We start from the raw sequence: 60,948 nt of genomic DNA on the forward strand, positions 1-60,948 counted from the left end.
AAGCTCCATCAGTCACACGGATAAGGATTTGATTTTCTTAAAAAGGAGCAGAAGCAAGAACAAAGCACACTTGCAATATCCCCGTGATTCAGGTAATCTGTGCATCAAATGTACACATACAGTCAACAGCACTTCTACACTTTCCCGCTTTTTTTTTTTTTTTTTTTTTTCTTTTTTTTTTTGAAATCGCGGACAAACCACTTGAAAATGTTTTTCACTCACTTTTCATTTATGTGTATGCCTGTCATTACTATCAGCACCGAGTAAAGTATGAAGTTTGTACAACACGTAATAAAAGCTGCCATGCAAAACTATTTGCCTTAGGAAGAAAACGCTGACAGCACCAACGTTCTTGTGAAATCATCGGTGGACCAGGGTTCGCGCCCCGCCAGGGTAATAAACTTTGGGAGTGTTCACCCGGCCAAGTACTTCATTGGCGGACACAAGGGGTGCTGTGGTTGAACCAGTGTCGCTTACTGTAAAGTATGCTTGCACCCAGTCGCTTGCGCAGGCCGATTACACTTGGTTCACAGACTACACACACATCCAAAGCCACTCCAACACTACAATAACACTTACAAGCACTTCTCACCCTACATACAATCTCTACCAGACAGCCTAAGCCACTTGGTAGAGATACATTGGCTGTATCGTCCCGACTTCGGTCGGGATAGGCCGGTCCTAAAGTGGATACTCAAACGGCTGATGATGATATATATATATATATATATATATATATATATATATATATATATATATATATATATATATATATATATATATATATATATATATATGAAGATGTAGGAATCGAGGTGTGCCAAAACCACAGGAACAAAGGCAAGGTTGTAAAAGGACATGAATCCCCATCCCTACATCTTTTTCATGGCATAATTTTATGCATCGCATGGTTGTGTAACATAATCAAGACACTTCTTTTTTGGGTGCACATATGCTCAAATAATTGTTGTACAATACCGACATTTACTGCAGTAGGAAAAAATGTAAAGTTGGAGGTATGTCCTTTAACTCCGACCTTGTTTTTGTGGGTTTTGGCACATTGCCATCCTTACATCATCATACTCGTACAGTACATGTTATAAAATTACCTTCTTATACATGTTTCACTAATCTTTATTAAAGCCTTTGTTCTCTCCGACAAGGAGAGCATGTTTTCACCCGTTTGTTTGTCTGTCTGTCAGCAGGATTACTCAAAAACTAAAAGAGATATTTGGACCAAATGTGGTGGGTAGATAGCTCATGTCCCAAGGAAAAATCGATTAACTTTTAGGACCGATCCAGATTAGTTCGTTTGTTAGCAGGATTACTCAAAAACAAAAAGAGAGATTTGGACCAAATTTGGTGGGAAAGTAGCCCATGTCCCAGGGAACAATCGATTAACTTTTGGGACCGATCTAGTAGTATTCCAAGTTCTGGATCCGGAAAACATTATTATTATTATTATTATTATTATTATTATTATTTTTGTGAAACCATAATCAGTGATGAGAAAACCTAACCCATTATGAAGAGTGGTTTGGAAATTACGTTTCCCTTGTCGCAGAGATACGCTCCACTGTGTGCCCCTCTATTTTCAAAAAGTAACGAAGGTGTAAGTTATTCAACCTGGAAGGAGATCGTAGTAATGAAGAGATTAATACAGTCCAAAACTAATATCGCCCATTCAAAATGTCTTCTGTGAGCTGAAGAAAATGTCTGGAGATACTAACAAGAAGATGCATTCATGGGCCACAACATCCGCGCTTTACAGTCGATCTACGACAGAAATTTGATCCTGCTCTGTGATCCTAACCTTTGACCGATTGCTCTTAAACCTGAAACACTTTATCCTTCCGTCACCAACAACCCCTCCACTAAGTTTGATTCAGACTGAATCAAAAGTACAGTACCTAAATTAATCTTGCCCCCTGTTGTCTCTACCTTTGACCTATTTGTCTTAAAATAGAAACTGTTCATTTTAGGTTGCCCTTAAAGCCCTCCCACCAAGTTTGATCCGAATGGAAAGATAACCTTTTTTGTTTGAGGGTCGAAATTTCAACCTCGTCCTGTGATCTTGACATTTACCGATTGCTCTCAAAACAGAATCACTTCAGCCTTTGCTGATCCTCTACTCTTCCAAGTTCAGTTGAAGTCGGATAAAAGTTAACTTATTCGCAAACTGCGACCTTTGACATTTTTCAGCCAATATCTATCAAGTTTCATACCCAGTGGAATATGAAACCCCTGTGTGTGTGTGTGTGTGTGTGTGTGTGTGTGTGTGTGTGTGTGTGTGAGAGAGAGAGAGAGAGAGAGAGAGAGAGAGAGAGAGAGAGAGAGAGAGAGAGAGAGAGAGAGAGAGAAGGGGGGGGATGACAGACCCCACGGATACAGACCCTGTAACCTGTCTAGGCTCACAGGCACTAAAAACCGTCGCTGTATAACACATAATTTGGCAGTAATAGCCTACGCCAGTCTGAGACAGTGAGAACTATTTATGCAGTAATTATAGTCCTTAGGCACAGCAAAATAGGCCAAGATGAAGCCTATACTCTGGCCATTATAATTCTGCTTAGGGAGACACAGGGAAGAGGTTAGTTAACATGTCCAGTTAACACTTTCATTTTATTCTTGCTACTGTCAGATGGTTTGCTCGGCCTGAAGAAGGGAGAGAAAGGTGGACAGGGAGGAAGGGAGAGAGGATGAGGACTAGAGAAGGAAGGAAAGAGGTAGGGAGGAAGCGAGATACTGTTGTGGGGGACTAGAAGAAAAGAGACACGAATGGGAAGGGAGGGAAGGAGGGAGGAGAATGATTAAGGAATAGATTTAATAGTGAAAAGGTTACAAACTATGACCCTTCACCAGTGCAGTGTGAGGACTTTTTTTTACACGACTATATTCACCTTACGTAAGGCTTCTCGCAGTCTAGACGTTGATAATTACAAATATTTGATTCCTGCAATGTTAATGGTACACTATTTGCAACCCCTATACTACGAAGGGTTTCTATTTAAATAACATAATCGTGTGCCAGTAGTAACAATATAACACATCATCGTAATGACCGAATGTTCAAGGAAACTGCTCCTATCGTGTTGTCTGTTATGAGTCTCGCCAAAGCTGAATAAAATCGTCTGGAGGCAGCCGGAGTAGCACACGACAATATCGAACTGAAAGGGTTTACGGGGCGTTTCTAATTACCCAGGAAAACGTGTCTTCCGTTCACTCCTTCTCCTTTAATCCATTATTCATTTATTTACTGAAATGTCGGTGATAGGTGGTGGCGAACACCATCCACTCACTTGATGAAGTGTTGCCTACTTCTTTCATTCTTTTTTTTTTCCGCGTCTGTCTTCCTCTCTTTCTTTTTCTCCCATCACTCGTGTCACATTTACTACTCTTCTTTCCACTTTCGATGACGCCATACTGAGTACCAAGCCAGTGGTTTCCTGTAACCCTGTAAACCATTAACAACTCTGGGTGGTAACCATATAACCGAATAATGGGGTGATGTGGATTCTACCACGATATCCTTGTTAAAAGGAAGGTGAATCTCAAATGAGGCATTTATCTAGAAATCGAACCTCCACACTCTTCCCCGCGCCTCGCTGTGTGCAAGGTGCTGTCCACCGCATTGGAACATCGGTTCACTGCACGGGACGACCCCGCAAGGGCGGTTGCTTTCCTGCCGATGATGGGTCTGCTCGGCCAGACAGACCGGAGTTACTTAACAACAACTGAAATGCAACTGAATTTCTTTGGCCCAAGGACGAATTTTTTGTTATACTCTTCCAACCACCAGAAAATTGTATTTAAATGTGGTGAAATATCTTCGAGTGGAGACTGTATCGGTAGCCATGCCCTTTATTGCCAGACGTTTGCCCAATGTTACATACAACCGTTTGAAGGGAGGAAGAATTTAGCGGGCGCGCGCGTACACACACACACACACACACACACACACACACACACACACACACACACACACACACACACACAAGTCCTCACAGTGAGGTGGTTTGCAAAAAATTCTCTTCATTTATTGCCAGACGCCCAATCCCAGACTTCACTGAGGGGGAGGCGGAACGCCCCCAAGCCAGTCAATAATTGACTCAACACCACTCCCTCCCCTCACACCAAGCCACCCTCTCTCCAGTCTGGATGCCATTAACATCATCATCATCATCACCCCAACCGTAATTCCCACCCAAGATGGCTTGAAACAAATAAAAACAATTTTTTTTTTTTTTAACATATCTCGTGGAAAATATATATATATATATATATATATATATATATATATATATATATATATATATATATATATATATATATATATATAGTCCTGAAGCGGAACTGGAACCAGATCACCACCAAAATTTAATCAGCTCTTCCTTGGCCACGAACCACACATCCAAAGAATTTCGTTGAAATCCATCAGTAACTTTTTGAGATATCGTGTGAACAATCAATCAAACAAACACACAAACGGGGGTGAATAAATATCCTCCGCCAACGAGGCTGGAGTTGGCGACGGTAACAGAGCAATGTGTCCAGGTACAATGAAATGAACAGATCTTGATTTAGCCTCATTTCTGTTCAGTTTTCTCTGGAAAGGCCCAGTATTTTGCTGGTTTCCAACACTTTATTTTGTATGAAGAGAAAAATTACTATCAAACAATGCCTCCACCGATATGGGCCAAACAGTCATTTAAACAACATCCAAACCTTAACAGGCGGAACTAACTACAGTTTTCTTTTCCGTTTAGGTGAGCTTGACACATATTAATAGGACAGAGACATTTCGCAGACTTCAAGTCCAGGAAAAGGGTGGCATACCCCTGTCATAATTATGCATTTCCGTAAATATTTATTAATCTGTTTTGATGCCTTGCCAGTTCCTTAGCTTCCCCAATGGCCGTTCATTGTTTTCTCACACTCATTTACCATATTCATTCGCCATATTCTTGGCCGTCCACCAACATTTAGACTAAGTCAAATATGCCTTTTCTGTCACTCAAATAATATTCAGTGTCTGTACATGTCTTACTATCAAAGTTCATTATCTTCGCCTCCAATCACCACATTTCGTGACTCCACATCCACCATAATCTTCATGAATATCTGTTTATTATCCCATACACTCAACGCACCCCACACACATTCCTTAACATTACCATATCCACTACTTGTCGCACTCAAGCCATGCCAGTCTCAAACCCACACGTTAATGATGGCACAGACACATCTTCATGCAATCCTCTAGTAGCCTCCATGCACCGTCCTCAGTTTTGTATCGCAGCTTTCACAGCACCGTCCACTTTTCATCCCTGAGCCACTTATTCTCCTTAAACTCTTCGGTAAAATGACAAATTTTTATTTCATTCCGCCTATCACCAGACGATTTTATTCCTCAACACTTCGTAGACAGAGTCCATCCACCCTTCATCCAATCCTACGTTGCCCCATGATAAGCGTAGGAGCCCGGGGCTAGACAAGTTGGTCCTGACATTTAAGATGAGAGTGATTCGTAGAGAGTGATTTAGAAATAATCCACAAAAGAGCACTCAGTGAAAGCATACCCCGCTAAGGCACCACCATCCCCCATTTTGTCCCTAACCTTTGACCCTTTTCGTCCAAAATCTAATCACTTGTTCATATGATTATCCTCAATCATTATTCCAAACGTAGTGCAGTTCTATCCAACAGTCTTCCATAATGCTGCAAACAAACACACAGACAGACTGATAAACACACCAGGCAGAACGCGCCACCGCCTTGGTGGAGGTAACTAACCTGTTCTGTACGATGATGACATTCTATTCTTGTCACCGCCGAACGACTTTATTCAGTTTATAAAAGATCCCTCACAGCAACGTTGTTATACTGTATATTGTACCCTCAGGACCGATTCCAGTTTTTGAAATGATCACAACAACAGGACGCACTTGTAACAAGACTGATAATAATTATAATATGTAGCACAAAAATCATCATGGGACTATGATTATACCAACAGGGCATTACCACAGTAAGTACAACAGCGATGATGATGATGATGATGATGGTGATGATGACAGCAGCAGCAGCAGCAGCAGCAGCAGCAGCAGCAGTAGTAATAGTAGTAGTAGTAGTAGTAGTAGTAGTAGTAGTAGTAGTTGTTGTTGTTGTTGTTGTTGTTGTAGTATTATTATTATTATTATTATTATTAGTAGTAGTAGTAGTAGTAGTATTAGTATTAGCAGTAGTAGTAGTAATAGCAGCAGTAGCAGTAATAGTAGTGGCAGCAGTATTATTGTGGAAGTGGTAGTAGTAATAACACTATTTCTGCTACTACTACTACTACTAGTAATAATAATGATAACAATAATAATAGTAATAATAATAATAATAATAATAATAATAATAATAATAATAATAATAAGAAGAAGAAGAAGAAGAAGAAGAAGTGTAATAATTCTAACAGGAGCCAAGGCGTAAACTAACCTCGTAACGACTGATGGCTGTCAGCGTTGCAGCTGTTCCTGCTACAACTCCAGGTTTGTGTGGACGTGGACCGCAGGAAACTGTTTACTTCGACCGGGCGCTCCTGATGATCTTTTGTTGACAGTCTGTAGTGTGACAGAGATGAGAGAAGCATGATGTATTAATGTGTTGCGGTGTGGGGTGGGTGGGGGGCAATATTGCAGTGTGGGCATACTGGTCTGTCTGCGAGTTACATTTGAGTTGTTACTGAAGCATCGAAGGCTGGTGGCCGCACCATAGTGTGGCTTGGTGCACTCCTGTCACTCTGGGTAGGGTAGCTCCTGAGGGTGCACGCGTGGTGGTGGTTTGTGAAGGATGCTATTTGGCTGGAGGTTTTGGAAGGCTGTGGTGTCAATGAGTCTGTATAGGTGTTAGTGATGTATAGGGCTGGGTGGAGGACAAGGGACGTTATTGAGGCAGGCACATTCTATAATGTTGGAAGTTTTTTTTCTTTTTCCCCCTCCAGTGCAGTGTGAGATAATACGACATAGAGTTATGTAAAAGAGTAGGACGGATCTTTGGCTGAAGGAATTAATTGTATGTCTCTTATATTCATGTGATATTTGTTACTTTTTTGTGTCCTAATGCATGTGATTATTTGTGGTATTTGTGCATCCTGTTATTTATCATTGGGCAGTGAATAGGCAAAAAAGAAAAAAAATTCCCTCCCCTCAGAACCCTGGTGGGCCGCAGGTGGAGACACAGATGGCAATGCTCCTCTGTACGTTCCCAGTGGCGGATCCTGCACAAGAATAATGGTGGTGGTGGTGGTGGTGGTGGCGGTGGTGGTGGTGGTGGTGGGGGTGTTGGGGAGTTGGGGAGATCCTAAGATGAGAGTCCATGATGCTTATTCTCTCTCTCTCTCTCTCTCTCTCTCTCTCTCTCTCTCTCTCTCTCTCTCTCTCTCGTTTATATTATACTGCATATTCTAGATATTTGAGAGTTGGTGATGATAAAATGGAAAGTGCGATTAGAATGAAGTGAAACATAAGGGCAGATGAAACGTGGCTCTTTAAAATAATAATAATAATAATAATAACAACTGGACGGTCATCACGAAAGCAAAAATGGTCCTGTGTGAAAGTGTGATGGTGGTGAGACAAGAATCGTTCGACGACACCATGAATAAAATAAAATACACAAGACTGTTTGTAACCCCATCACTACAAGATGTCCTCCCTTAGCAGCAGAAACAAAATAAACTGGCGGTAGCAGGAATACAAAACAAACAGGATTAACGAAGGCTGCCTCCAACCCTTTCACTACAACACATCTACAATACTCTAAAATATATCGTCCAGCAGTAGCACGAATTACGAAGAAGGAGGAGGAGGAGGTGGAGGAGGAGGAGGAGGAGGAGGAGGAGGAGGAGGAGGAGGAGGAGATGAAGAAAATGAGTCGTGCAGGTGTTACATAATCATGACCTTACTCAGAGCAGCTCCAACATGATAATGGCATACGTGAGAGAGATATACATGAGTTAGGAATGGCAGAGGGAGTGATAGGAGCGAGATATGGTGTTGAGGAATGGACAAAGAAGTACTTTCTGATTATGTTTACATATGTATACAATATGAATGTATCACAGCAGCGGGCCTGCACACGCTGGACATTGATGGGTGGCTACATTATACATGTTCAGGCTTAAGAATATAAGTATGGGAGATCTGTATGCTATGTCTGGCATAAAAGGAGAGGCTGTAGTGAGATGTGGTGCAGAGGAATGAGCGGACGGAGTACCTGACTGATGGCAGAAGGCACAGGTGAGAGAAGTACAGTAAGGAGCAGGGAATGGCAGGAGCTGTGGTGTGTATGGTGCTGTGGTATGTATAAAGAGGAGCACTTTGTGAGGACAGGTTTCATACATAAGTGAAAATATGCGGTGTTGTGGAGTGCATAATAATTCAGATCAAGGTACATCGGTTTAGGTCATGTCTATGAAGCCGTGTGCTCAAAACCTGCCTTATCAGTCTTATGGTTTTCGAGATACAACAATTCAAGTCCCTTGATATCCAACCCATCCTTTTGGGTCAGTAGATATCGGTTCAGGTCATGCTTATTATGTATTTGTGTGTCAGAAATCGGTGCTGTCAGCGCAATGGTAATTGAGATGCGTCGATCATGGCCTTTATGGATTGGGTGGGGTGGGCGGAGGCATGAGTATAGACAGTTGGTGGGGTGTGACGAGGGAAGTACTCCCTGTAATTACGGGCGTTGTGGATCAGTGGGTACTCAAGGCAATCGCCATAGCATAGCAGATACGCGTGAATGAGCGGGGAGGAGTGGGTGGGATGTGGTGAGATACTGGTGAATGGTGGGGAAAGCCAAGGAAAGTATGCCCAGCAAAGATGGATGTTGTAGATTAGTCGGCAGGGTGTAAGTCAAAGGTGGGAAAGGTAAAAAATTGGAAGGGGTGAAAGGAAAGGATTGAATGAGGTGTGCTACAATGGTGGTAGGTGGTAGGATGAATACATCTAATAAAGACAGGCGCTGAATAAAAGGCAGGGTTGGAGGAGGAAAGATGTACGTCACAGTTATCTCTGAGGAGTTTGATGTAGGAAGTATAAAAAGGGTAAGATTAGTGGAAAAAAGCCGGCAGGACGGATTGTGATAATGGTGAGTGGTGACAATACACCCTATACGGATGGGCTTGTTGGATGGCTAATATGGTTGTGAAGATTGCTTAATTCAGAGCTTTCTCCCGACAGAAGAAACACATGAACAAGAAAGCATGCATGTTCCACTCTACGATTCCACAAATCAGCGTTAATTTAGCCATATACGGACATATAATTAAATTTGTGATCGCCAATGGGAAAGCAAAACCACAGATTTTCAACATTATTAAAACACAAGAAGCAAAAATAAAAAGTCTGACAGTTCTACTGGGGGAGGCGGTGGCTGAATCGGTAGAGAGGCGGTTTGCAGTCCTGATGGACCCAGGTTCGAATCCTGGATGGGGCAGGGGACAGTTTAAGGATTTGAATTTCATTAAAAGCAGACTTTCCTGATCTACCAGATGACCCGCCGACATGTCGTAAAAATACCCCCGCTAATACCAATACACCAGTCCTGTATGAGACAGCCCTAGCATGTATTCAATATGGACGGTGGGTGTTAGCGCCGAAGTGGTGACATGTGGAGGTGTAGGAGGACTACTGGGCCTTGGGATAGGCTACTGCCCCCAAGATACGGGCCCTGAAGCCTTTGCCCAGAGTCGGACACATTAAAAAAAAAAAAAAAAAAAAACTCGTTACAGTCCAACTCTTTCCCATCCTCACTGGTATTTTAATACTGGCCATCACGCACCAAGTTTTAAAAATACGACTCTTGAATGCGGATGTTGCAAGTGGTTTTGTAGACACTAATGATGTCTGGTATGTTGCATGTAGAAGATGAAGGCTTAGACTCATGCCCATCACTACACCAGAGTCATTACGGCAGACAATCAGTTCACGACACACTGTTCATCATGAGAAGCCAATTTTGTAACATTTAACCCCTTCAGACCTAGAACGTCTTTTATGTTTTGTTTTCGCCACCTACGAACGATTACATTCCGCTTAGAGGAGATTTCTCGAACTGTAGGATTAGCTACAGTCTTCGTTAACCCCTTCAAAACAAAACATCTTTCCTAAGCCGAATAAAGTCATCTGGAAAGGCAAGAATAACCTAAAGAAGGTCATCATACTGAAATGGTTACATCAGGAAATTAAGATTATTGAGCTTCACCGCGTACCTGCGTCGCATCTACATAATTGACAAGAGGAAAATAGTCGAATGACCAATCACTTTCCTGTATGACCTCATTAGCAAAATGAAGTACTCAGAGGTTGCAATGCCTGAGCCATACACTTGGTTAAAGGGTCGAACATTTGACTTTGTCCTGTGACCGCACCTTCGCTTGACTGTTCTTAAGATCAGCTTTTAAAAATTTTGTCAGATCCTCAGTCCGGCCACAAACGCTGGTCTCGATCAGACCAAACAGTTTGAGTTTACCTCGACTTGTGACCTTGACCTTCAACCTATTGTTCTCAAAATCGAGTCTCTTTACCCCGGCTGACCCTAAGTCCTCCCGCAAAGTTTAGTAAAAATCGAATAAATTGCCTGAGTAATGTGGCCAAACATTCAAGCTTGCCCTGTGACCCTGACCTCTGACGGACTGTTCCCAAAACTGAATCGTGTCATCCTTGTTATAACCTACTGTACACAGTTGCATAAAGTGTTGCCTAAATCGGATAAAAACAGCTTAAGTTGATCTTCTCATGTACTCTTGAACTCTGGCTTACTGTTCTGAAAAACAACATGTAAAACTCTTAGCTGACTCTCAACCCTCACATCAAGTTTGGTCAAAATCAGATAAAATGTTCATTAATTTTGTTCAAAACAGACAATCACAGGTCTAGCTTTGACCCTGCCTTTGGATATTGACCATTGACTGAATGGTCTCAAAATCGAATCCCTTCGTTATTTCCTTACCCTGACCCATTCCACACATTTTGGTCTAAATCGGACCTTTGACCTAAGTAAAATAAAATACGTAAACCCCTGGGCTGACCCTCAGTACTTCCAGCATGTTTGGTCTAAATCAGATCAGACCTGTTTTAGTAATTCTATTCACACACGGACACACACGGGTCGCGCTTTGACCTTGTCCTGTGACCTTGATCTTTGATTGGTCCCAAAGTCGAACCCCTTCGTTCCTGCCTTACCCTCAGCCCTTACAACAAGTTTGGTCTAAACTATATCAAAATACTTAACAATATATTGCCATGTGACCCTGACCTTTAGTTTAGTGTTCTTGAAAAACAAGAGATTAATCTCCTGGCTGACCCGCAACACTTGCACTAAATTTAGTTAATCAGATCAAATGTGAGTTTTGTTCACACACACACACACACACACACACACACACACACACACACACACACACACACACACACACACACACACACACCAAACAAAACAAGACCCGCCTCGCTACTGGGTGCGCAAGTGTAAGAAAAGGAGTGCGGTGGTCAAACCTGGCCAATTCAGGTCCATTCAGGTCCTTCACATATGGCCAGGATCTTGATTTTTAATCTTTATGTTTATTCATCTTGCTTTAGAAGGGAAAATATGTGCAAGTTTTCAGTCCTGGGTTCCTATTGTCTTGTGTAAAAACTTAAGGCAGAATATGGTTCATTCCTCTCTCTTAGGTCACTTCAGAGCCTTTGACGTCCTTTTAAGTCCTATGAAGTCAACTTCAGCAAGCACAATGAGGTTTATATACGTCTATTCATATCATTTCAGGTCAGTGCAGGGTCATTCAGGCCACGTCAGGTCTATACACATTCATTAACAACCACTTGGTCAAATTAGATTTATTGTGGTCTTTACACACCCAGTCAAATTCACATTCAATTTCATCAATTCAAGTGCAGTCAGGTCAGTCCAGGACCACCATGCAATAGCTATGTGATATCTGATTCTATGAGTTTTATCCTTACTCACCACAAATCAGGCCGAGTAAAGGTGAAGGAAAACACCATGAGGCACTTACCCGTTGTGCTCATCTCAGCAATTTAGGTCGTCAAGCCTGTAGCGGATTATTCAACAAATATCTTGAGTTACAAGGTCACTGCATTACCGAGTTTACTACAGTTACCTCCAATAAGTGTTACCCTAAGCAATCATTTTACATCCCAACCTACAATGGCCCGATTTCTCGACAGTTAAGGAGGCTTCCTATCATGTTTTATTTAACAGATTCTTTCTGCATTTAGAACAGTAATAATGAACTGCACGTTGTCTAGCATACTCTGGCGATAATAATACTCTATCTACATCTATCTATTGCCAGACGCCTCAATATCATAAGGGGTGGCCACAAACAAACTGCCTCTACGTCGCCCTGTCCTCTGCCATTTCACAGTCCTCCCCCCAGCTCACACACCCCTCTCTCATACAGATATACCACTCCACTCCATCCCGCCACCTCATCCTCGGCCTCCCCCTCTCTCACCCCACCTCCACCTTACTCACATACACTCTCCTCGTCAGTCTCTCGCTCTCCATCCTCTCCACTTGGGCAAACCACCTCAATGTATTTCTCCTAACGCTTCCTATCACATCCACATCCGCACCACAAAGCTCCTTCACTTCCTCATTTGTCAGTCTGTCCCTCCATGTAGCTCCACAGGCTCCTTTCAAATAACTCATTTCCACTGCTCTCACTCTTGATTTGTGTCCTTCCAACAAGGTCCGAGCTTCACTTCCATACGTTAGGGTTCGTGTCACAATATTGTCGTGTAGTGACTTTTTTACTTCCATGTTCATTTCCCTTTTTCTTATCACTGCTTTTGAAGAACCAGAAACCTTTCTTCTTTGTCGTACCTCTTCAAGCACTTCATCCTCCAAACTTCCATCCTTACTCATCACACTACCCAAGTACTGAAATGCACTCACATTTTCTATTTTCTCATCATCCAGCCTCACTGTGCATTCAGTGACTTCATTTCTCTCGAAGACCATAACTTTACTCTTCCCTACATTCACCTTCAGATTCCGTTTCTTACACACTCTCCTAAACTCATTCACTAAGTCTTGCAGCTCCCGTTCTTCACTTAACAATACAGTAGCATCTGCAAACAACAATACAGGAAGTTTCCAAACACTGACCTCTCTTACTAGAGTCGCTCCAACATCCCCTGCTCTACCTTGTATATCTTTTATAACCCCATCCATATACAGATTGAAAAACCATGGAGACATAACACATCCCTGTTTCAATCCAACATTCAGAAGAAAAATTCACTCGATTCGCTATCCACACGCACTGCAGCCTTAGCACCCTCATACATACACTTTACAGCATTCAACAACTTCCCACTTACTCTATATATTCTTAATATTTTCCACATACCTTGTCTATCCACTCTATCATATGCTTTCTCCAAATCCATGAAGGCCGCATACAACTTCTTTCCCTTCTCTTGAATCTTTTCCACTTAAGACCTAAGGATGAATATCTGATCTACACAACTTCTTCCCATCCTAAAACCTCCTGTTCTTCTCCAACTAATTCCTCTGTTACTTCCCTAACTCTGTCAGTAAGTATCCTGCCATATATTTTTCCTATTACACTAAAAAGACAAATGCCCTTACAATTACCACACACTGCTTTTCCCCCTTTTCCTTTGTACAGAAGAATAAATATACTTGACTTCCAATCCTCCGTGACCTACCGTCCTCCCAGGCAAATCTGCACATCTTCAATATCCATTCTTCAGTATCCATCTCTCCCACACGCGTCAGCACTTCACCACACACTCCATCAATTCCTGGGTCTTTCCCCACTCTGACTTCTTCATTGCTTCCATTACTTCCATCCTACTGATCTTCCCCCTTCTCACCACCCTCCTTCTCCTAGCCATTCCCCAGCCACTTCTGTCTACATACTTTCAATATCCATGTTTAACAGTTCCTTAAAGTGTTCTCACCATTTGCTCACTTCTCTCCCTCCTCCAGTATAAGTCTATCATATTTATCTTTCACTCCCCTACTAAGTTCTTTATCTCACTGTCTAACTCTCTTTACGTCCTTCCAGAACATTTTGTTACATTCCCTCCAGTTTACACGCAAAATTCCTTCCAGATTCCTCATCCATTCCTCTCTTCTTACTCTCACTAACTAATCTTTTCAACTCTCTCATCCTTTCAACATATAACTCTTCCGTCTCTCAACTTCCTCCATGCCTATGCATCCCATCCACTCACTACATGCTTTCTTCTTTTGTACAACAGCTACATAATATGAATAATATATATATATATATATATATATATATATATATATATATATATATATATATATATATATATATATATATATATATATATATATATATATATATATATATAATCTTTAAGGAAGAGGTGCTAGAAAGCAACCAAAGCTAAAGGGATTACAGCCAAATGGGTGGACGGACTTTTGGGGGGAGAGAGAGAGAGAGAGAGAGAGAGAGAGAGAGAGAGAGAGAGAGAGAGAGAGAGAGAGAGAGAGAGAGAGAGAGAGAGAGAAGCAGGTGTGGGCGGGTTGGATAAGGATGGTGGGGGGAGCATATCCGCATATCCCTGATGAGAGATGTTCAAGGTTGACCGATAACGTGTAGGCCAATTTTTTCTCCTGGTAATTTGAAGACAGGAATAATATTTTGGGTGGGTGAAGAGGGGTGGCCAGAATGGACTCAGTTGGTGGTGGTGGTGGTGGTGTGTGTGTGTGTGTGTGTGTGTGTGAAGCTGGGAGGGGGTTGTACACCCTGGGGAGCAGGAGGTTAAGGGATAAGGCTGTGGTAAATAACAATCACTGTTTTCTCTAAGATGAACAAGATCAAAACTAAGGCAAGCCATCAAGAGCCAGTGCCATACACCTGGTGCGCCGCGATGCAGGTATAAATACTTGAGTTATACGAACACCAGCACCAACCGGTGGGAGGCAACCCCCACCCCTCCTTGTCCCTCTCTCTCCCTCACACCCTCCTTCTGCCCCTCCTTATGTCATTCTCATACACTCTCTCCTTACCTCACCCTATCTTTCTCTCTCTCTCTCTCTCTCTCTCTCGGGCCAGTAATAAGCACTAAAACAAATTTAAGACCAGTGAACCGGTTACACACACACACACACACACACACACACACACACACACACACACACACACACAAAGCGCCTTATTCTGGTTACACACACGCATACACGAAATCGGTGACTCTGAAACACACACGCACACAAGCACACACGACACTGATCATACGCACATACACACGCAAGCACGCACCCGACCCACATACACACATACATATTATCTACTCCATGACTCATACATGCAAACGTACACATGTATAGTCAGACACAAATTCATACACATATGCAGCAGAGAAAAAAAATGATAGGAAGAGAGAGAGAGAGAGAGAGAGAGAGAGAGAGAGAGAGAGAGAGAGAGAGAGAGAGAGAGAGAGAGAGAGAGAGAGAGAGAGAGAGAGAGAGAGAGAGAGAGAGAGAGAGAGAGAGAGAGAGAGATTAATGTTGGAAAAAACAAATTACTGGGAAAAAAAAGGGGGGGGGGAAGGGAACACTGATTACGAAGGGAATGGAAAGAAGGACGGAGGGAGGGAAGGAAGGGAGAGTAGGAGAAAGAGAGGGAAGGAGGAAGGAAGGAAGGATAAAAGGAAGAGAGAGAGACAGGAGGAGGAAGGAAGGGGTATGGAAGGAGGAAAGGAATAACTGTGAAAGAAACGAAGGAAGGACAGTACGAAAAAAGGCAGGAAGGAAGGAAGGATGGGGGTCTGGAAGGAGGAATGGAATAATTATGAAAAAAAAAGGGGGGGGGGTGGACGATAGGAAGGAAGGAAAATAAGAAGGCTGGCAGGAGAGGATGAAATAAAGCAGAGATGAAAGGGAAGGTCAACAAAAAGAGAGGGAGGGAGAGCGGGAGAGAGTACAGAAGAAGTACAAAAGAAAGGGAAGAAAGTAAGAAGGCTGGTAGGAGGGGATGAAAGAAAGGAGAGAGGAAGGGAAGAGTTAAAGGCGAGACGGAGGGAGGGAGGACGAGTACAAAGAAGTACAAAGGAATGCGAACGGCAACAGACCTAATGGTCCTTTCGGGGGCGTATGTCACAAAGAAGACTGTGGCTATGATACATAATTTTACGGGCAGAAGGAAAGGTTAGCAGGACAAAAAGGCTTCCCCCGCCCACCAAACCTTCCAGCCGAAACCGGCTCGAAAAAGTAAGAAGGACCACCATGCAGCATAGGAAAACTTCCATGGAAATTTCATAGGAAGGTCTGGGAAAAACTAAATCCTACACTACCTTAATCTGTAAGGGAAAATTAACACTTACTCAAAAACTGCTGCTGAATTTTCCACGATCTGAAAGAGAGGAAGAGTCATTTAGTCGAATTATACATTATGCAGCCATGAACATGTTTAACTGAGGGTTCGAGGCCAAATACTAATCCAATCCACCACAATTCTACGCACTCTGTTCCACACGTTCACAACTCTGCTGAAGAAAAAGTGTTTTTCTTCATAAGACTGGAAACGTTTGCTGACGATTTATAACTATTACTTCTACTGTTACTCGACTGGTCTGTTGGGATCTACTTGACTACCATTGTGTCAAGTCCCTTTAATATTTGTATACTTGAATCAGATCCCCTCGTAGTCTGCACTTTGGTAAGTTAAACCGTTTAAGCTCTTCTAAACCTTCTTCATATGTTTTGTTCCTTTATCTGGATATCATTTTTGTAACTCTTTGCTGAACCCCCTTTAATTTATCCATGTTCTTCCCATAAAAAAGGTGACCAAAACTGAACACAGTGCTCCAAACGGCAGTACTAAGGAACTGTACAAGGTGAAAACTATATACTCCAATTTGAAATGAAATGCACTGCCAATTAATGCAACTAGTTTATTAGCTTTATTATATCACTTCCGTGCCCTGTTGATTTGGGTCCAGATCATTTGTTTTTAATATTCCTAAAACTTTTTTCTTGGTTCACATTATCGTGGTATCATTCACAGTGTACCTAAACATTTCACTTTTACCCCCGACATTTAGAACTTTTCAATTGTCGATATTAAAATCTATCTGTCACGTTTAAGTCCAGCCAAGTAATTTCTCATGATCTCTTTAAATCATAAGCCTACGTTCAGGTGTATCCGCTGTATTACCTGACTTTGTGTCATCGGCAAATTTGGATATTATGAAACACAAATCTGCATCAATATCGTCAGTGTAGATCACGAACAGAACAAGGCACAGAAATGAACCCCGTGGTACTCTGCTTGTGACATTCATTCAGTCTGATTCTCTCCCCTTAAGCACTACTCTGCCGTCGTTCTGTATGCCAACTTTCAATCCATTTTTGTACCTTGCCTCTGATGCCACAGGTTTTAAGTTTCTCAAGAAGACGTCTATGGGGAACTTTATCAAATGCTTTCCGGAATCGAAATACATCAATAAACGTAGTTTCATAGTACAAATATCACTGTAATACTCAATGAGATTATTAAGACATGATCGCTTGCTCTGGATTCCATGCTGTGAGTCTTGAATGAGATTGATTGCTTCTAAAAGCGACTATTTTACCTTTAACTATGATCACCAATAATTTGCATACTAGTGACGTTTAGTGAACTGGACGATAAAATCCAGGTTGTGATTTATTATCTTTTTTTAATAATGGGGTTAGATTTGCTACTTTCCAGTCATGTGGTTCAGTGTCACTTCTTAATGATATACTGAATATTTGAACTAAAGGAAAGGAAGGATAAACTGTGAATGGATGTTGACATGGAGAGGAGGGAAAACAATATTTATAGCGCAGGAGAGAAAATCGGGAGGATGGATGTAAAAGAAAGAAAGGAAAGAAGGGAGTACGAAAGAAAGAACTAGAGGGGCACACAGTGGATAGCATCTCTCCGACAAAGGCAACGAAATTTCCAGGCCACTCTTCATAATGGCTTAGGTTTTCTCATCACTGATTAGAGTTTCACAAAAAAAAAAATCCGGATCCAGAATTTGTAATGTTATCTGGAATGGTCCCAAATGTTAATTGACTGTTCTCTGGGACACGGGCTATCTACCCACCAATTTTGGTCCAAATACCTCTTTTAATTTTTGAGTAGTCCTACAAACAAAAAAACACACAAGGGGGAAAACATACTCTCCTTGTCAGAGAGCAAAATTAATCGTTCATCATCACCAGTCACTCAGTTTTCCTAGTTCACGGCTCTTTGATCTCGCTGGGGACATGAATCGGAGGAGAAAGTAAACAGCAGGTACAAATGCCTCTCCTCCTCCGACGAGAGAGGTATGAAGCTACTTGCAACACAACTGCTACGTCAACTAAAAAAAGCGAGGGGGAGAGGAGGATTTTCTAATTCCCAGGTACTAGACCTTTCAGGCGTGTTTCAAAAGAAGAGGATACGTAGGAAATATTATTTATTCCCTGTCCCAAGGGAATAAGATAGTACGGAAACAAAACTCCTAGTATATTGATAAGAGTATCAGGTAGCTCTCTCTCTCTCTCTCTCTCTCTCTCTCTCTCTCTCTGTCTTAGATACGTGTCTATATTCATATATTGATATATCGATGAACACATACAAACCGGTACATTCACATATGCTTACATACATATACATGCTTCAGCTTTCCATGAATTTAACCTAAATCTTTTTTCATATTCAGTGCCAAGGAGCAAATGGCACGTCGTTTACATCATTATTATATTCAAGGACAACTTGCAAGTGTAACCGTTTATGGATGTATAATAAAGGTTGAGGGTGGGATAAGTACACATATCTAGAAGAGAATACAACAACCAGCAGTTCGAATGCTTCCATTGTTTTCCATCTATACACATACAGGTATAGTAAAATTTAGTCTGAACTGCCTCCAGAGTTGCTAACCGATGCCATAAGCCAACAGGCAGTGATCTACCCTTGACTTATGATTATGTTTTCAACCACATAATCAAGGATTCTGTTCTATTTACTCAGAACGCCACAGGTAAGGCAGTATCTGATATTATCTTGGTTATGTCTGTGTCCTGTTGCCCACGTGAAAGCGTTTCTGGGGCGAACATGAAATTATCTAAGTTCACGTAATCCAGTCCTTATAATATTTTACAGCACTGTATTACAGTCCTTCTTCACCGACGTATGGATTGGGAGTAAAGCTCAAGTAGCAGTAATGTACCTCCATACTATTTGTTATTAACTAAAGGAATTAATTTTGTGGCTCTGTGCTGTACAGACTCTAGTTTTCCTTTGCTCCTCGTTATGTACGAAGACAAAATTGCACTGCACAGTGTAAATATCTGTTCTGAATTTGTATTCGGAAATAAATATAACTAATTTCATAAACATTAGTGATATTCAGTAAAAAATATATGTATCTACAACAGAGGTGAACTTAATTGTTAGGATTTTTCATTCAATAATGCCCTTACATCTACGAAGATCGACTTGTCTATCACCTCCATAATAAAAGTCTGAGGATCGGACTCGCCACTGGTATAACTCCCGAAGTCTGTCGGCTGAATGTGAAACTTGCTGGTAAATCCTGTCATCCTACTAACCTTGACCGTTCCACTACAATATTTAGGGTCCCTTGATCCTGCATCCTTAACGCTGTTTCAATTCCGTGTTTAGCTTCTCGTAAGAGTTCATATGAATCTTTATTGCAGCTAGCAACATGCAGAATCTAACATATATTTACGTCAAACAGGATCTGGTAGTTCGGTAATCACTCGACTACTCTGGTTAACTCTTTCTGGAGCTTTATCGTATCATTTTTTAAATACTACCTACTCTGGTGTCGTCTGCGAATTGTGACACGTAATCACTATCGTTTATGTCACATGAGAAAAGGTCTGCTTCATGATGATGATGATGATGATGATGATAACGGACCAGGCACTCATACTTCATCCTTTAACACACAATTACCTAACGAGACCCATGGACATTCTTCTCCCATCAACCAATTATCTAACCAGCTAAATGAGTCCTGCATTTTCAAATACTTTAGGCACCGTGAAGCAGTACCGTACATCAAAAAAATTCTAAAAACCTGTATATATTACATCATGAGATTTAGTTACGCCATGAAGGTAAAACAATGTATTAATCAAGCAAATCAGTGAGGCATTGCATTCTATTGAAACCACGTTATTGTACAACAGGAACCAAACGTCTTGTCGCGTCACCTGCTTCTCTCTTCGGTCTTTAAAACTCAGTGTGGTGAACCTGCAGCACATGATCTTGATAGCGCGGACCTGAGGCAACCACACTGTTTCTGAAAGTCCATGGAGAGAAAAGCAGAAGAGGGGACAGGACTTTTGATCCTGATTGTACACCTCAACTTAATTTTTCTAGCTGGTCTTCCGTCACGTCCCTCGTAATGTTTTCCCGCCACAAAAGCCAGCCTGATTGTTTTGCCTTTTTCCGGAGCCTACGAACTGCCTTCCTTCTCGCAGCGTCATAGTAAAAGGAGGGATTAGGTGATTCGGGTAACTGGATTTTTAACCGTTTGAGGATTTTTGGATGGAGTCTAATCAGATCCTTTTATTATTTTTCTTTCTTTCTGTGTGTGTGTGTGTGTGTGTGTGTGTGTGTGTGTGTGTGTGTGTGTGTGTGTGTGTGTGTGTGTGTGTGTGTGAGAGAGAGAGAGAGAGAGAGAGAGAGAGAGAGAGAGAGAGAGAGAGAGAGAGAGAGACGCCCTCATTCACCTTTTCCTGGTTCAATGGCAGGGAAGTGGGGGATGGAAATTAGAAAAAAAAAAAAAAAAATAGAAGTGATGTGGTAGGTGGGGGCACTCACCATCCACTCACTCGATGTTTGCTGCTCTCGGGTGTCTGCCCTTTCCTCTCCTCCATCCTTCTTTCCTTCCAGCCTCTTCTGTCTATCTTCACATGTCTTTCCTTGTCCTTCTGCCTACGGGTGACTTTACACTCCCTCTTCCATCTTTCTTTCCTTCATTCTTTCCTCTTCCTTCTGCCTGTGGGTGACTACACTGAATGACAAGCCAAATGGTTTCCTGTACACCAGGAAACCATTTACTACGCTGGGTGGTAACTATATAACCAAATTTTGGCGCCTGGTTGTTTAGTGGGTAATTATTGCGCTCCAGTCGGATTGAGCCGGTGAAGGTTTGTATCCAAGGGGTGGTTGGGGTTTATTGCTCATGTAATGCCACTCAGCGATGAGTGAGGCTGGTCACTCTCATCTAAAATGTCAGGACCAACTGCCTAGCCCCGGGCTCCTACGCCCCTCATGGGGAAACGTAGGACTGGATGATGGATGGATGGATGGAGAGGAGGGTAAGGAAGGATGAAGTGCAGAAAGTAGCAAGAGGCACAAAAAGAGAGAAACAAGCACAGAGGAAGGGGAGGAAACAAAGAAGAGGGAGGGAGATAAGGGGAGAGGAGAAGAGATGACAGAGGGAGGGAAGAGAGAAGAGAAGACGAAGGGAGAGAAGAGGGACGAAGAGTAGGAAAGAGGAGGGAGGAAGGGAGGTTGGAAAGAAAAGGGAGAGAAGAGGGACAGAGAGTAGGAAAGAAGAGGGAGAAAGGCGAGTTGGAAAGAAAAGGGAGAAAGAGGGGGAAGGAGAGAAAAGGAAGAGAGGAATGGAGGGAGGATGAACTGGAGAGAAGAGACGGAGGGAGGGTAGGAGAGAGGGAAAGGAGAGAAGCAGACTAAGGCGGGAGAGGGGAAATAGACAAGGTGAGAGGGAGGGAAGGAGAGAACATGGAGGGATGGAGGGAAGGTTGGGAGGAGGGAAAAAAAAAATGTGGAGGGGTGAGAAACAGAGAAGGTGGGACGGGGGGAAGGAGAAGAGGTAGAAAGGAGGGAGGGAGGTGGGGAAAAGGGAGGGAAGAAAGAGAGAAGAAAGGTACGGAGGAGGGAAGACGATAGGAAAGTAAGAGAGGTGTGGGAATGAGAGAAGAGGAAAGGAACAACGGAGTAAGAGAAAGGAGGATGGAGGGAGGGAGAGACGAGAGAAGGTAGGACAGAAGGAGGGAAGAAAGAAGGAAGTGGGAGGAGAGGAGAGGAGAGGACATGACAGGACAGGACAGGCCAGCGCTGGGACAGGAGAGGGAGGGATGGATGGAAGGGGGTCGCGTGGTATAGACAAAAGCTTAAGGCAAACTGGCCAGGTGGCTGACTAAACTGCAGGCAGGGAGACACAAAGGGGGGGGGCGGGGGTAGGAGGAAGAGAGGAAGGAGTAAGGAGAAGGAGGGAGGAGGGGAATGGGAGGAGACGTCTGGGAGAGGATGGGGTGCAGAGAAGAGTATGGAGCTGAGGAACAGAGGGACAGAACAAGGAATACAATGGCACTTCAAGGAATGAGAATTACATCGTTACATACAAAACACATACAGACAGACTTACAGGTCCCGACGCTAATAGAAAAGGACAATAAACAAAGGGTTCTCCCCCCCCCCTACACACCCTCTGGCCATGAACCATACAAGAAAACAATCAGCAACAACACCACACGCTGAAAATACCCGAAGGAAATTATGTAGTATCTGCAAAAATTAGTAGTACAAAATATAAAGCTGTGCATACGTCTTTCTGAAAATATTTCTCTTATAAAAAATAATAATAAGTGAATATTAGGTAGATCCCGAGGCGTGACGACACCAGCCAAGTGGTCCACCTTAAACTTTAAACATAAAAACGTCCTCCCTGACCACAGAAGTATAGAATAGCCGAGGGTTTATCCCCCACCCTCTACACCAGACTTCTTAGCCTTTAGTATATGCATTATAACACATTTTTCTTTTTTCTACCGTAGCAAAGATCTTTAATCCTTCTCACCTCAGCTGATGGCCAAATGGAGGGTCGATTTGACATGTAACCAAGAAAAATTCTTACTTTATAACTAAGGTTCATTAATATTCACGTAACCACGACTTCATGCTGTATACGAGTTGCAGTTGTGACAGTTCCGTCAGGTAAAAACAAAACCGACCCCATGCGTGGTGCAGCCGGGGACAAACGCTTCAAATTTCACGTCTTCTGCTTCACACCTGCCTCTGCTGGGTCGTATTCCTAAGCTGAAATAGGCTTCGTGTGTTGCTCTGTCAACAGATGATACTCTCCTCCCTCCCTACTCTCTCGCAAGCCATAAAATTTGAATTTAATCTTTAATTTACAGTCGATTTGTGCAAAAGAATTGCAGGAATGCATGACGATGTTAAAGAACCAATAGACTTCGTCAAGTTTCTTAAAACTCGTTTGTACTGATAGGATATGGGATTTTTATGTACAGTACAGTATAAGCTAATAATACTCGTCTCCCGTCGCCCTGCGAAGCTCTCACACAATGGCACCTATGCAGCCACTAAACTTTTACACCCAAACAGCCGAATGCTGGGTACTGAACTGGGGTTACAGAGAGTGTATGTTATAGAACAAAATATACTCAAAACTGCATGATAGATCATTGGTGAAAGTTTTTGTCATACGTCGCGTTACACCCTGTATATATATATACTGTATACAGTTTACACACACACACACACACACACACACACACACACACACACACACACACACACACACATGCAAGAGAGTATTAACCCACAATACACAAAATATGTCGCTAAGGAAGAAGTTACGGTCTCCTATGGCGGCCAGAGTATGGCTCATACAATATACAGAATCGTTACCACCTCAAACATGTCCACCTTAAACTTTACCAGAAAAACTTCCACCCTAACCACTGAGGTATAGCCGAGGACAAGGTTTTATCCCCCACCCTCTATACCACACCCTCAGGAAATAGGTCGGCCAAAAAACAAGAGAAGCAGCACAAATCAAGATTTGAAATGCCTGAGTGGATTTTTACAGGAAAGGTAGAGATAAGATGCGATACTAAAGATCAAGTAAGGCCTCAGGAAACAAGCTGGACAAGAAACAGAGACAGGCAGCACCATGCAAAACCGAAACGCCAGAGGGAAATCTTACAGGAACGGTAGACAATAAAAACTATGGATCACGTCACTCGAACAAAGCTAAGACTACCCAGGGTGCAAGGGGAAGGGGATAGAAGAAAAGAGGAAGACAAAGACATGTAGTAGAAAAACAAATTAAGGACCATGACGGTGATTTCATGGAAACGATTGGAAACGGGTATTAAAAAAAAAAAAAAAAAAAAAGGTGCATCATGGAATTTTAAAGAACTACTAAAATTACTAAGCATGCCAAAGGAAGGGTAAGAAATGACTAGAGGTGAACGACAAGGAATGAAAGAGGTAAGAGAGAAGGGATGGAAGGAGGAAAGAAATGCGAGGAATAGCATGGGCATGGAAGGAGAGAAATGAAGAGACGAGGGAGGAAAGGAAGAGTGGAACTGACCTTGCAGGATAGGAAAAAAAAATGCTAGAAAAAGAGAGAAAGAAAGAGAGTAGAAGGGAAAAAGAGAGACTTGTAAGTCGTTGGCAACTCTTATCGGAGACAAATTAATTATGCACTTGAAACAAAATAATCTCATTACAGACCAACAACATGGTTTCCAGAAAGGCATGTCTTACTAATCCCCATGATTTTCTATATTGCCGTATATTAACAATACACATTAAGAAACAATATCTGTCGATATAATCTATCATGATCATGGGATAATGTTCTATAAAGTTCCTTGTAAGACTTCTCGAGAAACTTGAAGTCTATGGTTCCAGTGGCAATGTGTTTAGATGGATCTCGAATTGGCTACCAGAACATAAACCAAGAGCTGCAGTTAATGGGAGGAATATGAGTCAATGAAATTCTTGCAGCTTTCTGCAAGGTTCAGTTTGGGATACCATTCTCTTTCTAATTTTCAGAAATAATACTAAAGAAGGTTTATGGTAAATTAAAGTAATAAAATTTGCTTGATGCAAAAATCCGTAACGAGGTGGACACTACCATACAGAGAGAGATCATTCAAGATTTTGATAAACTTTTTGTAGGAATGAAAGGTATCCCATGGACTTTAATATGATAGATTGATAGACGGAAGTCCTGAATGTTGGCAGCCAATACGAAAAAGTGTATGACACTATGAACATTTTCACTTTGAGAATGTAAACCAAAAATTATATTTAGGAATAATACTAACAAATTATTTAAAAACATGTTGTAAGTGAACAGAGGCAGTAATAATACTTAAATAAACTTGATTCATAGGGATACCATTTAACTTTTAATCAGCGAACATCATCCTCATCTTGTCCAGTTCCTTTGTACGCCCACACTTACAGTGTTGTGTTCATTCCTGGCGATCGTATTGCAAAAAAAATATGTGGAACTAGAGAGAGAGAGAGGGAACATCCATGGGTGACGAAAAGTGATGCCCAGGCTAAGAAATGAACCGTTTGAGGAACGTTTAGATGGCCTGAATCCGTTTAACTTATCAAAGGACACACAATGAGAGGATCTGTTTCAAGTAGTTCTAATTTCAAAGGACATGAAATGGCAACAGAAAACCTGAACCTTGAATAACGGATTCCTAGTGCCAGGTATCAAAACCACATGACATTATTTCCAAGCAAAGACACGTGACTAACAATGGAAGAGAAACGGGGAAGGATATGCAGAAATGGCCCTGGCAAAGAAGTGATCTTCCCATACAAATGGTCTTGTTGCTGATGTCTTCATGGCGCTGAAGTGATCTTGGCACTGTACTATAGTAGTCTTGGCACTGAGGCAGTCTTGACATTGAAGTGGTCTTGACACTAAAGTAGTTTTGGTGTTGAAGTGATCCTGGCATTGAAGCGGTATTGGCACAAGAGTGGTCCCGGAACAGAAGTGTTCCTGGAGCAGAAGCAGTCTTGACGCTGAAGTGACTTTGGCATTGAAGTGATCTTGGCTTTGAATTAATTTTGGCGCAAAAGTGGTCTTGGCGCAAAAGTGGTCTTAGCATTGAAGTGGTCTTGACATTGAAGTGGTCTTGGCATTGAAGTGGTCTTGGTGCTGAAGTGGCCTTGGCGCTGAAGTGGTTTTGTCATTGAAATGGTTTGGCGATGCTCTGACTTGCGTTTAGTGGCTTGACATTAAGTGATCTGACAATGAAGTGGCTTGTTTGGTCAGCTGCTTGAAAGGCTTGACCCAGGAAGCGAGGAAGGGTCGATATCAATGGGAGGTTCTTAAACTATTCATGCCTCGAAACCAAATGTCCAATCTGACAGGAGCAGAGAGAATATAGAGGTCGGAAGAAAAGTGAAATATCAAGAAGAGAAGGAGGACAAAGAAGAGGACAGTGAGGAGAGAAAGACTGGAGACAAAGAGGCCTCCTTTAGTCGCCTCTTACGACAAGCAGGGATACTGGAGAAGCATTCTTCCCCCCTCCCCTAATATAGATACTGACAAACGCTTCCAATCAAATGAAGTAAAGAATTTCTTGGCTGCATTTGCTTTGGAAGAAACTGTCTACTGTGACAGACTACTAGCATTTAAAAATCACTTGGATAAGTATCTAGCTTTTAATCCCCAGCCAAGCACGTTTGTAACTAAATACTGAAAACATTTTGCCTAACTGATTTGCTGAAAATCAGATAACAGAGCCAACACCCCATCACTGTCATGTACACCAAAGTGTGCAGAGCTACTGAATTTCCTCCATTTCTTTCGTCTTTCTTCCAAATGCCTTTTCAGTTTAGGGCACTTCCTTTATTTCTTCACCGATTGGCTTCAAACTTGGTACAATTATTCGATGGGCCAATAGCCCCGGACATATTATAATTATTATCATTATTATTATTATTATTATTATTATTATTATTGTTGTTGTTGTTGTTGTTGTTGTCGTTGTTACTATTTAAAGGGACTTCTGGTGTCAAACGTCAAGCTATATATACTGGCGAATATTTAGATCCAATGTATTTGTATGTCTACTGATCACCCTGGCAATTTGCATAGAAGCATGTCAGTGTACTGCAACTGTGTGGACACCATCTTGTTTTCCTTTGAAAATGTTCGTAATCCTGCTAATGTTATTTTTGATTTACTGTTAAATGCGATTATAATTTTCCATTCATTATTTTCCATGGGGCGTCCATGACACTTCTAGACTGGAAGGTGGTCCTTCTCATTTTTTACTGTACTTCTTGCTTTGCCATCCTTGCCCCTTGCTACTCAGAAAACAGACGTCAGAGCCATAGTTTTCTCTGTTATCAACGGCCTCGTCACGGCCACTAGATATGTTGCTATTCACTATCCTTTGTACTCCTTTGAGGGTGGAAGGAATAGAGGAAGGGAGAGAAGACATGTAGGAGGGAATGAGGGAGGTAGAGACGGGGGGGGGGGTGGAGGTAAGGAAGAGGGGAGGGAGGGAGGGAGGACGGGAAGGGAGAGGAGGGTAGGAAGGCAGCATGGGACGAGTTCAAACAGTCGACTATGGGAAGAAATTAATTTCCTAAACTGGATAAATCGTGTGGAAGCAGCACGAACAAGCAAAGAAGGACGCCATCGTAATGCAGGGGTTAATGGCCAGACTCTACGCTTTTCACATCAAGAGGTCACGCCCAAGATGAATAAAATAGTTTGGCGGTAACAAAATTAAGAAAACTCATATAGAAAATTAATACATCATCATATTGAGGGGGTTTACTCGGAAAAAAAAGAGGTTGTGGTAAGGAAGGGAGAAAAAAGAAGGGAGGGAGGGAAGGAAAGGGAGATGAGGAGGGAGGGAAGGTGTGGTAGGGAACAAATGAGGAGCAGGAAAGGAAGGGAGGGAGGGAGGGAAGGACGAAGGACAAGGTTATAGGGAGCGGGAGAGGGAAGAGAGATGGATAGGGCGTAGGGATGTAGGGGAGGGACACTTGAAGGAAGGGAGTGAAGGAGAGATGGAAAGATAAAATGGGGGAAGGGAGGAATGAAGGGAGGAGAACTGGATGGGGTAGAATGTAGGAAGGGAAGGACGGTAAGATTAAAAAATGAGAAGGAAGCAGAGATCGAACGAGGAGAGACGTTGGACAGGGCGTAAGGAAAGAGGAAGGAAGAAACAAAGGAAGGGAGAGATGAAAAGAGGAGAGGCGGACAAAGTGGGATGATGGGAGGGGAAGACAGTAAAATTAGAGGGAAGGAGAGATAAAGAGATCAAGCGAGGAGACATGGATGGGACGTAGCAGGTCGCAGAAATGGAGGGGAGGAGGGAGCGAGGCGGACAGAGAGATGGTGGAGTTAGGATAGAGAGTGGGCAAGGTTAGGAGGGAAGAGGAGGGTACGATGGAAGGACACGTATAACAAAGAAGGTAGGAAAATGGTCAGGAGGAAGGTGAATAAAAAATGCAGAAGAAATGAGAGAAAGAGTGAAGGGAAAAATGGAAAGGAAAATAACAATAGGATGGAGTGATGGAAGGAAAAGTTGGGAGGAAAGATGGTCAGAATGAAGAAAGAGAAGCAAGTGAGAAGAGGAAAAAAAGTGATGCTGATGATGCCTTGAAGAATGGACGATGAGAGAGAGAGAGAGAGAGAGAGAGAGAGAGAGAGAGAGAGAGAGAGAGAGAGAGAGAGAGAGAGAGAGAGAGAGAGAGGCGAGTGGTGGTATGAAGGTAAGGAAGGAAGGATGGAAGGAAGATCGGAAGGGAAGAGAGGGAGGGGTCAGAGGACAAAGCATGAAAAGAATACATAAACAAAATGAGTAAAAGAAACAAAAGAAAAAGGTGGAAAGGTGCTGAAGGAAAGTGTCTAGCTAAAGGAAAGAAGCGGTAAAAATGTAGTGGTGGAAGGAAGGAAGGAAGGAGGAAGGAAGGGAAGAAATAAAGGGGGGAGGGAATGAGGGGAAGAGGGAGGGAGGGAGGGGCTAGAGCGGGCAAGATCCTGTACAATGTTGCTATGTGAGATGACCTTGCTTCCAGGCCATGCTCGAACAACCAGTACAATTTCATACATCATCATTTTTCACTCATTACACACTTAACCCACCGTGATATTAAAAAATAAAAGCCATGATTTTCACAAAATACGAGCAATAAAAAAAAAAAATCCTGGGGCTCAGGTATTCCCCCCAAAAGAAGAGGAAAAAATGAACGTTCACATCGGCCGTTTGTTTATATCGTGGGCTATGAGTGAAAAATTATCATCCGATTCGCCAATGGAAAATACGAGGCAATTAATTATACCCTGACCTTCAGACATTTCCCTTTATCACAAGAGTAACAGCACGCATCACCAGCCGAGAGAAGCGAACGTCAGCGAACTTACATCCTGGATGGTTGCGGGTGTGGCGAGCGGTTTTTTGTTTTGGGTCGGTGGTACAAAACACGCCCCCCTCCCCGTCTAGCCCGCCATAACCCAGCCAACCGTCGCCTCGCTCGGACACACATCATGGCGGCGCTAAAGGTATTATTTCAATCCACCCTTATCTCTTGCATCCTCCGCGGTGGAAGGGAAAATGATGGCGTTATAGGGCGGTGCTTATTATTTGTATGGTGTTATGGTCAATGCCATGGTGAAAACATTAAAGTGAACTGGTTCATATTTTGTAATCATGATTGTAGTCCGTCAGTATCCCAAGCGTTCTTCATGGAGCAAAGTCAATGACAGTGATGATATGGAGGTGTATTGGTGATGCTTCTATGATGCAATGATACTGATGAACGAATTCCACAGCACTATAACTATGATGTTACTAATTTACTGGTTTGTAATGTATGGCAGTTTAATCCGTCCATATATCAAGCATCCCTTATAGTGTGATGGTAAATGAGGAGGCGATAGGGTAGTGCTCTGCTGCTATGACAGTGTTGCGCCAAAGCTATAATTAGATTATTGTGTTGACGATTGGGTTATATGCACTTCATTGTAATTCATCCGTTTTTTATGCATCCTTTGTCATGTAAGGGAAACTGACAGTGTGAAAGGGAGATTTTGTGGTACTGTTTCTATGATGCCATAGTAGTGCTGGGCCAATGATATGGTGAAATTATTGTGTAAGCATATACTGGTTCATATGGAAATCATTTTAATCCATCCGTATCTTATGATTGGTATCTTACATGATGTAAGGGAAATTAATGGTGTGATAGGGAGGTGTTATGGTGCTACAACTATAGCGCTATGGTGGTGATGGGTCAGTGCTATAGTCACACGGTGTTACCATATTTTCTGGTTCATAAAGAATTCACGTTTAAACCGTCCATAATTCGAGCATCCGTCATGATGTAAGGAAACTGGTCGTGAGATAGGTCGGTGTTATGGTGTTATTTTATAATGTTATGGTGCAGTGATTGAATTCCATAGTTCTTTAGCTATGGTACTGATATTATGCTGGCTCATATGCAAACAATTTTAACACGTTTATATCCCGTGTGTCTTTGGTGGTGCAAGGGAAACTGACGGTGTGGCAGGCGGGTGTATGGTGCTATTTCCGTGGTGCTGTGGTAGTGCTGGGTCAGTGCTACGTTGAAGCTATGGTATTAACAACATACTGATTCAGATTAAGTAATCGTAATAATCCATTCATATCTCGTGCATTCTATGAGCTGCAAAGGTAAGTGATGAGGGACTAAGTCGCAGTTCTGGCATTATGGTAGTAATACAGTCTGTTTCGACAATACAAATAATACAAATATATGTTTATAGTACAGCAATGCTTATAAAATATCACACAATTTGTATATACCTCAGCTAGAGGTCTCGCCCTAGCTAAATATAATTGTTTGGGGGTGGTTAAGAATAAATGCAATACGTCAAGGTATTGCAGATGCTAGCAGATGTAATGCCTATTCGTCCATATATGCGAATATATGTATGGTACTTGGCAACGTGGTGAATGTACTGAGATAGATGGGAAAATACAACAATACAGTATCTTGAGGGGATACCACTGCACGGAATGAGGAGTTAAACTAGGATGGTACTGGTAGGCTATGTGGGTGTAGTGGTTGTCACGCGAGAGAAAGGATAAGATCAAAGTGGAGAATATACTGTATAATCGAGAATATGAGGGAAGATGATATGTCGCGATCCAACAAGTAGGGAAGGAAAACCAAACCTCACAGGATGCGGCGTCGAGTAAACTTTCAAAGGTCTGCCAGTACACAATAATGCATGCAGGTTTATTTTATCAGCGTCATGCAGTACAAAGATCCATAAATTCTTCGTCCCATACTACAGAGTGAAAAGCAGCGTAACGAATTATTCTTTCCTCCGTGGCATTATATTTGCACACCGTCTATTATTTCCTAATTTGCTTGAAAAAAAATGTACGGTTATGGTGTTATTTACCAAAGCCCTTCACAACGACGGCGTTTTCTTTTTTTCCCCCTTGCTATCAGCAGACTATTTCTTTTTCTTCTCCGTTCAGTTGCTTCGTAGTGAAGACGTTAATGATGTCAAAAGCTGGAAAATTCTCGTGATGGTATGAAGAAATTATTTAAAAGGCCTCATCGCTGTGAAGGGTTTGTCTTAAGCAAAAAGAAAAGTTACTCCAGGTACTATATGAGGGAAACTGATGTCGCGGAAGGAGGGAACGTTACTGAGTAGAAAAAAAAAAAAAAAAATGCTTAGAACTTAATAACGAGTAGAGGCTGATATCGGTGTGGTGTAGAGGTTTTACTCTCTCTCTCTCTCTCTCTCTCACTCTCTCTCTCTCTCTCTCTCTCTCTCCTTCGGTGTGGTACTCTATTAAAACATCTCTATTGGAATCACTATGTGAACCCTCGATCTCTGAATGAAAATGTTATATTCCTTTCTTTATGCTAAAACAATATATATATGGGAATAAAAGAATCACAAGAAAAACTAGAAAGCATTCAGAGAGCGCATACCTCCGCCAATGCCATTACGAAGGATACGGATCCAGATCCGGAATACATTGGATTCGGATCCGCTCCCCCCAATTAATCAATTGTCTCTTGGCCCATTGCCCACTCTTTCACAAATTTGAATTGAAATTCATTGAGAACTTTTGGAGATACGGTATTGTGCGGGATACATAGGATCCGGGACCGAATCCACCCCAAAATGTAATCAGTTCTTTCTTGGACCATGGCCCACCGTTCCACGAAATTTCATTGAAATTCTCTGAGAAGTTTTCGAGATATCGTGTGGAGTAACAAACAAACATAGGTGAATACATAACCTCCTCCAACTTCGTTGGCGGAGGTAAAAAAAAAAAAAAATACTTGAGTACATGAAATACACACATCAGCCCCCCCATCAGCCCCCCCACCTACACACACACATCCACCCCCCCACACACACATACCAATGCCAGCAAAGCACATTGTCCACCGGACGTTCACAGGAAATGTTCTGCACAGTACATTCCCTTGGGACATAATCATCATGATCATGATCATTATGATCATCGTCAGTGAGGGCAGCAGCAGTATTATCATCATTAACATCGTCACCATCATCACAATCACACCAATAACCCATTTCCAACTACAGTATTATAAGTTGGGTTAGCGTGGGAGACCCAGAAACAGGAAGAGGATAGGCTAACACATAAGCATGAAGCATTACAAAACAGTGTAGCCAGTAAAATAGGTTATACATGCACTCAGCATTAAAGCCTTCAAAACTCAACCTTAAGGATACTCATACTACGATCAAAAGTCGGAAAAACTTCGCACAGGGTCTTTTTATCCATCATTCAATCCCGTCTGGCCCCATCAGAAGCGGAGAGGCCGGGGCCTGGATCACTGTTCCAGGTATTAAAGCAAGAGTGACCAGTCGTGACATTATGAAAAAAAAAAAAAAAAAAAAAAAAAAAATTCCACGTCCGGTTGGAGCGCAATAATCTATACCAGAGGGTGTCCATTTTTTATGATATGGTTACCACCAAACTTCATAAATAGTTTATTGATATATACGAAACCATTTGGCTTGTTACTCAGTGTACTTGTACATACGCATCAGAGTGGGTGATTGGCGTTCGGACCTACAACAATTTATAGTCAACAAAAGTAATATCACTTAACTCAGTTTCATGATACTGGTCCTAAGCGATGTTGTTTCCATGGTTTCGGTTGCCTGATAACAATGAGAAACACTGCAGCAGAGATCATCCTCAACCTCAGTAAAAATCGTTTAATAGCAGCAAGTGAATAAATAGACAAAAGTCATTGCGATGAACTGGTTAATAAATACCGTAGCAAAATATTCAGGGTGACGGAATGCCATTTGACTTAAACGAGAGGCATAAAGGAAAACGGCTGGTAACTGAAACAGGACATACACTAACTAAAGTATTTCAAACCCTTGGCCCTGTGGTTCAGCATGAAAGGCACACTCTTTGTACCCACTGTACACACGGGCAAAAACTTGACCTACCGTTCAGTCCAAAGACGTCTTTTATACCTCATACAGGCTAACGGGAGACCATTTAACCCAGCAGAAGACGTCCTCGATCTGAAGATATTAGAAAGTCTTCATTAACCAATTCAGCTAGATGACGCCTTCATCCCCCCCCCCTTTTTTTTTACTCCAGCTAACGGGAAACTATTTAATTCAGCTTTGGCGAGATGCGGCCAAGCTTAAGGGTAGTCTTTCCACACACCTCTTACTCCTAGCCCACGTCAGACCGGAATAAACAAAATCAATTTGCTGTTATGTTTGGCATTCCTGAAAAATCCTAATTTAACGCGGCCAATAGAAGATCTCTCTTGGAAGTTCCATAAAATCGCCTGACGAAAACAATAAAAACTAAATAAATAAATCATTTAGCTAATAAACCGATGCCTTGCTTGGGAAAGGAATATGAAGGGATGAAACAGAAGAACACACACACACACACACACACACACATTATCGTTTATGGTGTCACACTGGTTCAAAGGGTACTCAAAAAGAGCTTCGCTGAGTACACACACGATAAAAAAAAAAAAAAAATCGCGCAGAGTATGTATTAAGCAACATGACACCACGGACGCTGGATAATATAAAAAAAAAGTCCGTTACTCCCAGCACACAGTATATATATATATATATATATATATATATATATATATATATATATATATATATAGATAGATAGATAGATAGATAGATACAGATCTATCTATCTATCTATCTATCTGTATACCTTAACTTTGTCCAGATTTTCGCCTTTTTACAGCTTGTTTTATAAACTTGAAAAAAGAAAAAAAGATTGCTACAGCACTACATCTTTTCCATAACACTTTTCAACGACTAGCATCTATTCGAGTGCTAATCTACTGCTACAACTCTCCATTCAATGTGGAGAGACAGTAATTTTAGTCAAAGTTAGAGTAAAAACGGCCTAGTAGCACTGCTCTCCTGATGCTGCAATATATCCCTTGCCAGTGACATTTTTCTATCTTTTTTTGGTGAGTCTTGTTCTTAAATGCAATGCTCATATGAAAATACATTAATTTTTCCTAGACATTACAAGCCGTAGCGATCATTTCGGAAATTACAAGATCCCTAATGAGCGATACATTCTTCTTTTCTTTTTATCATATGTACAAAAACCAGGATATGTGCTGCGGAGCCCACATCTTGGCCTTCTAAAAATGTCTTGGCTCAACAGAATTCTTAAAGGTTGGCCGTTACATTTAATTAGTGAGGAGGGTTATGATAATGATGATGATGATGATGGTGGTGATGATGATAATAATAATAATAATGATGATGATAATAATAATAATAATAATAATAATAATAATAATATGTGCAGAATGACTGTTTGCAATATACCTCTTGGCCACCTCGCCACTGCGGTTCTAAAAGATGCAAGAGCACCACACCCAGTTCACTGTTACCTTTTCGGATTCCCGCATCCCGAACCTGATCCGTAAGGAAACATCACTGTAGGCTATGTGGTGCTCTTACACTTTTTACACCCGCAGTGGCGAGGTGGCTACAAGGCCTCGCTCTTATACGTATGTACTCGACATGATAGTATACTGCAAGATGATGATAAGCACGGTAGCATTTAATTATGTGTAAATCGGGTTATGATGGTGATGGTGGTGGTGGTGATTAAGATATTGATAAGTAGCATTTAATTATTCTGTAAACTGGGTTATGATGATGATCAAGATGATGATGATGATGAGGAGGAGGAGGAGGAGGCGCAGGAGGAAGAGTGGTGGAGAAGGAGAAGGAGGACTAAGACGATGAGGTCGCGTCCACACGTTTCCTCGAACATGTGTTAACAACACAGTTGGCAACATGTTTGGATAAATGTACGCACCAGTATTTGACTCAAGTATGCAAACATGTTTCAGTGCAGCCTCGAACTTACTGGCAGCAGAGGTGATGCGATAAGCGCGTCCATATTAGGCAGCTGAGGCGTTATGATGATGCTGCCAACGTGATCTGGATGTTGTTGTTCCCAGCAAGTTTGCAGTTTGCTCGTTGTTGTGGTGTTTACATGTTGCCAGCACTTGGTTCCAGCACACGTGTGGACGTGCCCTGACAATGAGGACGACGACAAAGAAGTTATCTTCCGAGCGCCGTTTTTTCAAGACCAAGAAAAACCACTAAAACTGTATATTTCCCGCATAAGTACGTGTAAAAGACTGAGATGACTAGAAGAAAAGGTATGCCAAAAAACGAGGCGGAGATACAAAATAGGATAGAACATGAGCAAAGATGAGAGGGTAAAGTGGGAAGGCAGGATGGTTGAGGAAAGAAGCAGATCAAGACCGAGGAGGAGGGACAAAGTGAGAAATATGTGGGGGAAGGGTATGGATGTGGGATGGCTGGGGGAAGAAAGACGTCGAACAATAATGTGGTGGAACGACAAGGTATGGCGTGTATGGTAGGATGTGGCAGTAGCTTGGTAACAGTAGCAGAGGCGTACAAACTGAAGCAGTTATTTGAACCGACAGTATTAAAATTGTTCTTACCGTTATTAAGCAATACAAAGGGAATGACGCCCGATGGTCTAGTTTTTAGATCGCACTTGTAAAGCGTGAAAACCTTGCCTTGTGCATGAGTTCAAAATTCCCGCAGGTACCGTAGCTGAAGGCTTTCTATCATATAATGCTATCAGGGACTTATGTCGATGATCCACCCTCGAAAACGGGTAACGGAGCCCTGGCATTGCCCTCCTCCGCCCAAGAAGAGTTCACAAGGCCATAGAGACGGCAGAAGCCAGTCCGCCATTACCTCCCAGAAACACCCACCCACTCCACGCTTCCCCAGACCCGCCACTACCAAGGACAACAACATGCAGGACAACGGTCGCAGTATTACCAACCAACCAAACAGTCACGGAGTCCATTTTCCTACTATGGAGGCCATAGGATGGAGTTAATGCTGGATACACGAATATCTTAACCCTGCTCTGGAACACCTGGGTCTGACAGGCCTTTTTTTATTTTTATTTTTATTTTTTTTTTTTTCATGCTTTAGTTCAGTAACTTCTAGATGCCTGGGATCCCCATCTTTCTCAATTGCTTCTTAAAGTTTTGTGCCTATGGAGGGTGTAGGGGGGTCACTTTCGGCTCTTCCTCTGTGTTTGCTTTACATCACTCAGAAGTAGCATTTCGGGACGGGTCTGGGAGACGCACGTGTATCTCAGGAGGTGGTGGGAATCCACTCTTCCCATCATGAAGGACCTCCATTCCTCAAGTTGTGATACAAGAGCTACGCTCATAGTGTCCTTTGTTTTCATATATGGCTACTGCAGAAAAAAAAAAAAAACTTTTTTCAACATTTTTGCAGAACACACACACACACACACACACACACACACACACACACACACACACACACACACACACACATATATATATATATATATATATATATATATATATATATATATATAGTGTTAAATAAATCATAACTTATTTGCATAATTTTGAAGATTATAAGACATTAAAATTGTAAGATATTCAGGATTTCATTAAATGAAACATGTGTGCAAATGCAGCATCTTTATATGCCTGGGGCTGACAGAGGTGCTCCTGAGGTGTTCATGGACCAGTAGGTGTTCCTGAGCACTTTTTTTTTTTTTTTTACAGTTGCTTCTACCAGACAAGTTTATCCAGTTTAATTGAGCAACCTAGTAGATCAGAGGTTAATAAGGTTTATATCTACTCCAGTTTCGACAAGTCTAGCTAAGCTTAATGCATTTGTCTGAAGACAGGAAATTTATATATATATATATATATATATATATATATATATATATATATATATATATATATATATATATATATATATATATATATATATATATATATATATATATATATATATATATATATATATATATATATATATATATGGTAGATGGGGGCGCCCATCATCCACTCACTCAATGGTGGGATGCCTTATGATCTTTACACTGAGTGACAAGCCAAATGGTTTCCTGTAACCAGAGAAACATTTACTACGCTGGGTGGTAACCATATAACCGGGGTTTTTGGCCTGGTTAAGTGTCCCCCAGATTCCCCATCTCTAAAATCACTTAATCGTGGCAAATGTTTCGGAGAGCCTCGGAGGGCCCAATACCCTTCCAGGGTCCCAACCAAATGGGCAGATTCGCGTGGCCATATGGAATTTGAGAGGTGTGAATGAGGAGAGCAAGAGGGTGGAAGTGGTGAATGTGTTCAACAGTGCGAGATTTGCCGTGATGGCATTGTATGAAACAGAGATAAAAGAGTGCGAAGTGGAGGAGTGCGAGGGTGTGAAATGTGTAAGATCGGGCATGAATGGGCGAGGAAGATGCAAGGAAGGAGTTGCTTTGTTGATTAATGAGGTGTGGCAGAGTGGAATGAGAGATTACAAATGTGTCAGTTCAAGATGTATTTATGTCAAATTCATAGTTGAGAAGGTAAAAGTGGCTGTGGTTGTAGCGTATGCATCGTGTGATGACAGGAGGGAGAAAGAAAAAGACAAGTTTTGGGATGAGCTGGATGAAGCAGTGGGAGAAATGCCCAGGAGCTATCAAGTGATCATTATGGGCGATATGAATGGAGGAGGAGGCACTGGTCCTGAGGATGACAATGGGTTGTTATAGAGTACCAGGAGAAAATGATAGTGGGAAGCGACTGAAGGATATGTGTCAGGAAAGGAGGTTGTGCATTTGTAACTTGTTTTTCAAACACAAAGATGCACACACACACACACACACACACACACACACACACACACACATATATATATATATATATATATATATATATATATATATATATATATATATATATATATATATATATATATATATGATATAGAGGGAACGAGGATCATGTTGAAATGTGCCTGATTGATTACGTGCTTGTAGAGAGGTCGATGCTCAGAATGGTTGCTGATATGAGAGCCGTGAAAGGACGTGTAGAGGTCAGTCAGATCAAATGACTGTGATCTGCAAGAACAAGCTGAGAGGAGTGAAGTGGACCAGAAGAGAGAGGAGTAGTCAGGGAGAAAGACTTTAAGTCGAGAAGCTGAGGATCAAAGAAACGGCAGATGAATACAGGACCAAAGTAGGGGAGGACTTGGAATCAGTGAAGTGAAATGCAATGGATCAGGACAGCCTGTGGAATGCATATTGAGATTGCTTGGTTAGGAATGCTAAAGCTGTGTGTGGTGTGACAAGAGTAACAACAAAGAAGAAAGGTACGGCATGGTGGGATGAAGAGGTTAAGACAGCAGTGGAGGAAAAGAGGAATAAGTGCCTAGAATGGTTATAGGACAGGGGTTCAATTGAAATAAGAAATGAATATACTGACAGCAAGAGGCACGTAAAGAGGCTAGTGAAGAGGAAAAAGAAGGAGGTAAATGATGATCTGGGAGGAAAAATGAATGCAAATTACTCTGAAAATAGGAAGTTATTCTGGAAACAGGAGCGGAAATGTAGAAGTGACAGCGGAAAGAAATGTGAAAGTGTGAATGATGTAAGTGGTAGATTATTAACTCAAGGGGATGAAGTAAGGACCAGATGGAAAAAATATTTTGAAAGCCTGATGATTGGGAATATAGAGGACAGAGCCTTTGTAAACATGAATGGTTTGGGGGATGTGCAGAGAAGGAATGCTGTGCCAGGAAACGTGACACTCGCATACGTGAAGAACGCTGTGAAGCGGCTGAAAAATGGGAAAGCAGCTGGGGTTATGAGGTGTATGCAAAGATGATAAAGTGTAGTGGAGAGAGCGGAATGAAGTGCTTGTTGGAGATATGTAAGAAGGCATGGATGAGTGAAATTGTGCCAGCAGAGTGGAAAAAGGCTGTGATTGTACCCCTGTACAAGAATAAAGGTGAGTGAAGTGAGTGCAAGAATTATCGTGGCATAAGTTTATTGAGTGTGGTAGAGAAGGAATTTGGAAGAATAATTATAGAGGAAGTAAGAGAAAGATCAGAAATCCTAGTAAGTGATGAACACAGTGGCTTTAGGAGTGGCAGAGGATGTGTGGATCAAATATTTGCGGTAAGACATAGTGGAGAAGGCTTGTGAGCGGGACTATACAAGGTGTTTATGGCATTCATGGATCTGGAAAAAGCATATGACAAAGTAGACAGAGAAGGATTGTGGAAGGTTTTGCGCATGTACGGTGTAGATGGTAAGCTGCTAGGTCCCGTCAAGAGTTTTTATGATGGTAGTGAAGCATGGGTAAGGGTAAATGGGCAGCTAAGTGAATGGTTCACGATCGGTGTGGGGGTGCGACAAGGTTGTGTGATGTCCCCATGGTTGTTCAATTTATATATGGATGGGGTGATGAGAGAAGTAAAAACACGAGTAATGGAGAGAGGGACGGCGTTGGTAATGAATGCAGGTGATGCATGGAATATCTCTAATTTGTTGGATGCTGATGATGCAGTACCACTTGCAAATACCGGACAAGAACTTGATAGACTAGTGCAGAATTTTGCTGATGACTGTGAGCGTCGTGCCTTGAGAGTAATTATAGAAAAGAGTAAAATGATGGTGTGATGTTACAGTGAATGGAAAGAGACTGGAATTAGTTGAGTGACATTAGGAAGGAAAGTAGCTGGTGCAGTGAAGGCCTTGATAAGAAACAGAGGCTTAAGTGTTGCAGCTGCACAAGGCTTACATGAAGGACTGTGAGTGCCAGCTTTAACATATGAATGTGAGACTATGGTGTGGCATGAAAATGAAAAGTCAAGAGTGAGAGCAGTGGCGATGAGACTGCTGAGGAATGTAAGTGGAGTTCAGAGAGTGGATAGGATACGAAATAATGTGATTCGTGAAAGATGTGAAGTGAGGAAGTCTGTGGACACCAGAATCGATGAGAGTGTACTGAGATGGTATGGTCATGTGGAGAGGATGGATAACAGTAGAGTGGTGAAAAAGGTATGTCCGAGCGAATTTGAAGCAGGGAAGAGGCGAGGTAGGCCAAGGAGAAGGTGGAGGGATATGGTGGATGAGTGTGTGAGGAAGTGAGGTATGGAAGTCGGTGAGGCTAGGGAACTGACAAGAGATCGAGCCGGCTGGATGAACGTTGTGAGACGAAGTGCATGATCAGGTATTTGGCATCCCTTTTTAACGTAACAGCGTCCGGATTAACTCTATCGGATACGTTTAGTGAAGCTTCAGAATGCAGTAAATGTTTTTGCCGTATCAGATAGTCAGGATTCCGGGGGCTTGAATGGTGAGTGAATGGAAGCGTGGTCCATTGGACTGGGCAAACTTGGGCTGTCTGGACGTTGATACTCCTCACTCTGTCCAAGGGTGGGAAAGGAGGTCCGGATGCTGCTGATATATATATATATATATATATATATATATATATATATATATATATATATATATATATATATATATATATATATATATATTGTAGGGTTCCCATATCTGAGCAGTCAGAATTCCGGACGCCTACGTTGAAGTCCATGCAACACACACTTTGGGCCTTTGACGTTATGATATATATATATATATATATATATATATATATATATATATATATATACACACACACACACACACACACATCAATATTGCTGTACTGTATCACAATCTTAAATCTGTTTACAATACAACGGAAGACAGGCTAAGTACAGAGCTGGCTAGGTGAAAAACGCCAAAAACTAGATACAGGATAAGATCATAAGAATAACAAATGCTACAGTGTAACAATGAAAACTAAGCCAATAAATGTGTGCAATTACCATTTATTTTATGGCTATAACAGCACTATGAAAAAAAAAATCGTGGCTGGAGAACAGGAAAATGCAAGACATTTTATCTAGCAGCTAGCACTAAACCAACCAAGTTGGCAACCCTTAGCAGGTGACGAAAACAACGAAGGTCTCTCTCTCTCTCTCTCATTACAGAGTTTAATGGTATATATATATATATATATATATATATATATATATATATATATATATATATATATATATATATATGTATTTTTTTTTTTCGGGAAAATTTGATGGATGCTGAAATTCCGGACTTCTGGAGAATTTTTAAAATTCATCCCGGACGAAGATTTTGACACCTAAATGCAGGACATGTCCGGGAAAATCCGGACGTATGGCAACCCTATATATATATATATATATATATATATATATATATATATATATAAGTAAGTATGGCTGTCGCTGAGAAGAGACGTGCATATGAAGTGTGGCTGCAGAGGAAGGATGAGATGTCATATGAAAGGTATAAGGAGAAGAGGAATAGAGCGAGAAGGGCTGTGCGTGATGCTAAAGTGGCAGCAGATGAGAGGTGGGGTAGGCGGCTGACAGAGAATTTTCAGCAGAATAAGAAAATGTTTTGGAAGGAGGTGAAAAGGGTGCGAATGGGAGAGTCTGGGAAGGAAGAACGAGTAAAAGCAGAGGATGGAAGGATGTTAATTGAGATGGATGCAGTAAGGAAGAGATGGGCAGAGTATTTTGAAAGATTGTTAAATGTAGAGGAGGAAAGGGTGGCTGAGATTGTGGCGGATGGAAGGGTGCAAGGAATAAATGTGTTGGGAGAGTTGAATGATTCTTTGATCACGAAGGAGGAAGTGGAGAAGGCAGTAAAGGAGATGAAAGCAGGGAAAGCTGCAGGTATGGATGGGTGTGCTGTGGAATGCCTGAAGGGTGGTGGAGTGACTATTGTTGACTGGTTAGTAAGATTGTTGAATGTGTGCTTTGAGAAAGGTATGGTGCCAATTGACTGGGCAAGTGCTTGTGTGGTCCCGTTGTATAAAGGCAAGGGTGATAAGTATGAATGTACTAGCTTTAGGGGTATAAGTCTGTTGAGTGTTGTAGGTAAGGTGTATGGTAGAGTGTTAATTATGAGAGTTAGAGAGGGTACAGAGGGAGTAATTAGTGATGAGCAGTGTGGCTTTAGGAGAGGGAGGGGATGCGTTGATCAGGTGTTTGCTGTGAGACAAGTGTGTGAAAAGTATTTAGCGAAAGGCAAGGATGTGTTTTGGGCATTTATGGATTTAGAGAAAGCGTATGATAGAATTGATAGGGAGGCTTTGTGGACTGTTTTAAGATTGTATGGACTTGATGGTAGGTTACTAAAAGGGGTGAAAAGTTTTTATGTAAATAGTAGAGCGTGTGTAAGAGTGGGAAATGCTGTGAGTGATTGGTTTCCCGTGAGAGTGGGGCTGCGACAGGGATGTGTGATGTCGCCTTGGTTGTTTAATATTTACATGGATGGTGTTGTAAGGGAGGTGAATGCAAGAGTTTTAGGTGGTCTGAGTCTGGTAAATGTTGATGGAGGAGAGTGGAATCTGAAGCAGCTGCTGTTTGCAGATGATACTGCACTGGTGACTGATTCAGAGGAGAGATTGAGAGAGTTGGTAGAGGAGTTTGGAAGGGTGTGTGAAAGGAGGAAATTGAAAGTAAATGAGAATAAGAGTAAAGTGATGAAGTGTACGAGGTTGATAGATGGTAGGGGGATGAATATAGTTTTGAATGGTGAGTTGCTTGAGGAGGTAGATTGTTTTAAATATCTAGGGTCACATGTTGCTGTGGATGGAAGAATAGATGCAGAAGTGAAGTTTAGAATAAATGAAGTAGGAAAGGTGCTGGGAGGAATGAAAAAAGTGTTTAAATGTCGTTCGCTTAGAATGGATGTAAAGAGAAGGCTGTATGAGGGTGTTGTGGTACCGACTGCATTATATGGGTCTGAAACATGGAATATGGGTGTAGCAGAGAGGAAAAGTTTGAATGTAATGGAGATGAGATGTCTGAGGAGTATGTGTGGAGTGACGCGTATGGATCGGGTGCGAAATGATGAAGTGCGAAGGAGAACTGGAGTTGTTCGGGAGATGGCTGGTAGAGTTGAGCAGAGGGTGTTGCAATGGTTTGGGCATATGGAGAGAATGGATAATGGGCGATTGGTGAAAAAGATAACTAGATCTGATGTGAGAGGTGTAAGGCTGAGAGGAAGACCACGAATAGGATGGATGGACAGTGTGAAGAGAGCGCTGGATGCGAGAGGGATGTCTGTTGAGCAAGGAAGAGTGGCTGTGCGTGACAGAAATAAATGGAGAGAAATTGTGAATGAATAAGTGATGACGCAGCCCTGAGGGGATATTCTCCCGCATTTAGTCTGATCAGCTAGTCAGGTCAGGTGCGGGTAAGGGGATGGGTCTGTTATGATGTGGCAGGGGTAAACCAGTTCTGCTGTCGGGCCCTGCTGCGGATGTCACTGATTGCATTGCCCAGTTGACCCTTGTGCGGTGTGGTGTGGTGAGGATCTGTCCGTTCTCCCCTTTGGGGCTAAGATGCGAATGAATGTGTTTGAATGGATGAGTAAATGGAGAGTGAGTCGTCCTGTCTCGGCTACCTCCCTTTCCTTGGGGGAAGCAGCCTAGTTATATAGATAGATAGATAGATAGATATATATCTATATATATCTATATCTATATATATCTATATATATGTATATATATATATATATATATATATATATATATATATATATAGCCGCTAACAACTGTGCTTCCAAGCCAGTGTAAGGAAAAAATACTATTATCCCAAAAAAAATAAAAAAAAATAAAATAACGGTCATGTGCAGACTGTATGGTCAACTAAACGGTTGTGATGATATGAAACGGAGAAAGAGGGGTGCAATCTTAGAGGGTGTGTGTGCCTAATGTTTCCTAGCCATAGCTGCTGACAAACGTACTGCTTCAAGCCAATGTAAGAAAAGCGCTACTGTGTATCAGTGAAGGGTATGTATAAAATACATGTACAATAAAAGGAAGTGAAGATCCGAAACGATGAGAGAATGTAGTGGTAGGAGAGTGTAGTAGGTGTGATGATGGTGGAGGGTGTTGTGGCCATCACTCACCGACCTGCCGATAAGGTGATGCTGTGTGATCAACTGATCATCACCTTCGGCCAGGGCTGGTGCTATTATGTTCACTGTATTCCTTTACAACTCTAATACAACCCCTTATGCCTGTATGTAATTCATCTTACGAATGCCTCTGTATTTTATAACATAGAGTGTAACTTATTTTTTATCAAAAGGTATGTAGCTACCCGCCTACACCCAAAAACCACGGTGTGGCCACACCCACGAATGTCCAGTTACCATCTGTATATAACTGTATTGCCTGAAGAAGGTGTGTGGCAAGACCCACCACCTTCTTTTGTTATATTAGCGCTCTGTACCTTTTACGACAATAAATCGAAAATGACTCTTGCTAACCTTAGCAAAGGGGTACTCATGGTCAACAGTCTTGATGACTTCTTCATTGATATAAATCCCTTCTGTATAGAGAGAGAGAGAGAGAGAGAGAGTGCCAACTTTAACATATGGATGTGAGACTATGGTGTGGCATGAAAATGAAAAGTCAAGAGTAAAAGCAGTGAAGATGGGGCTGTTGAGGAATGTACAGTATGTGGAGTACAGATGGTGGACAGAATACGAAATAATGTGATTCGTGAAAGATGTGGAGTAACGAAGTCGGTGGACACCAGAATCGAAGAGAGTGTACTTAGATGGTATGGTCATGTGGAGAGAATGGATAACGATAGAGTGGTGAAAAAGGTATATCTGAGCGATTTTGGAGGGAGGAGGCGAGGTAGGCCAAGGAGAAAATGGAGAGATATGGTGGATGAGTGTGTGAGGAAGAGAGGTTTGGAAGTCGGTGAGGCTAGGGAACTGACAAGAGATCAAGCTGGATGGATGAATGTTGTGAGATGTGCATGATCAGTGATTCTGGCATCCCTTTTTAACGTGGCAGCGTCCGGATTGACTCAATCGGATACGTTTATGTGAAGCTACAGAGCGTGGTGAATGTTTTTGGCGTACCCGGTAGAGCCAGGATTCCGGGGGCTTGAATGATGAGTGAATGGAAGCGTGACCCATTGGATTGGGGAAATTTGGGCTGTCTGGACATTGCTACTCCTCACCCTGCCCTAGGGTGGGAAAGGAGGTCCGGATGATGATATATATATATATATATATATATATATATATATATATATATATATATATATATATATATATATACTTTCACCATTTTAGCCATGTTCAGACTTAGTTAAAGCTAGTCAGGCCCATTACTGTCAATGCAGACCGAATCAGGTCATCTGGCTAATTAAAAGAATCAAATCAGAGAAAGAAAATAAGAGCAAGTTTTTTGTGACGGGAATGGCTGGAAGGAGGGATGTGAGAAGAGAGGAAGAAATCAGTAGGACGGAAGTTATGGAAGCAATGAAGAAAGTCAAAATTGGGAAAGCCCCAGGAATTGATGGAGTGTGTGGTGAAATGCTGAAGCATGAGGGAGAGATAGTTGTACAATAGATGTGGAAAATGAGCAGATTGGCCTGGGAGGAAGGTAGAGTCCCTGGAGAATTGGAAGCCAGGTGTAGTTATTCCTCTGTAAAAAGGAAAAAGGGAAAAAGAAGTATGTGGTAATCATAGGGGCATTTGTCTTCTTAGTGTAATAGAAAAAGTATATGGTACGATACTTATTGACAGAGCTAGGGAAATGACAGAGGAATTAGTTGGAGAAGAACAGGGAGGTTTTAGGAAGGGAAGAGGTTGTGTCGATCAGATATTCATTCTTAGGTCTTTAGTGGAAAGGTTTCTCGAGAAGGGAAAGACGTTGTATGGGGCCTTCATGGATTTGGAGAAAGCATATGACAGGGTGGACAGACAAGGAATTTGGAAAGTATAAAGAATATATGGAGTAGATGGGAAGTTGTTGAATGCCGTGAAGAGTATGTATGAGGATACTAAGGCTGCAGTGCGTGTGGACAGTGAACTGAGTGAATTTTTCTGTTTGAAGGTTGGATTGAAACAAGGATGTGTTATGTCTCCATGGTTGTTCAGTCTGTAAATGGATTGGGTTAAAAAAGAGATACAAGGTAGAGGTAGGGCAGTGGATGTTGGAGCGGCCCTAATGAGAGAGGGCAGTGTGTGGAAACTCCCTGTACTATTGTTTGCAGATGACAGTGTTGGGAAGTGAAGACAAAAGGGAGCTGCAAGGCTTGGTGAATGAGTTTGGGAGAGTGTGTAAGAAACGGAATCAAAAGTTAAATGTAGGGAAGAGTAAAGTTATGGTCTTCGAGAGAAATGAAGTCACTGAATGTACAGTGAGGATGGATGAGGAGGAAATGGATAATGTGAGTGCGTTTAAGTAGGCTACGTGGGTAGTGTGATGAGTAAGGATGGAAGTTTAGAGGGTGAAGTGTTTGAAAAGGTTCAACAAGGGAGAAAGATTGCTGGTTCTTTGAAAGCAGTGATAAGAAACAGGGAAGTGAGCATGGAAGTGAAAAGGTTACCGCATGACAGTATTGTGATACCAACTCTAACATATGGAAGTGAAGCTTGGACCTAGTTGGGGGGACACAAGTCAAGAGTGAGGGCAGTGGAAATGAGTTATCTGAGAGGAGGATGTGGAGTCACATGGAGAGACAGACTGACAAATGAGAAAGTGAAGGAGCGTTGCGGTGTGGATGTGGATGTAATAGGAAGCGTTAGGAGCTACACAATGAGGTGGTTTGGCCATTTGGAGAGGATGGAGAGCGGGAGACTGACGAGGAGAGTGTATGTGAGCGAGGTGGAGGGGGGAAGAGGGAGGGGAAGGCCAAGGATGAGATGGAGGGATGGAGTGGAGAGGTATATGAGAAAGGGGGGTGTGAGTTGGGAGCAGGGCAATGAAATGGCGGGGGACAGGGCGACATGGAGACGATTTGCTTGTGGCCACCCCTCACGTCATTAAAGCGTCTGGCGATCCAAAGATAGAGAACATGTCAGCGACATCCATCAACGCCACTACTCTATTTAGCTTATATCTGACTGACACTGCAGCATGGAAATCCCCACTTTGTCAGAAAGGGTTAAGAAAAGTCCTTTCGGACTGTCTATCTATCTATCTATTGCCAGACGCCTCAATCCCGTTTGGGGTGGCCACAAACTAATCGCCTCCACGTCGTCCTGTCCCCAGCCATTTCACTGCCCTGCTCCCAACTCACACCCCCCTCTCTCATATACCTCTCCACCCCATCCCTCCATCTCATCCTCGGCCTCCCCCTCCCTCTTCCCCCCTCCACCTCACTCACATACACTCTCTTCGTCAGTCTTTCACCCTCCATCCTCTCCACATGGCCAAACCACCTCAGTGTGTTCCTCATAACATTTCCTATCACATCCACATCCACACCACAACGCTCCTTTGTACTGGACTGTGATTTTTTTTTTTTTTTTTTTTTTGGATATACTAACGATGTTATAACATGGATTCTATGGAGTTATGACAAATGGCGCCAGTTTAGTCAATTCCCTCCAAGTACATAAGCTGTCATATAATACTGCACACTTACATCAATAAGCAATACAGTACCTGCAAATGAAGTCGCACAACACTTGTTAAACACTTACAGCAGCACAATACTTGCAACAGAACTAGAGTAACACTTCATAGTCCAAGAGTAAACGCAGTTAGCCATGTAGCAGTTTGTGCAGCTGGTGATACTAACAAAAGCACTGTTCCTATGTGTACAGTGTGCTTAGACCGTGAAGTGCTGAGTTACTTCGGTTGCATGTATTTTACTGCTGTACAGTTGTGGATGAATAGCCTACCCTACATTTTGTATGGCTTGTGGAGATATCTGACAACTCACCCTGAGTAGTAAACAGCTCATATGAACCTTCATGAATCAACAGGCCGTACTCACTTAAGTTGCGTGTGGATCACACAGTTGCCTAAAATTATTTCCTTTATCATTCATCATTACCTATGTTTATTATGTAGAATTATATATATATATATATATATATATATATATATATATATATATATATATATATATATATATATATATATATATATATATATACTATTATTATTATATCGTCTTCTAAACGTATCAAGTAATCCATTATTCATGATAACCGGCCCGTAATTTTCAACAGAATTTTGAGGGGGGCTAGAACAAATTTATGTAGTACCTCCGTACAACAAACTTAAAATTAAATCGAAGCGCTTAAGTTGGCAGACCATCCGATATTTTTCAGTTTGATTCTACCTAGAAGTTGATGTTTAATTGAGGCATGTATGTTTAATGACTGAGGTGGGTGTTTAAATAATACGTTTCACATTCTCCCAATCTGAACTTTCAACTCAAACTGTGAATTAGGTTAATAATTTGGCCATTTTACATTTTTGTTGCACTGTGCTGCACCTTTACCAACATTGTTCTTTCACGCCTGCGGTAGAATTCAGGTCGAAATATACCTCCCTGCCGTTATTCTTTTGGAAATGATAAAATAATCAATTTCAAAGTACTATTATGATTAAGTTTAAGATCAATTTGGATCAAATTTAGAAATATTCGATCAAACACAGGTAGAATTGTTCGAATTGTCAACAAAACTACTCCAAGTTTTTCTTCCTTTTTATTTTCAAGTTCAGTCTTGTAAACCCTCGGTCTTAGTTGAAGTTTTGACAAACTAATATACAGAAAATTTGGGGGGCTATAGCCCCCCTAGCCCCCCCCCCCAGAAATTACGGCCCTGTAACTCATGTTACTATTGCTGCTGCCTGTATATGACATTTCTGGAGGACATTACACCGAGTCGCCTAAATATACTGTATATGCATCCAAGCGGTGTTGGTGTTGATATTTGTTTTGACTTAATTATCACTTCATGGATGTGTAGATTAATAGGGGTATACATCGCAACAATGATTGCACTTCGTTTCCTTGGAACGTGAAAGTCGATGTCACTCGAATGGAACATGCGGTGAAAATTTCGGTCCATATAAAGAGTTCATATGCCATTCAACTTCGCCGTATTTCCTGATCCATGTTGATATTGTCATATATGTATAAATATTATGAGTCATGCTGTTCATTGCATTTTTGCCGCTGATAGGCAACAGAAACATTAGTCACAGAAACACGCCATTACGTCAAGAAAACATCCTAATTACTTTATTGATAGTGGCTATGAGTGACAGATTATTTCGGAGTGATAATATAACTTCAGACAGTGATAGCGGTACTATTTTCCTAATGCTTATTCATAAGAATGCAAACATTCTTGTTATAGACACATTTTACTATATAATAAATACAGCTAATGATTTTAGGTAACTGTGTGATCCACAAGCCACTTCAATGAGTTCGGCCTGTTCATTCATGGAGGTTCGTATGAGCTGCCTACTACTCAGAGAGAGAGTTGTCAGATATCTTCACAGGCCATACAAAATGTGGGGCAAAATATTCTTCCGCAATTGTACATGTAATGAGTATATTTTGACTGCATATGTACTTGGGGGGTTTAAACAAGTCTTCTAAACTTTAATTGTCAGATGATTAACTTAATGAAAAGAGAAATTACAATACTGAACCTGCTACAAAAACAACATAACACGCATTAAACACTTACCTCAGAAATAACACTTACTGTAAGGTCCAAACATAAGCAAATGAGACCATGTAGAAAGCTGTGTATCACATAATCAGTGCATACAATACTTAAGGTGAGCAGTTTGGCAAAGCTAACTTCGACTGTTAAGGGGTCAGCAGGGCATTTATTCATACTGAGAAGTTCTAATACGTTGGAAAACTCTTATGCAGGGGTATTTTTTGTATTTGGAATCTGAATAAACAGGAATAATCTATACTATAATGAAAAATGGTGCATAAAATGGCTGTTGTTAATGCCCAGCCCCCGTCGTCTGATCGAGCAGACACACTGCAGGTAAGCAACTGCCCCTATGGGACTGTCCCTACACCGCTCGTTATATTTGCATCTTAGCGTAGCATGTGCTGTGCTGTGCAGTGCTATTACGTGCATTATGTTGTGTGGGCCTAGTATATAAGCAGGACACACGTCATCTATTATTCCACCCAATCCAAATATAAGCTGCTATGGTAGGGCTAGATGATGTCCTGATCTTAGTTTGGCTTGGTGAATTCCATCTCTATTCAACGACACCTCCGATGGGTTCATGTCAGAAGGCGGTCTTGAATACAGTGTTCTGATCAAGGTGTTGCATTGCCCTGCCTATGAGGTGATTATGCAGATGCTTCTACATTACTAGTGTTGGAATGTCTGGAGATGGGATATTCTAGAAGAGGGTTTCATGTTTATGTGGTGATTGTTTTTTGTGCCTAGGTATGGTATGTATATGTCATGTAATGACAGGGATGATGTTACTGGAACATGCTGCTGCATAGAAATATGTGCCTCACATCAAGGCATTCTCTAACAGGGATGACTAATTTCAGTGTATATAAATTAAGGAGCTATGGAAGCGGTTTTTATGCAATCAGTGGTCATGCACATCATCCACTCACCTAATGTAATGCTGCCTACTTTTTTCTTCACCTTCATCATTCTTTTTCTGTGTCTCCCCTCCCCCCTTCCTTTTTCTCCCATCCTTCCTGTCACTTTCTCTTACCCATCTTTCATTTTCATATGGCTTTATATTGGGTGACAAGCCTAATGGTTTCCTGTAAGCCAGGAAACCATTTACAACACTGGCTGGTAACCATATAACCAACACATAAGTGTTCTCTACGTGTCAACAAGTGGGTTGGCGGAGGGTTAGTGTCCCTCCTTGTAAAACAACTAACTCGAACGGCCACCCCTTATGGGATTATGGCGTCTGGCTATAGATAGATAATGGTCATGCATAGGGTGTTGTTCTGTAGCGGTTTTGAGCAATTGTTTAAGAGATAGTCTCAACATCAGTCGTTTAGATACCACAGGTCTCCTGTACTGATTTAATTTCACGTCATTTCCAGTAACTTTTTGACTAAACGATCCAATTAGGCGATTTGAGATTGGTTCAGGTCAGGACAGTAAAAATAATGATGCATCCTACAATGGCTTCCAAGACAAGCATTTTAATATTCTTTTGGGCACTGGGAAAGGATTAGAAAAGGAGTGGATTGGGCAGTGGTGAGTGCTGGGATGTGACAAAATGACTAGGGGGAATGCACCTTCATAGGCAATGTAGGACAGAGGGTAAGGTTTATATCATAGATATCAAAACTGAATGGTGGTGGGTAAAAATGGTTAAGGTAGGCAGAAAAGGTTGGGAAGAATGCAGGAAGTAAAAATGACTGGGGCAAGGTGGACACTCTAACCCTGGCGAGGCGCTGTCTACTACAAGTGGGCACTGCTTCCCTGCATCATGTATGTACTGTTCTGTACCTGTAGGACGGCCCTACATAAGCAGTTGCTTACCTGTCGTTGATTGGTCTGCTCAGCCAGACAAGCCAAGGTTATGCGGCAACAACAAATCAAGGGTACAGTATATAAATACCAACCCCATTACATTAAACAATAACAATACCAGAATTACAATGATACCATATCTACCACAATTCTACACCACTACCATCACCACACAACACTAATATACTGGAACACTGCCTCCAATACAGCAGCATCCCAACCACAGTATACAACTATTACAACATAAGACATCACCTCTGTTACCCCAGTGCCTAAACAATAACCTCACTATACATCACCAAAACTCCACATCAGTGTCAAAAGTACCAATACACAACACCAAAAGAACGTTAACATTTGGCCACACCATCACTCTACCGTACCTCCTCACAACACCACACCACAGCATTCACACCACAGCATCATACCACTTCACCACAATATCATCAACACTGTATCACATCACCACACCACAAGTGTCAACACCATATCATACCACCACCATAACTTTAACACCACACCACAGCACAATCCTAAGAGTGAAGGGATTTTAAACTACAATACTGTATCTCCATTTAATGTTTCAGCATAAAGATGTACTTTCTCTGTAACTTTGGCTGTGATGTATGGACATTGAAAACTTTTCCTGCAAGTCTTAATATACCTAAATATGATTATTCATTATGCGTAACAATGCTATTATGGACTAATCTCATAAAAGTAATTTGGTCTGAAGTCTCAAAAACTAGCTTGCACAATAGAGTGGGAGGAAGTTTGTTAATCTGATTATAGCATTATTAAGACATCTTATAGCGTACATGTTATCAATATTAGTCATCCAAATAATGTTGATTTTTATTATACTATTGTTCTTTATATCATGTTTTTGTTAAGTCTTTCAAGTTCTTCATGACATGAGTAATATATATATATATCCATATCTGTATCTATTTATCTATCTATCTATCTATCTATCTATCCATATACATACATATATATACCAGAATACAACAAAATTAACACTAATGTGTGCATTAATACTAAAGGAAATTAACGCTGTCAGGTGGTTATTCTTAAGGCAGTTGGTACCTTTGGAATGCTGGATAATCGGTTCCTGGAAAGCTAGTCAGCTGACTAGAATTATATTGATCAAAGGAATATACTGTACTGAAACCTTTGGTGATTACAACCTATTTGTCATATTCGTCCTTTTGCCTACAGGGAACTTTACACTCCCTCTTTTGTCTTTCTTTCCTTCATTCTTTCCTGTTCCTTCCGCCTATGGGTGACTCTGAGTGACAAGCCAGATGGTTTCCTGTACACACCAGGAAACCATTTACTACGCCGGGTGATAACCATATATATAACCAAATTATGGCGCCTGGTGGTCTAGTGGGTAATTGCGGCGCTCCAATCGGATTGAGCCGGTGAAGGTTTATATCCAATGGATGGTTGGGTTTATTGCTCATGTAATGCCACTCAGGGATGAGTGAGGCTGGTCACTTTCATCTTAAATGTCAACACCAACTTGCCTAGCCCCGGGCTCCTACGCTCCTCATGGGGCAACGTAGGGTTGGATGATGGATGGATTACCCTCCCTATTCCTATCATTATAAATGGGATGGTCATGATTCAGAAACACAAAAAGAAAGCATGGCAGTAGTAGAACTATCATCAATCTTCTATAAATATGGGATATGCTCCATTCACTCATGATTATTAACGTGCATTTTGTCTGCAGGTGATGTTCTTACTGTGCTGTGCGGTGTGGGTTTGTGATGCTACCACTGTAGATGAAGGAAAGACCAAGCACACACCAGTAGCAGTAGCAGTGGCACTTGCAGAGGAAGCAGGGACAGTGGAGGACGGTCAACGCGACAAACGTTTCTACCCATATTTCCCTCCGTACCGGTACCCTTATCCATCTAACTACAGAGACATCACACCTGAGGAATGGGAGGCAGCACGAAGATGGATGGAGAGGCGATTCAGGGATGACTCAACCTTTCTGGACACAGCCGGTTCCCAAACTAGTGATGTGGTGGATAGGCCCTTGCCTCGTGACTATCCTCCCCCACCTCTCTGGTATTATGGAGACTACCACCCATACTATTCCTATCTCCGGTGGTACCGTGGACCACATCCCCATCCTGATTGGGATCATTCTGATGGCTATTGCAACTACCCTTATCCACACATTCACCCTTTCTGGGCATTCCCAGGAAGACAGAGGGGCCAAGAAGGTTTTAAAGGAAGTGAGAGAGGCCAAGGATTTGGAGGGGGTGACAAAGGAGGGGAAGGTCTTGGGGAATTTGATGTGAACCAAAAAGGATTTGAGAATGACAGGAGCTTCCAGGTAACTGTGAATGACAAGAGTCACCAAGGACCTGGAAGAGACAGAAACAACCAGGGATTTGGTGAAACCAGAGGCACTGGGTTCTCTGGCAGTGACAGGGGCCAAGGCAGTTTCTCAGGTAATGGAAGGCAAGGGTTCTCAGGTCAGCAGGGATTTGTGAGTAGTCAACAGGGATTTTCTGGTACCAAGGACCAATCACCAACATTTGACAGCTTTCCCCATGGTGACAGACCCAGTCAGTCAGGACAATTTGGAGCTGATAACTTTCCCCTTTCTGGACAGGATGGTACATTCGATGGCAGAAGGCCTGGCCCACAAGATACAAGAGGTGGGGATTCATTTTCCATGGGAAGTGGAAGTATTCCACTTACTAATGGAGGAGGTGCCTCATTCAGTGCAGGTGCCAGCAGAGGCCCTGGCCTTTTTAATGTGGGTAGCAATAATGCAGCCAGTGCAGGAGGCAGCACCTTATTAAGCAGTAATGCTCCCAACTCCTTCAGTGTTGGTGCAAGCAACAATTTTGGTCCCAGTGGCTCCTTTGATTCCAGCATCCCCGCAGCCTTTGGTGCTGGGTCTCCTGGTAGCCCTGACACCACATCCAGCTTTGCCTCAGGGAGACCAACTGGATCTTCAACTGCCAACAGAGTAACCTTGTCTTCATCCCTTACCACTGCTGGTGACCCATTGTCAACCTTTCCTGCTGGTTCTGCTGTGGGTGGGTCAGCTAACTTACAAGGGCCAGGTTCTACTTCAGAAGGGTTTTCTGGGTTAGGCGGCAATGTGCGCAATCGCAACCCACAGAAAGATGCTCTGGATGCCAAGAATACCATCAAGAGGGAAACTGAAGCTGAAGACAGCCCAGCTGTTCAGAGCACAGCAAGTTCAACAACATAGGCCCTGTGCATTCAGCTATGTAGCCTAGTTCTGTGATGTCAGTAAGGTAATACCTGCTTTCAAAAATAATGTAACACTTAGGTTAATCATCAAATCTAGATTCATCATTACATGTGAATCTATGTATCCAAGTTCTATAATATTCTCTCAAACTGTTAACCTAATATACCTTATTCATTTGAGAAACCCTGAATGATCCAATGAAATAAAAACAGTAAAATGGGATACAGTACACATTATACGAGTGTCCTGTAAAGAGTGCCTTAAATTAGCCATATCATTAAGAAAATCTACAGAACGTCTCCCATGAACTCACTAATGAATATTGGATTTAATAAGCATTTGCACTGAACTACCAATGGATTTAATGAACTTTTGCAGTGAACAACCAACTATTCTCTCCAATTACGTTACTGTATATAAAGGCCTTAGAACAGTTTGGCTGTGAAATGTTTAGCTGTAGAGTGAAGACACTAGTACAGGTTTAAAAATGCAAACTTTTACATATTCTAGACACAAGAAAACGTATAAATCAGGACTCCGGTGGCGTTACACGCACATAATATCTCCAGTGGCTTCTTTAAGACTCAAATTGATGCCCACAGCACCTGACTTCCATCCCAGCTGTCACAGACCATTAGACTAATAACAATAATAATAGTGGGTACAGTAACAATGCCAAATTTCATTTTTTCTTCTGATTAGTATTGTACGTATTGGTAATTTCTTTAATGCATAGGGCTTTGACCTGACAGCTATAATGACTTAACATAAAATCTAAGGAGTGAATGCAGGATATATAATACACAAACATATCAAAAAGCAGTGTTCATTAATGCATGCAAGTCTTCTAATGAACTGCGCATTATGGATCAAACAAAGACAGATCTTGAATTTGGTTCTCTGGAGGGAAGAATCTTACGGGCTTCTGGCCTTTAGTTTTTTTCCTTGCATAAAAAAAAAAAAAAAAATCAATATTTTGTCCAGTGCCTTGCCCCATTGGGTATTGATGATAAGCATATACATCATAGTCTAAACAACACTTTGTAGGAAACTATTTAACTATGTCATGTGTTAGTTTGATAAAAACATATCCAGGACTTCAGTACTGCAACCAATTTTGAGACGGCAGACATTGCACAGACATTTCGAGAGGCAACACTGTACGGGAAATAGCAACCTGATGACATTTCCCCTAAGATAAACAGAATACTGTAGTCTGGTGTTAAGGACAAAAATTATATATATATATATATATATATATATATATATATATATATATATATATATATATATATATATATATATATATATATATATATATCCATCATCCAATCCCATATCGCCCCATGAGGAGCGTAGGAACCCGGAGCTAGGCAAGTTGGCCCTGATATATATATATATATATATATATATATATATATATGTGTGTGTGTGTGTGTGTGTGTGTGTGTGTATGGAGCCTCTGTGGTACAGTACAGTGGTAAAGTGTGCGTTTTCGTACACTGAAGAACGAGGGTTCGCGCCCCGCCAGGGTAATATACTTTGGGAGCTTTCGTCTGGTCACATACTGCATTGGCGGATAGAAGGGGTGCTGTGGTTGAACCAGTGTCGCATACTATAAAGTATGCTTGCACCCAGTCGGCTGCACGGACCGATTACACTTGGTTCACAGACTACACACACATCCAAAGCCACTCCAACACTATACAATCTCTACCAGACAGCCTAAGCCACTTGGCAGAGATACATTGGCTGTATCGCCCCAACTTCGGTCGGGATAGGCCGGTCCTGCAGTGGACACTCAAACGGCTGATGATATATATATATATATATATATATATATATATATATATATATATATATATATATATATGTGTGTGTGTGTGTGTGTGTGTGTGTGTGTATGTATATACAGTATTCAGGGGAGGCGGTGGCTGAATCGGTAGAGAGGCGGCTTGCAGTCCTGATGGACCGAGGTTCGAATCCTGGCTGGGGCAGGGGACAGTTTAAGGATTTGAATTTCATTAAAAGCAGACTTTCCTGATCTACCAGATGACCCGCCGACATGTTGTAAAAATACCCCCGCTAATACCAATACACCAGTCCTGTATGAGACAGCCCTAGCATGTATTCAATATGGACGGTGGGTGTTAGCGCCGAAGTGGTGACATGTGGAGGTGTAGGAGGACTACTGGGCCTTGGGATAGGCTACTGCCCCCAAGATATAGGCCCTGAAGCCTTTGCCCAGAGTCGGACACATAAAAAAAAAAAAAAAAAAAAAAAAAAAAATGACATTAAAATTTCTTAAACTGGTGTATTTTCTGCCATCACTGCTCTCAGTACTAACAAGGCATATGGGGTCCCTCCTTTTATCCTCAAGAACTGTGTTTCTGTGCTAACACAATGCCTAGATAAACTCTTGCCTTTGTCTGTCAACTTGTACCCTTCCTTCTTGCTGGAAGTTTGCTCTCATTCAGCCTGTCCTAAAGACTGGTGACCATTCCCAACCCTCTATCGCTGTGTCACAAAAGTTTTCGAGTTTATTCATAACAGAAAATTTTTAAAGCATCTTTCCTACCAACACCATCTTTCTGATCGTCAGTATGGGTTCCATCAGGGACGCTCCACTGGCGATCTTCTCACCTATCATTCAGACTCCTGGTCGTTCTCCTTTCCGGACTTTGGCGAAAGCTTTGCCATTGCACTTGACATCTCAAAGACTTTTGCTCGAGTCTGGCATAAATCTTTTAATTTCCAAACTGTCCTCTTATGGTTTCTATCCTTCTATCTGTGCCATCATCTATAGCTTCCTTTCTGGTCGTTCTATAGCTGCTGTTGTAGACGGCCATCGTTCATCTCCTTGATCATAGCAATAGTGGTGTTCCTCAAGGCTCTGTCCTATCACCAACTCTCTTCCTTTTATTCATCAATGACCTTCTAAGCTGTACATCTAATTCTATCCACTCATATGCTGATCATTCCACTCTTCACCTTTCCATTCGGTTCCCGCAACGTCCATCTCAACAGTTACTTCAACAAACAAGGGACTGGGCTATGGTACACCTATTGTCTGACTTGGCTCGTGTCTCTGACTGGGGTAAAGTAATCTTGTTTTTAATGCATCCAAGACAGTTCTTACACCTATCAACCTGACGAAATCTAACACAGGAGTATCCACTAATGTTTAATAATATCCAGCTCAATCGTGCATCATCCTTAAACATACTTGCGGATTCTATCAGGATTTACCTTGGAAAGACCACATTACATCTCTTGTAAAATCTGCTTCCAAGAGATTAGGTGTGCTAAGCCGACTCCATACCTTCCTTACCCCTGCACAGTTGTTAACTTCATACACGAGTTTTATTCGCCCCTGTGTAAAGTACAACTCTCATGCATGGGGAGCCTCCCCAAATGCAACTCTTCTGAATAGGGTGGAATCAAAAGCTTTTCGTCTCATTAACTCTCCTCCTCTTACTGGCTCCCTTCAACCTCTGTCTCTTTGCTGCACTGTTGCATCTTTCCTATAGCAACTTCAGTGGTCACTGCTCCTCTGAACTGTCTCCTTGCATCCCTCTACCTCTATGACGGGCGCATAGCACCCGATTAGCGACAAACTTACATCCCTTTTCTGTCCAACTCTCTCATGCAAGAGTTAACTGTTACTTCCAGTCATTCATTTATGCAACAGGTCAAATCTGGAACTGTCTCCCTCTGTCTGTATTTCCTACATCCTATGATCTCCAGTCTTTCAAACGCAGTGTGTCCAGGCAACTCGAAATGAACGGATCTTGAAGTTGGCTCTCTGTTTTTTTTTTTTTTTTTTTTTTTTTTTTTTTTTTGAAGGAACGGTTTGCGAGCTCTTGGCCATGATTTCTTTTTCCTTGCATAATACACACACACACACACACACACACATATATATATATATATATATATATATATATATATATATATATATATATATATATATATATCTATACACATAAATATGCACTATACATATATACAGTATACACATATATACATATATATATAAACACACATATATACTTACATATATACATATATATATCATCATCATCAGCCGTTTGAGTGTCCACTGCAGGACCAGTCTATCCCGACCAAAGTGGGAACGATACAGCCTATGTATTTCTACCAAGTGGCTTAGGCTGTCTGGTAGAGATTGCGTGTAGGGTTAGAAGTCCTTGTAAGTGTGACTGTAGTGGCTTTGGATGTGTGTGTACTCTGTGAACCAAGTGTAATCGGCCCACGCAAGCCAACTAGGTGCAAGCATACCTTATGGTATGTGACACTGACTCAACCACAGCACCCCTTATGTCTGCCAATGCAGTACGTGGCTGGGTGAACACTCTCAATGTTTATTACCATTGCAGGGCGCGAACCCTCATTCTCCCATGTACGAAAATGCACACTCTACCACTGTACCACGGAGACTCATATATATATATATATATATATATATATATATATATATATATATATATATATATATATATATATATATATATATATATATCCATCCATCATCCAATCCTATGTCGCCCTATGAGGAGTGGAGGAAGTAGAGCTAGGCAAGTTGGTCCTGACATTTAAGTTGAGAGTGACTAGCCTCACTCATCCCTGAATGGCATTACGTGAACAATAAACCCCAACCACCCCTTGGATATAAACCTACACAGGCTCAATCCGATTGGAGCACCTTAATTACCCACTAAACCACCAGGCGCCATAAGTTGGGTATATGGTTACCACCCAGCATAGTAACTGGTTTCCTGTGTACAGGAAACCATTTGGCTTGTCACTCAGTGTAGAGTTACCCATAGGCAGAAGGAAAAGGAAAGAATGTAGGAAAGAAAGACGCAAGAGGAACGATGGGAGTGGGGGAAGGGCAGACACCCAAAGCAGCACTACATCAAGTGAGTGGATGGTGAGCGACCTCACCTACCACTATACATACATACATATATATATATATATATATATATATATATATATATATATATATATATATATATATATATATATATATATATTAAGGTGCCCATCAAAGCAGTGTTAAAATTTGAAGCTGATAATTTTTGATGTGGTCCCCCCTCAAATTTTTACGCCTGAAGAATGAAGTACATATGCAAAATTTCAGCAATTTACTTCAACATTTACTTGGTGCTCAATGAGGGTACGGTATATCACTCAAGTATTTTTATTTGGGCTCTTCATAATGAGAGGGCTCTTCTGGTTGGATGATTCGATGAAATTTCTTGACAGTCTTATCCCCTATGTGGTTTATGACTAGCAGACAGCTAACTTATTATTAATTTCAGTAATTAAATGTTGGACAACCTTTGGGCAATTCTGACTTCAGTTTCACAGGCGAACTTTTGATCGTCTAGCAGCACTGCTCCTTTGGATGCCATTACTCACATTGTAGCAACTGTTTCTAAAACTATCAAACATCTGTCCAGCTTTATAATATTGCTCAATGCTCAGTTTTATAATATTGCTCATTGCTCACCTGTGCTGTTCTGTTTGCATTTCTGAGTAGTCAATAATCCCTATTTCTAGAGAAAGTAGTTTTGGCAGAAGCAGCTCCTTTAGGCAAAGTAACACACAGGCTAGTGCCACCCAAATTTGAATAATTGGTCCAGCAGCAGAAAAGTTACAAGGAATTAAACTTCTGACTTACCGTCAGGTGCTCTCCGTCTTTTAACATCAAGTTCTTGGTAACCGTACAGTCGGAGACAGCCCAAGGTGTGCCGTAGCTGAAGCTCTCCAGATGTGGTCCATGGCTCTTATCCCAAAAACAACTGAGAGGAATGCCATTGAGGAGCTTGAAAAATGTTTTACCGATGGCAGAAACTGAAGAAGAACACTAATCGCAGAACTCAGCTCCAGATAGCCAATGAAACTTCTTTGCATGAAGATTTGGAAAAACTGTTTGACGTAGCACACGCGAATGCTATGAAAATGATAACTATTGCTGAAGACAGGGCTTTCTTGGAAGATCAACGCGGGCCACGCATATGCTATATGGGTAATGGGGATACTGCATTAGCTGCAAA

At 41.7% G+C, this 60,948-nt stretch overlaps 1 protein-coding gene across 1 annotated transcript; it reads left to right on the plus strand.

Moving 5' to 3' along the window:
• The first annotated feature begins 29,362 nt into the window (after positions 1-29,362).
• Positions 29,363-55,483, plus strand: LOC145402119 (uncharacterized). The gene is made up of 2 exons (XM_080274237.1): positions 29,363-29,399; positions 53,354-55,483. The coding sequence occupies exons 1-2, from the start codon at positions 29,385-29,387 to the stop codon at positions 54,860-54,862; spliced, it is 1,524 nt and encodes a 507-aa protein (XP_080130363.1). The 5' UTR covers positions 29,363-29,384; the 3' UTR covers positions 54,863-55,483.
• Positions 55,484-60,948: the final 5,465 nt, after the last annotated feature.

Source organism: Coenobita brevimanus, chromosome 57 (genome assembly GCF_032717465.1).
Source record: "Coenobita brevimanus isolate Jiangsu-jjx chromosome 57, ASM3271746v2, whole genome shotgun sequence".
NCBI lineage: Eukaryota > Metazoa > Arthropoda > Malacostraca > Decapoda > Coenobitidae > Coenobita > Coenobita brevimanus.